Source organism: Eriocheir sinensis, chromosome 52 (assembly GCF_024679095.1).
Source record: "Eriocheir sinensis breed Jianghai 21 chromosome 52, ASM2467909v1, whole genome shotgun sequence".
Taxonomy (NCBI): Eukaryota; Metazoa; Arthropoda; class Malacostraca; order Decapoda; family Varunidae; genus Eriocheir; species Eriocheir sinensis.
This window is the reverse complement of record NC_066560.1, coordinates 6591516-6663392: the sequence shown is the minus strand read 5'-3', so window position 1 is coordinate 6663392 and position 71877 is coordinate 6591516. Positions and strand designations below refer to the sequence as shown.

Genomic DNA, 71877 nt, shown 5'->3' with positions numbered 1-71877 from the left:
TATAGAAAACGAGAGAACCGGGTGAAAGAAGGAGAATGGGCTTTGTGGTAGTAGTAGTAGTAGTAGTAGTAGTAGTAGTAGTGGAGGTGGTGGTGGGCACAGCTAGAATGAAGGTCGTTCAGAACACACACAACTTGCACAAGAACGAGCCGAGAATGCGTTGGAGGAAGTGTAACAAGCGGGAAATATTGCGTGTCCCTTGTATACCTTGGCAGGGCGGTGATGGGTGGGGGAGGGCGGGGCTAGGGAGCAATTTGGAAGGTATACTAAAGGAGAAAATATGTGCGTGGGGTAACGGTGGCGGTGGCTATGGCGGCAGGGTGGCGGGATTGGTATGGCAGTGGTCTTGCTGTCTTGTTCCCCAGCCAGACACCCTCTCCCCCCCACCCCCCATCCTCCCCATCCCCCTCACCCCCCTCAAAACCCGCCCCAGGCCAACTGCCGGCGCGGGGTGGCGGCGGCGGTGGTGTGTGGGTTGCCTTCTTAACTCATGCCATGTTGCAGCGTCTGGGAGATTTCCAGTTTTCTCTCTCCCACTCATGAAGTTCCCTCCCTCCCTCCCGTCTCCCTCTTTCTCTCTCCTTTCAGTCTCTCTCTCCTCCTCAATTATTTTCGTTCTTTCCTCATTTCTCCGTATAACACTTTCATCATCTCATTCATTTTCGTTTTTTTCCTTCCTTTCACCACCTAACGCTTTCATATTCTCTCTCTCTCTCTCTCTCTCTCTCTCTCTCTCTCTCTCTCTCTCTCTCTCTCTCTCTCTCTCTCTCTCTCTCTCTCATTTATATTCGTTCTTTTCTCATTTCTCCGTATAACGCTTTCATCGTCTCATTCATTTTCGTTGTTTTTTTCTTCCTTTCTCCATCTAACGCTTTCATATTCTCTCTCTCTCTCTCTCTCTCTCTCTCTCTCTCTCTCTCTTTTGCGTCACACCCTCCTCGTCCACTCTAGACTCAACAAACAGTTATAGAACATCAGTCAGTCAAGCATTCAATTCACATGCAGTCATTCCTTTCCCTCCCTCCCCTGTATTCCTCCCTCCCTCCTTCCCTCTACTTGCTGTCTACTGTTCCCTCTTCCCTGTTTGTTTGTCTGTATGGCCACCTTTTCCTTCCTCCTTCCCTAACCTACATCAACAAATTTCTCCCTTCCCAGTTTTCCTCCCTCCCTCCCTAACCTACATCAACAAATTTCTCCCTTCCCAGTTTTCCTACCTGCCTCCCTGTCATCTGTTCGTATACTTGCTGTCTTTCGTTTCCTCTTCCCTGTCTGTCTGTCTGTATGTGGTCAACCTTTTCCTTTCTTCCCTCCCTCTCCCTCTCTCTCACTTTCTAACCTCCCTCCACCAGTCACTTGCTCCCTTCCCTGTTTTCCTCCCTCCCTCCCTGTCAAGTGTTCCTATACGTGCTTTTTACCGTCTCTTCCTGTCTGCCTGTCTGTGGTCACCTTTCCCTGTCTTCCCTCCCTCTCCCTCTCCCTCCTTCTCCCTTCCTAACCTTCACCAGTCAATTGCTCCCTTCCCTGTTTTCCTCCCTCCCTCTCTGTCATGTGTTCCTATACGTGCCTTTTACCGTCTCTTCCTGTCTGTCTGTCTGCTTTCACCTTTTCCTGTCTACCCATTCTCCCTACACCCCCTTCCCTGTTGAGTCCTCCTGTCTCTGTATTCCCCCTTCCCTGTCTGTCTGTATATGACCAGTTCCCGTCTACCCTCACCCCCTCATACCTCCCTCTCCCTCCCTCCTTCACCCCGCTACCCACCAGTTGATTGCCCGCCCCGCCCGTCCGTCGAGCGCGCAAAGAGCACCTGGTTGGCATTGAACACCTGAGTTGCGTCCCGTCAGCAGCCTTATACTTCGCCGCAATGTTGTGTATCCTTTTCCTGCTTCACGTATACCATGGCCCTCCCTCATCCTCGACCCTCTAACACCCCGCTCTCCACTTTAATTTTTTCAAGGGTATAATAAGTAGAGGAAGTGGGATAGTGGCGAAGATATAGGTTATTCGTTTTATCGGTTGAGGGTCATATTTTTGTTTATGTTTTGTTTCTTTAGGTTTTCATTCGTCTGTTGCTTGATTCAATGCTCTATACTCCGTCATATAGGTTGAGGATCATGTCATCTATATTTTTGTTTGTGTTTCTTCCTCTTTTATTCAATTTATTCGTTTTATAGGTTGAACACGTCTTATTTTTGTTTTTCTTTTGTTTCTTTAGGTTTTCATTCGTCTATTGCTTGATTCAATGCTCTATACTCCGTCATATAGGTTGAGGATCATGTCATCTATATTTTTGTTTGTGTTTCTTCCTCTTTTATTCAATTTATTCGTTTTATAGGTTGAACACGTCTTATTTTTGTTTTTCTTTTGTTTTTTTAGGTTTTCGTTCGTCTATTGCTTGATCCAATGCTCTATATTCCGTCTTATTGGCTGAGGATCATGTCATTTATATTTGCGTTCATGTTATTTGGTCTTTTTCCGTCTGTTTCAATTTATCAGACTGTAATTACTTGTTTTTTTTTTAATAGAATGGTGACTTTTTTGCTCTCTCTCTCTCTCTCTCTCTCTCTCTCTCTCTCTCGTTCATTCATTTCCTAGTTTCGGGGAAGACTAAGATATTTTTAGATCGTCCCCGTAAAAAAATTTAAAAATATCCACATGAGTTAAGACAAGACGATTCAAAATATCACCCCACTAGTTCCTGTTTCTTCAGTATTTTCCTTTTTTTTTATTCACCGAACGCTGCGGTAATTGAGGATCTGAATCACTTTTACTTTTCTTCTTCCTCTTCCCCGCGCAAGCTCACCGCCGCCACGCACCGTCATGAGAAACGGGGAAGTCTGTCTATCTGTCGGGGTTTTTAACAAGACTTTTCCCAGAGTTCAATTTGAGTTTTCCCCGGCGCTCAAGTCTGTCAGTTATATCGTGAAGTTCTCTCTCTCTCTCTCTCTCTCTCTCTCTCTCTCTCTCTCTCTCTCTCTCTCTCTCTGTATTACCCAGAAATTCCCGTCTTTACACACTATTATCCAAAGTTAAAATTATTATCTTCCTCTATCTTTCTCTATTTCTTCTTTTCTTACTCTCTTCCTGTCTTCCTCTCTTTCTTTCTTCTTTCCTTTCTTACTTTCTTTCTCTTTCTCCTTTTTCTCTTTCATTCTTCGTATCTCTTTCTCCTCCATTCTTGTTGCTTTCTTTCTCTTTCTTTTTTCTTCCTCTTTCTTTTTTTCTTTATCTATCTTTCTGTCTGTCTATATGTCTTTCTGTCTCTCTATCTGTCTGTTCATCCATCCCTGTCTATCTGTCTATCTGCCTCTGTCTTTGTCTAAACTATCTATCTATCTATCGAAGCAAAATTACACACACACACACACACACACACACACACACACACACACACACACACACACATAGAGGAAGTGAAACAAATCCTCAGGGTCGGTAGACTTGCAAGATGGACAAAGGAACATGATCGGATTCCCTGATATCGCTTCCTACTTCCTATTTCTTGAGAGAGAGAGAGAGAGAGAGAGAGAGAGAGAGAGAGAGAGAGAGAGAGAGAGAGAGAGAGAGAGAGAGAGAGAGAGTACCCTATTCCAGTCATTCTTTGTGATTTCATTGTCTTTTCCTCCCTCATTCTTTACTTTTTTCCCTCAAGTAACATTATTTTCAACTTCTTCATCGGGCTCAACTTCAACACAACTTCCTTTCCCTTCGCTGAAACACGCTTGATCAAACTTCACCTCACCTCTCCACCAACCCTTGCAGTCCCACAGTACACTCGCCTCTCCCACCTCAGTCCCCCCTCCCTCTCCCCCCACCACCACCACCATAATCAAACCATCAAGGCTCGTATACTACTTCCTTTTTAGCCATGCACTCTTTCAGTCATTATGTCCCCTTCAACCCTCTCTCCTTCTGCTACTTCTGCTTCGGTTATCTTTCTGCATTCCGTTCGCCTTCCTTCATCGGTCACAGGCTATTTGGTCCTTTTTCTTCGTCGTTCTCAATCTGCCATTATGTTCCTCTCCTCCTCCCTCTCTCCTTCTTCAACTTTTACTTCATTTCTCTTTCTTCTTTCTCTGTGTCTCATTTTTTTGTCACTTTCAGCCTGTTGCCCTCTTTCTTCTTCTCTTTACCTCTTCGTTGTTCTCAGTCTCTCATTATGTTCCTCTCCTCCCCTCTTCTCTACTTCTACTTCAGTTCTCTTTCTTTTTTGTCTCATTTTTTGTCATTCCCAGCCTGTTGCCCTCTTTCTGCATTCCCTATTCTCTCTCCTCATGGCCTATCATTAGCATCCTTTGGTCTGTAAATTCTCTATCGTCTTTTCTGATCATCCTTAATCTTCAAAATCCCTGTAACTATTCGCAAACATATCGTGGCCCACACACCCACACTTGGTAAGGCTTTCGTGGATGTAGTTGTGTTAGTATTTCCATGTGAGCGTAGTTTTACGAACCATAGTGATAGTTTGACAAGGCCTTTTTTTTTCTCTTTTTTTACGTCTACGCCTATTGTGCCGGTAGGCTTGCTTGAGGGGCCTGGATGGTAGTCGGCCCCAGCCCGTATTGGCGTAGGCAGGTGTTTATAGTGGCGCCATCTTCTCTTGGCTCATGCTGCCCCCCGGAACTTGTTCTTGATTCACTTGGACGGTTTCCTCTAGAGTCCGGGTTGATGGGTGGTCTTCAGGACAGCATGTGGGTAGTTTTAAGCCACTCGGCGGTGACTGAAAAATCCGAGGTAGTAGCGTGGGGATTCGAACTCGCGTCGTCCATCACGTGGCGAATGTGGGCCCAGCACACTACCACTCAACCACCGCCTACCTTTGAACGTGAAAACCACCTATGAGAACCCGACTAATCTCCTATGTGGCCCTTAGAACTAACCTAACCTAACCTAATCTATGCTTCACCAATACTCATCTGCCGCTCTCCTAATAACGACCTCTCCCGCCCACAGCTTATCGAGAGCTGGATCAACGCCACGTACACGGACCGCCACGATGAGCCGATGTCCGAGCAGAAGAGGACCTTTGTGTTCTCCATCATCGTCTCCATCTACTGCGCCGGTGGCATGTTCGGCGGCGCCATGACCGGGTTCTTCGCTGAGAGGTGAGAGAGAGAGAAAAAGATAGATAGAGATAAAGATAGATAGATAGATCGTTGGAAAGCTAGGGAAAGATAATTATAGATATATTGACAGACAGAGAAAAAATAGGTTGATATGAAGAGATAGAAATATATAGATAGAGAGATAAAGAGTGAGACTTCACCGCCTCCTTCAGGTTCGGCCGCAAGGGAGGTCTTCTCATCAACAACGCCTTCGCCCTCGTCGCTTCTGTGCTCTTCGGGTTCTGCAAGATGGCCTCCTCCTACGAGATGCTGATTATTGGCCGCTTCGTCATCGGTATCAACAATGGACTCAACGCCGGTCTCTGCCCCATGTACCTGTCGGAGATAGCGCCTACCAACCTGCGCGGCGCCATCGGGACAGCCTACCAACTCGTGCTGACCATCTCCATCTTGGTACGTCTGTGTTTTTGTTTTGGGTTTAACTTGTTTTGGGTTTGTCATGTTACGTTTTGTCAAGGTTATGCATTTTTGTGGTTTCAGTCTCATTTATAGTCGTTTTTTATTTTTTATTTTATTTATTTATTTATTTATTTATTTTTCGTCTCCATTTTAGTCGTTTTTTGCTCATTTTAGTCTTCATTTCGTCGTTTTATACTTCACTCAGTCTTCAGTTCAGTCAGATTTCTCTTATTTTAGTGTCTTTATTGTGCCTAATCAGATGTGTGTGTGTGTGTGTGTGTGTGTGTGTGTGTGTGTGTGTGTTATTAAGCTGCCTCTGTTCTCTCATATATTATTAAGGCTTCCCAGAGCACAATCATGAAGTCCTCCAAGTATTAATCGTGTGTGTGTGTGTGTGTGTGTGTGTGTGTGTGTGTGTGTGTGTGTCCCAGGGATGTGCCAGTAACGTGTGTCTCCCCTCCGCAGATCTCTCAAGTGATGGGTCTCGAGAACTTGTTGGGCACCGAATCCTTGTGGCCCCTGGCACTGGCCCTCACAGGCGCGCCGGCCATCTTCCAGCTCCTCGCCCTGCCCATCTGCCCCGAGTCGCCCAAGTTCCTCCTCATCTCCAAGGACAAGCCCGTTGATGCCCAGCGAGGTGAGGGTCATGATGGCGGGTTTTTTTTTAGTTTTTTTTTTCTTTTTTTCTTTTTCTTTTTTTTGACATTTTCATTTTTTCGATTTCATTTTTTTTCGATTTCATTTTGTCTTTTTTTCTATTTCATTTTCTTTTTTTCATTTTTTCGATTTCAGTTTCATTTTCTCTTTTTTTTCATTTTCATTCTATTCATTATCATTTTCATTTGCCCAGTGAAGTAAGTTTTCTTTTTTTTATTTTTCTTGTCTTTTTCATTTTAAAGTTTCGAAAGAGCGAAGTCCTGTTTTTTTCTTCTTCTTTTGAACTTTCACTCTCCATTGTTTTCTCCTCTCTATTTTCTTTCCTTTATTTACGTCAATCACTTCTCTACCTGACCTTTCTTCCTATCTTTCTTTCAGCTCGTCTTGTACTATTTATCTACTCATTATTTCTACTCTTTACGAGGCGTGTTCTTCCTCTTGTAGTTTAAACAAATGAAACGCAAGAAAGAGTGTTCTTGAGTCATTACCTATCATTTTTCTCTTATTTCATCGTTCACTCGTATATAAAAGTAATGATTGAGTTCAGTGGGTCGAGCTAGGGGACGGTCACCTTGCCGTGTCCTCAGAGTCCCCTTCGTCAAGTGGAGGGTTGTCATCCATCACCTTGACGGCACCGGGGAGAGAACGTGCCTGTAACGCGACCCTGTGTGTGTGTGTGTGTGTGTGTGTAGACCTACTGGACAACGTTGCAAGATGGTGGTGTTCAGGCTGTTATATTTGCCGATTTCCAACCCTCAAACTGTCTCCTCCACCCCTTTAACTGTTTTTTTTATAGAGTTATCGTTAAAATGGTTACGTATTGGTGTTTCTTGGCTATAGTTATGGGTCAGAAACCTATAAAATTGATGCTCTGAGTACGACAATCTGGCAACGTTGATACTAGATCCTTCCTTACCCCCTTTCCCTCTTCCTCCTCATCTTCATCCTCATCCTCCTCTTCCTCCTCCTCCTCACGTCCTCGTCTCCTTCCCCCGCAGCTCTGACCTGGCTCCGTGACACCAACGACGTACAGCAGGAGATGGGTGAGATGCGCAACGAAGCCGAGGCCGGAAAGTTGGTGCCCGCCGTGTCCCTGCGCGAGATCGTCATGAACCCAACCCTGCGCATTCCTCTGGTCATCTCCCTCATGATGATGATGGCCCAGCAGCTCTCCGGCATCAACGCTGTACGTACAAACAACTTATGCTTTTGTTGTGTTGCCCGGGACTCTTGACACTGACTTTGAGGACCGTATTTATGTCATTTCAATTCCTGTCTTGGTGTCAGAACAGATCAGATGTAGTCCCGGGATATGCCTTTGCAACGGCTCCCGGATTTTCTTTTCACTCACTGTCAATGTTCTCGTGCTTTAACTCTTATTTTCTTTTTCAATATTCACTTGACATCTATTTTTTTTCACTGGTTTTGCTCTTGTGTTTTAGTGTAGTTTAGTGACTTCTTAGGATCTGATGTGAAGAGTATCGTCTTTGAATTATGACCGTGAGGACAAGACCAGAGTGTTTGATGATTACTTTATAGTGTTTAATAAGGATCTAAGGAGTCTTTAAGTTCCCAGTAGTCTTTACTTTTGCAGTTTGATGGTCTTAGACTCTTAATGTTATGTTAGTCCGTTCCTCTTGCCCTGCTCCAGATGTTAACGGCCTCCTCCCTCTCTCCTTCAGGTCATCTTCTTCTCCACCGAGATCTACAAGTCCGCCGGCCTCACCGACGAAGCCGCCCTCAACGCTACCATCGCCATGGGAACAATGAACGTCCTCATGACCTTCGCCTCTCTAGTCATGGTGGAGAAGTTCGGCCGCAAGACCCTCATGTTGGTTGGTCTGAGCGGCATGCTGGTCGATGTCTTCCTGCTCTTCGTCTGCCTGCTGTTCAAGGACTCCCACAGCGCCGTCGGGTACTTCTCCATCGTCCTTGTCATCGTCTTCGTGGTCATGTTTGCCACCGGGCCGGGCTCCATCCCCTGGTTCTTCGTGACGGAGCTCTTCGCCCAGAACGCCCGCCCCACCGCCTCCTCCATCGCCGTGGCCGTCAACTGGACAGCCGCCTTCTTCGTCGGCATCGGCTTCCTGCCACTAAAGGAGGTGAGTGCTGCGGGGGACTGGCGGACTGACTGGCTGGTTGACTATAACTGGATGCCTGTCTGGTTGGTTGAATGGTTGACTGGTTGGGTGAATGACTGACTGACTGAATGGTTGTCTGGTTAACTGATTGACTTGCTGGTTAAATGACTGAATGGTTGTCTGGTTAACTGATTGACTTGCTGGTTAAATGACTGACATGCTGGTTAACTGACTGACTGAATGGTTGTCTGGTTAACTGATTGACTTGCTGGTTGAATGACTGACATGCTGGTTAACTGACTGACTGAATGGTTGTCTGGTTAACTGATTGACTTGCTGGTTAAATGACTGACATGCTGGTTAACTGACTGAGTGAATGGTTGTCTGGTTAACTGATTGACTAGCTGGTTGAATGACTGACATGCTGGTTAACTGACTGACTGAATGGTTGTCTGGTTAACTGATTGACTTGCTGGTTAAATGACTGACATGCTGGTTAACTGACTGACTGAATGGTTGTCTGGTTAACTGATTGACTTGCTGGTTAAATGACTGACATGCTGGTTAACTGACTGACTGAATGGTTGTCTGGTTAACTGATTGACTTGCTGGTTAAATGACTGACATGCTGGTTAACTGACTGAGTGAATGGTTGTCTGGTTAACTGATTGACTTGCTGGTTGAATGACTGACATGCTGGTTAACTGACTGACTGAATGGTTGTCTGGTTAACTGATTGACTTGCTGGTTGAATGACTGACATGCTGGTTAACTGACTGACTGACTGAATGGTTGTCTGGTTAACTGATTGACTAGCTGGTTGAATGACTGACATGCTGGTTAACTGACTGAGTGAATGGTTGTCTGGTTAACTGATTGACTTGCTGGTTGAATGACTGACATGCTGGTTAACTGACTGACTGAGTGAATGGTTGTCTGGTTAACTGATTGACTTGCTGGTTGAATGACTGACATGCTGGTTAACTGACTGACTGACTGAATGGTTGTCTGGTTAACTGATTGACTTGCTGGTTGAATGACTGACATGCTGGTTAACTGACTGACTGAATGGTTGTCTGGTTAACTGATTGACTAGCTGGTTAAATGACTGACATGCTGGTTAACTGACTGACTGAATGGTTGTCTGGTTAACTGATTGACTTGCTGGTTGAATGACTGACATGCTGGTTAACTGACTGACTGAATGGTTGTCTGGTTAACTGATTGACTAGCTGGTTAAATGACTGACATGCTGGTTAACTGACTGACTGAATGGTTGTCTGGTTAACTGATTGACTTGCTGGTTAAATGACTGACATGCTGGTTAACTGACTGACTGAATGGTTTTAGGAGCAGCGAGTAGCGGGCTTTTTTTATATTAGTTTCCTTTTTTGTGTGCCGTTGAGCTGTCTCCTTTGTTGTAAAAAAAAAAATAATTGACTTGGTGGAATGTCTGGCCGGATTGGTTGACTGACTGACTCACCTCCTCCCTTCGTCCTCAGGTGATGGGCCCATACGTGTTCATCGTGTTCGCCGTTCTCCTCGCCGGCTTCATCCTCTTCACGTGGTTCAAGGTGCCGGAGACCAAGGGACGCTCCATCGACGAGATCACCTCCATCTTCAAGCAGTCTGCGTACGGGGACAGCCGCGTCTGAGTCCCCTGCAGCGCCTCCTTCAGTTGAGTCCCCGCGAGAAAATGAATGTCTTGTTGGTCCACTTCGCCGCCGTGAGTCTAGTGTTGCGGACTTGATGTGTTTCTGAGAGTGTCGGAGAGAGTTACTAAAGTGTTGTTGTGGGGGGTGAGTGCGTGAGTGAGTGAGTGATTGAGTGCGTGAGTGAGTGAGTGGGATGATCAGGGTGATGTCCGTGTCTCCTGCTCTCTCCCTCTCTCTCTCTCTCACTTCATCACCACCATCACCACCACCACCGCCTTAAGTTGTTTTCACGCTGAAGTGTGTGTTTGTGTCTCGCACGCGAAGGAACTGCAAAATTTATTCATCACATTCTCTTCCATGGCACTCCAGTCGCATCACAACAGTTGAAAAGGGAAAGAAAATGAAACAGTCGGCATTTTCTTCTTAACCTTTATTATTATTATATACCATTAGTTTTTTTTTTCTGGGTCGCGTACAACTAAAAACAAGATCAAGGTGAGGCCGGGTCAGATGTGCACGGTTCGCCCCGCCGCCGCCGCCGCTATCCAGAGACACGATAGACTCTCTTGATACGATAAAACCAAAAATAATCAAAGTAAAAACCATTATCTCTTCGAACCGTGCCCGTGATAGGGAACAGACGTAGATTTAATTCACATTGGAGAGATTTCTTATGACCTGTTCTTCCCCAGTATGTTCTCTCCACTCCCTCAAGCCGCCCCGAGTTACGGACGGATATGATCGTTTTGTTTACTCCTTGCAGTCTCCCGATTTCGACTTACGATCGTGTTGGGCGGCGAATACTTTTGTCTCCCATAGATGGCTAAATGTTATGTGTTGGGGGTGTTGATAGGCCGAGTGACACACTATCGAGTCTCTTCTGCCTGTCGGAGCTTTTGTGAAGGTCAATTGTAAAGGGTTTTTGTATATTATGAAGAAAGGGAAGCACCCACGCAGTTGTATATTCCGAAAGGCGCGCGTGCGTGGTTTTAGAAAAGTGCGATCCTGACTGTGAGAGTTGGCGCGTTCTGCCACTTCACGTTTCTCCCAATAAGGACGTTTTTTTGTTTTTTGTTTTTTCCTAAATTTGGGATAATATGATATTCACTTCACTCGATGAGATTCAAGAGTCGTAAGTAAAGGAAATAATTATCCATGACCAAAACTTTACCTAAAAAATGCAAAAACCTAAAAAAAATCTCTGTGGCGTTGAGCGAAAAAAGTCACTCTGTCTAGTATTCGTACTGAGGATAAGTCTTCATTCTCTCTTTCCTGTCTCTCTTATACTTCCTAACTTCCTTCTCTCTATATCTGTTTATCCATCAGTCTAGCTATCTCTGTTTTCCTTTCTCCCTCTACTTTCTGTACTTTTTTAAAACGGCGTTGCGAATTTTTTTTCCGTGGAAGGTGTCGTCGTGTCGTGTCGTAAGGGTTGGTTAGTGTTGTTGCTGGCTTAGATATTTATAATCATCGTCATATCACGTCATTGTTAGTGTCTTCGAGCGTCTGCCTCCAAGAAACGCGAGAGAGACAGACTGGCCAATTCAATCAGACGTCGGTGTGCGTTTAAGAGCCGATTTCACAGTCCAACACAGTGACACAGTGTCTTCGTAACAGCCCGAACTAAACTATAGAATCCCATACAATCCAAAATGGGGAGGTCTTCGATGCCACACTAAATACACAAGACTTTTCCTGTATAGTTTCATCAAATTTGTGAACTTAATTATAAACACCAGACATTATACAAGGAAATTTCGAAGGCTCTGGTATTGGTTTGGGAGCTTACTAACCCGTCATGGGGAACTGTGAAACTGGCCCTAAAGGTTTGCCAGACAGAACCAACTCGCTAAGTAACCAAAGCAGAGACGATTGTGATCTCTCAAGTGGCTGGTGTGGAAAAAGAAAGTGATAACGAGGGTACCGTCACAGCAGACAGGACGAGAAACGAATAAAAGAGAAACCTCAAGCCTTCAACTCTTGTAGGAAAGAATTCATGCACTTTCGGTTTTCAGCTCAAGTTCGGTTCGGTTGTTCTCACGTTCTATTGAGACTCCTTTCATCGCTGGCCTTGGCGTGGCATGCTATGGAACTTGACTTCACACACGTTCGGTTCTCGGCTCAAGTTCGATTTCTTTGTTCCCACGTTCTGTAGAGACTCCTTTCATTGCTGGCCTTGGCTTGGCATGCTATGGAACTTGACTTCACACACATTTGGTTCTCGGCTCAAGTTCTATTTCTTTGTTCCCACGTTCTGTAGAGACTTTTCATCGCTGGCCTTGGCGTGGCATGCTATGGAACTTGACTTCACACACGTTCGGTTCTCGGCTCAAGTTCGATTCCGTTCGTCTCACGTTCTGTATAGTCTCCATTCATGGCCCTGTGGCGTGTAAGGGAACTTTAGGGTCTCACTTATTCCAGTTCAGCTCTCTTGTTTCTGTCCTGTTGTCTCTCTCATCGCTGGTTGTGGCGTGTCCTGGCGCTCCCCAAGGTGTGTCAGGCCTTACGAAGAGGATACGCTGGTGGGCGCCTCGGCAACCCACGAACCACGGTGACAGAGAGCAAGCACGAGTAGGTGATTGAGGGAAAGAAGGAGGAGGAGGAAGAGCTCAAGTAATGGAGGAAACACGAGGGGTATGAAGAGGAGGAAGAGGAGGAAGACAAGGAGTTGGAACAGATAAAGATAAACATCATACGAGTTGGAGAAGAAGCAAAAGGAAGAGAAGGCAAAGAAGGAGAGAAATGAGAAAATACAAGCTACACACGAAGGGAAACGAAGCAGAGGGAAGAAGAAGAAGAGGACGAGGAGGAAAGGGAAGAAGGATAAAGCACAAGAGGACTAAGAACAGATAAGCCGAAGAAGAAGAAGAAGAAGAGAAAGAGTACATTCAGACAAGCCATAGGAAACGAGGTGGACATGATCATTAGTTTCCCTTCTTGTCCTGTTGAACGGAAGGGAAAACGAACAGTACGACGCACCAGCCAAGACCAAGCCCAAGCCTAAGTCGTCGCTCTTCCAGCTGAACCCTGAACATATGAAGGCAGACTCCGCCCCTCTCTGCACCCCGACACGAAGACAAGGAGAAAGCAGGAAAGCAAATAACGTCAGCCCTTGTATAGAGAAAACTAATCAAATGACGTTTTATATTTATATGACTAATTCTATAGTTATTTTTCTATGTATTATCACAACTCTATATACTCAGAATGTACGTATTCGTGTCCATTGCACTGAAGGTTGTATGAAGTCTTATTTACTAGGTGTAATAGTCGTGCCTCAGTGAGAGAGTGGACGATGAAACGGACTACGACAGTTGTGTGTGCAGTGAAGCTTCGAAGCCGGAAAGCGGAGCAGTGTGTGTGCTTCGTTAGTAGCTATTTGGTTCGCGTTCATTTGTGGCCATTCCCAAAGGTCAACGCATTGGCCAAGTTTCACAATCCAACACAGTGTTTTAGTAAGCGCCCAAACCAAATTGTTTCATAAAGGTCAAGTTTTCTACTCAAAATCAGATTCTAAAGAGATTCCTTGTGTAGTTTCCTTATTTTTTTTCTCTGTCAACACCAAACTCCATACAATTCAGATTCTAAAGAGATTCCTTGTGTAGTTTCCTTAATTTTTTTCTCAGTCAACACCAAACTCCATACGAGAAAGTTCCGCTGTGTTTTGTGTTTGGTTTGGAAGCATACGGACTAATCGTGTCAAACTGTGGAACTGACCATTTCATATTGGCTTTGTAAGAGACCAAAGGAAGAGCTCCCAGTTCAGTTTGCTCTTCTACATGGAGCTCACCAAGGACTCCACGAAGTTATGTACACAGTGCCATCAAATTTGTCAGCTTCTCAGTGAACACAACACGAGGCGTAGTCTTTGGCGCGCTGCAGAAAACATTGACAAAAGGAGTTGTTTGGGCTGGGACGTTACTAAGCCCTGGAGTGGAAGACCTAGACGAGCCAGGAGGTGTTGACGGACACACGGCTCAAGGCTTACTTTATTTGGGCTTACTTTATTGTTCACACCTGACTGTTGTATTCATTAGTAGATACCTGTGACTCATCTATAGGAACACGGTTTACCATGAAGTCCGTGGCTGTAAGGAACGGACAGATACCTGGCTATCAGATAATTTAAAGAATCACCTCCACACACTCACGTCTATTAGAGGAAATCGTGTCTAATTCTTTTCCACTGTTAAAGCAAAAGACAAGTCAGTTGTGTTAATGAAGTAAAGGAAATGTTAATTATCTTTACCGGGCAGCGGAGTGGCGCGTGTGTCCTCCGCTGTGTTTGTTGAGCGACGGTGTCAGATTAGTGAGAGTGAAGCAGCTGTACGTGTGGCACCTGTTGTCCCTCGCTAGGTGTTGAACAGGTGTGTGTGTCTGTGTGTGTGTGTTTGTGTGTGTGTGTGTGTGTGTGTGTGTGTGTGTGTGTGTCGAGAGCACGTAATCTGGCGTGGGTCAGGCCATCTTGTGATGCCAAATGGTGGTAAGAGTTAGTCCACGTCCTGCACATGGAACTCTTCTTGAGCCCGTTGGTCTGAAAGAGGGATAAAGTGGCCTTGAGGCTTGTTCTTCAGTTAGTTTAGGTAGATATTCATTCCTATCTCTCTCTAGTCAGTGTATTTACTACAAGTGAGGATGTGCTGCCCTTTGTCTTAGCTTTGCTGTCCCAGACGTGCGGCTCTCCCAGTGACTGGTTCACGATACCATGATGCTGCTGCCACTCCACCACTCCTATTACTGCTGCTACCACCACTATGTCTTAAAGTTAGGAATATGTGGAAGTTAATGTTGTAATTGCTTAATTAAGATTCATCAGTGTTATCCAAACAAATGTTTTCATTCTTTTTATTTTTATTTGGATAGAATTATTGGTTTCGTATTTGTAATTCTTTTTTATGGGAAGTTGTTTTATATTACTCATTGTGTATATTTTCTCATATTTAAAATTGTTGTATTTGGTGCCTGAGATGACGCAGCACGGCTGGCAGTGTGCGTGCCGCCCTGCCCGGCTGTGTGTGTCTGTGTCTGTGTGTTTGTGTGTGTGCGTACGTGCGTCCCGCAGGGCAGCCCAGTGTCCACATTTTATAATGTCCAGTTGGAGCCACGGGCACGGCCCTCGTAGAACGCTGATGCCCGGTGCCAACGCAGCATGTGCAGCACCGCCACAGCTTCTGGGCAGGGCGTGGCCGTGGCCGCGCTGTGACTCCGTGATCGTGCGCTGCGGGACACGGGGCTGCCTGGCCGCGGGACGTCCAGGAGTCAGGACTGGTGGCCAGGGCGTCGGGGCGGGGGGGCGGACGCAGCAGCAGGAGCACACTCATGAAGGCTGCCGCCGCCGCCGCCCCGGCAGGCCACTCCCGCGTGGCCGCGCCAGCAGTGCATGACGTTTATTTCGTTTCCTTCATCGGTTAGTGTTTCACGTACAGTAAAACACGTACACAGTTCTGTTTCTATGGCATTGTTTGTACATATTACAGATTGTATCATGTTGATAGTATTTTTATTATTGAACTTAACATTATTTTTCTCTTTACGATATCAGAGATGTAGTGTTTGGGGGGCGGGCCGCGGGGCCTGGCAGGGCTGGCCGCCCCCTCTCAGTCCGGCTGTGTTCACCTGTACACTATTTTCATTGCCGTGTATGTAGTCATTTGTTTTGTACAAGCAGAAGACACAGTGACATGCAGTATGCTAAGGCAAAGATTATATATATAGTAGTATTGTACCATTACCATTAATTCATCATTTCATTAACGACATTCACTCTAGTTTTATGGCTTTTTTTCTTATATGGGCACAGTTTGAGGTATTTTAGTTTAATAAAAGATGTAGAATAATTATATATTTCTAGTTGTCGCCCATCAACATCTTTCATGTAAAGTGATTGGAAGTAAAGTTGAATGTAACACACTCTTTTCCTCACCCTGGACCGGGACTTGTGAGGGGCGGGCTGGGGGAGGCCTGCATGGGTTTGGTTACAGAAACAACTACTATAGTCACCCTACACTCCCGCCACCTCTTCCATAGCCAAGGGATAGGATTGGGTAATGAAAGGAGCTTGGAGTTGGGAGGCAATGTTATCTTGGAGAGAGGTGGGAAAGGAGGGGGCGGGGCTTCTGGAACAATGTACGCTGACTATATGGTTGTGATGGTTCGTTGGGCGTTCGAGACTCCAGAACTATGCCGGAGGGAGGAGCAGATATCATCCCGTCAAGACACTCTTCCGACACCTCCTGAATCTCATCAACGACGTGTAGGCCCTACCTGAGTGATAAGTACTGCAGGACAGGTGAGTGAGTGAGGGAAGGTTTGGTTAGACAATTAATAACGTGTGATTGGGACAGGTGTGACGGGGCTAGTAATGGCCGGGACAGGTAATACTGGTGAGCTTAATGACTCTCCAGTTGATGGGGACGGAGGAGAGGCGTGCTGGACAGGTAAAGGGAGAACAGTAAGAGTTTGGTGAGATTGTGATAATGAGCAGTAGGGATTGGTTAGGCGAGTATCGTGTTTAACGTGTGTGATGATCGGGGGAGGGGGGGAGATAAGGGATAGTCCATTCTCTCTCTCTCTCTCTCTCTCTCTGTGACACCTGCCAAATTGTGTGCCAAAAAGATTATAAAAAATAGGTACGAAATTGGTAAAGAATAAAACAATCAAATATTAAAAGTGTACAGATATGTGAAGTATCTCCACGCCAGGGTTAATAAGGAAAGAGGATAGTCATCAGATTGGATCCAAGGAGACTATAGTTCTAATATAGAGCCGATTTCACAGTCCAACACAGTGTCTTCGTAACAGCCCAAACCAAACTATAGAATCCCATACAATCCAAAATGGGGAGGTCTTCGATGTCACACTAAATACACAAGACTTTTCCAGTATAGTTTCATCAAATTTGCAAACTTAAATATAAACACCAGACACTATACAAGGAAATTTCGGAGGCTCTGGTATAGGTTTGGGAGCTTACTAACCGATTAAGGGGAACTGTGAAACTGGCCCATAGTCTCCTTGATTGGATCCGTTATGTCCATCACGGCCACTTTACCAATCAACCAGGGCGGGGCGTCACGAGGCTGTCATAGAGGGTCGTATTATCAGACATTTCGCTGACCAAGAACAGATATTTCACAAGACTTTCGTAGGAGTTGTGGGCATTTCCAGGAGTAGTTTTATGACCCTGGTGGTAGTGTGACCCTTCTTCTGTACCGTGAACCTAAAGAAACACTCATTGGAACCCGACTGACCCCCTCTTTGGCCTTTAGAAATAGCTAATGTGAGAAGCAAAAGTGTCTTGTAATACCAACCAGAGTCTTTTAAAGAGTCGACCTGCCCCAGCCCCAAGGCATGGTGGCGGCGGCGAACCTAAGGAAAAGTCTTCTGTAAACCCGTGACCCAGAAACGGATCCTCCTACATGAGAAAGGGTATAAATGAAAGTAATTTACAGTACGTTATAGGTCCATTTTATTAAACGTACCGAGCTCCCTTCATTACTATTTCCCAAAGGCGATAGAAAATACTAACCGGGTTCTCATGGGTGATTTCTCCCGTTTTAGGTGCAAAGGCCTAAGGGGCTATTACACTGGATAAATATTCCGTGGATCTTCAGTCAAACCACGATTTCCGGTAGCGTGGTTCTCATTTGTTTCTTGTTATTGCTGCTGATGATGATGGTGAGTAATACCGCCGTCCTTCGTTGAAATCTACGGTAGCTTTGGAAGATCGTGGACACGTCAGAAAACCACGGAAATATGAGAACCACGCCAGCGGAGATCGTGGTTTGACTGAAGATCCACGGAAAATTTGCCCGGAGTAATAGCCCCTTTAAACTATCATTAAAATCACAAAGCACTCCATGAGAATCCCAGCAACTTCCACGACAGGTTTTTCCAACAGGCGAACTGAGATGCCGATACATTTAAGAATACGAACTTGCTATATATGTAGCCCACAGCTTGTAAAAGGTTGTTCTCGTGAGTAGTTTAGTTTGTCATCAGCGTAATGGCAAGTGGGCTGATGGCATGAACTACCTACAGGCAAGGGGGGCCGACTGAAAGGTGTGAGGGAGGGTCTGGTTTAATTAATGTAGGTAGGGTACAGAGGTGCATCATCACGGCTTTAACATGTTGGACTGTCACACTTCTCCAGCTTGTTCTCCGTTGCTACTTTTATTATTTTTTTTTACAACAAAGGAGACAGCTCAAGGGCACAAAAAAAGGAAACAATAATAAAAAAAACTGCTACTTGCTGCTCCTAAAAAGAATCCAAAGAGGTGGCCGAAAGAGAGGTCGATTTCGGAAGGAGAGGTGTCCAGATACTCTCCTCTTGAAAGAGTTCAAGTCGGAGGCAGGAGGAAATACAGATGAAGGAAGATTGTTCCAGAGTTTACCAACGTGAGGGATGAAGGAGTGAAGATGCTGGTTAACTCTTGCATAAGGGGTTTGGACAGTATAGGGATGAGCATGAGTAGAAAGTAGCGTGCAGCGGGGCCGGGGAAGGAGGGGAGGCATGCAGTTAGCAAGTTCAGAAGAGCAGTCAGCTTGAAAATATCGATAGAAGATAGAGAGGCAACATGGCGGCGGAAATTAAGAGGTAGAAGACTATCAGTAGGAGGAGGAGAGCTAATTAACTTATAGCGCAACTTTTTTATGCGCTGCAGCCACTGCTGAACTATTAAATGTGTTCTTAATGCAGTGCTGGAAAAAAGGGTGCAAAAGCTTGAGCAAATCCAAGGGAAAGGATAGAAAATAAAAGATTCAAGCAAGAAACTAAAAGAAAATATGAAAAAAGTAGTACAAGAGTGTGAGGAAAGATCAATACCTGGTAAGGCCGTTGGAAATCAAAGTGTGTCAGTCGGTCAGCAGGAGAGATGGACAAGAGGAGGACCTACGAGGCGATACAGGTCAAAAGGATGACTCGCGAACCAAGACTACCTACTGGAGGATAGAGATAGAAGGAAAGAAAAAGAGGAAAACAACAGACCAAAACAGTAAAGGTCGAACTCCATCTAGGCTTAGGTTCGAGTATATATTTTTGTACTCGATTGCAAGTATATACGATTACATTACAAGATCACGAGTCCAAGTACGAATATTTTTTACCGATTTAACCTTGAGATATTTTTCTGGAGCATATTGTAGCCTATATACCTACGTAATTTATAATATCATATAGTAGATATACTTCATAATAATGATATAGCCCAAACTAAAATCAGAATGCAACATGGATGATAAAAGGCAGGTAAAATCATAATGAAATATGGATGAAGTGTTTCCAAACCCGGTCAGGCCAGCAACTCCACAGTCCACACTTCACCTTGCACCTCCAGGCATCTACTGAATCACCTCAGCGATGGGAATTGACCACAGCTTTTGACAAGTGGCAAACTGCCTCCCCCTCTTTGCCCTTGTCACTTGACATGACCCCAGTGCCACCTCGATACCCCAGGGCCCAGCTATAGGTCACCTGCCCAAGGCCCAAGCTTAGGATACACCTTTGTTAATCCCTCACCCTGACCTCACCTTCACCCAGGCAGGTCGTAAAACACCACACCAGCCACGCGTTTGCATTTTTTTCTGTCTTATTGTCCAGGGGAAGGTACCGCCCCCTCCCTTGTTGTGCTTTCCTTCCTACCATTGTATCATTTTAGTTTCATGGTGCTACCTACACATGTACTAATAGTTGTATAATCACACTCTGTCCTGCCTGGGGGTTGGGATGGCATGTTCCTCCCTTCTCCCTAGTTGTTAACCTGCAACAATAAACTATCAATCAATCAATCAATCTTTACTCGAATGAACTCAAAAGAAGGCTACATGTAAAATTGTCGAGTACTTGAAGTCCGAGTACAAATACAAGTACAATTCCTGTGTAAGTTTTGACAAATAATACAAGTACAAGTATATGATATTGTGTAATTTAAGTACGAGAACAAGTACGAATACATCCTTAGTTGTATAATCACACTCTGTACTGCCTGGGGGTTGGGATGGCATGTTCCTCCCTTCTCCTTTGTTGTTTTACTTGCAACAATAAACTATCAATCAATCGCCCCCTCCCTTGTTGTGCTTTCCTTCCTACCATTGTATCTTTTTAATTTCATGGTGCTACCTACACATGTATTAATAGTTGTATAATCACACTCTGTCCTGCCTGGGGGTTGGGATGGCATGTTCCTCCCTTCTCCCTTGTTGTTTACCTGCAACAATAAAATATCAATCAATCAATCTTTACTCGAATGAACTCAAAAGAAGGCTACATGTAAAATTGTCGAGTACTTGAAGTCCGAGTACAAATACAAGTACAATTCCTGTGTAAGTTTTGACAAATAATACAAGTACATACGAGAACAAGTACGAATACATCCTTAGTTGTATAATCACACTCTGTACTGCCTGGGGGTTGGGATGGCATGCTCCTCCCTTCTCCTTTGTTGTTTTACTTGCAACAATAAACTATCAATCAATCAATGTATAGGTACTTGACACAAACCTGAGTGCCGTTACGAAGGCGAAACTCCCGACCGTCACAGCAGCAGGAGCAAGAGCGAGCCAAAACACTGTCCCTCAGCACGTGCAGCATGGCCACGGCGAGGGCCCATAAAACACCCACGAAGAAGAAGAAGAGGGCTGACAAACGTGGGTCCGGCAAGCGGAAAACACCGAGGAAGAGGAAGAGCCAGTCCCCTAAGACAGTGCAGGAGAAGAGCCAGGAGGTGCTGAGCATACAGGCCGTGCAGAAGGACTGGGGGCCCATCGTACACTACAGGCCCGCGGTGTCGGCCAGCTCCAGGTAGGCTGTGTGCCCTGCCCTGCCCTGCCCTGTCCTGACCTGCCCTGACCCCTGACCTGACCTGACCTGCCCTGCCCTGTCCTGTCCTGACCTGACCCCTGCCCTGCCCTGTCCTGCCCTGACCCCTGTCCTGCCCTGACCCCTGCCCTGCCCCGACCCTGCCAAGCTTGAGCATACATATGATCTTTGGCCCAGAAATCACTGTATCACTAGCAGATATCTTGCGAATGGAGTCATTGGTTTTATTTCCAATAGTGTTAGCAGCTGGAAATTAAGTTGTCGTTGAATTGTATCTGACAATAGTTAGGCAAATACATAACTGCACTAATGAACCTCACATACATTTGAAGGCAATGCCAACTAGTCAATAGCATAATTTGTAGTACTGGTTGAGAATCCCTTATCCAAAATTCCTGGGATAGAAAGTGTTGCAGATTTCGGATTTTCTTGGATTTTGGAATATGCAGGCCCTTTGGACATTTTCAAGAATATCTGTACACCACAGAGCACACAACACGCGGTAATCACAATGAGTAGTAATGAGCAAAGGTGTTACTGTGACAACTTCTGATAACAAACTAACGCATAGCAGCACCAGAGTTGCCAGGTCGTGGGCTGTCCCCGCCCAATCCCATTCCAAATGCTCCTCAAAAACCGTAGTGGAGGCAGGGAGATGTTTTTATGCCCGAGGTGTCGACACAGCAGTAGGCTTACCTGCCAAATTGGGCGGGTAAACCATAGACCAGGCAACCCTGAGGTGAACATTATAACTGTACATGGTGGAACCTTCCCATCACTTTGTGGAATTCTCCATTTGTGACGTGTTATGTCAGCATTAAAAAAAACTTTCGTATTTTGGAATTTCTTATAAAGGATTCTCAACCTGTAATATCCACTCACTGTAGTTCTAGGCATGTGCATGTATGTGTAATGTCAGTGTGGTGGTGACCTTCTTCTTGCAGGGTGGTGGCCACAGCCTCAGGACGCTCCGTCAAGGTCTTCAGCACCGCCAGTGGAAAGCTCCTGCAGGAACACTTCCACCATGATTGCAAGGTGTGTCACTTTAATATTCAATGCTAATTTTTATTCCAACTCAACAAATATTACTATTCTTTACGTGTAAATTTAGTGCATCATCCAAAGCTGTATTACGTACAGGTGGTGGGTGTCCAGAGCGCATCGGCCAAAGAGGATGAGTTTGTGTCCTGTGACGAGGGGGGAACGGTGTGCTTCTGGTCCACAGGCATAAAGAAGGAGCCAGAGGTGAGTTGCTGTGAACTACTTCTGTTAAAGTTGGTGAATGTTTATTGGTACAGAGTGCTAAGGCCTCCTTTTTGTAACTTCTGAACACTGTTTGTAGGAGCAGCATTATTAGTGGCTCTTTTGTTTTCTATTTTGTTTATGCCCCTTACTTGCTTCTTTGTCTGTAAAAAAAAAAGGAAGTATTAGCTCTGTTATTACAAGTTTGCTATAAATATGGTAACCTACTTTACACATCATAGAAGGCTTTGCAGTCCTCCATTCATTGCAAGACAAATACTAAATATGGTAACCTACTTTACACATCATAGAAGGCTTGGCAGTCCTCCATTCATTGCAAGACAAATACTAAATATGGTGACATACTTTACACATCATAAAAGGCCTTGCAGTCCTCCATTCATTGCAAGACAAATACCTTAAGAAATTAGAATACTCATATTAATTCCTCTGCACCAGATCTTCAGGCTTGGGACGTCATCTCACCGGGAGTCTGTGGTGGTGTCCTTCTCTCTGTTTGGGGAGGATCGTCAGCTGCTGGTGTTGGTGCACAATGAGGGCTTCAAGGCGGGCCACTTGCTCTGCTTCTCCACCCCGTACACCACCAACCCTCCGACCTTCCTGGCCAAGGATGTGGAGCTTGGCATCAACAAGGCAAGCTGAAGGGTGAATGGTGTTGTGGTGGTGGTGTTAGTGATAGAGTTGTGGGTTCTTGGACTGGTGATGCAAGCTGAGGAAAGGGTGGTACAGTAGACTCTTCATTTAGTGTGTTTCCATATAATGCGCCCTTGAGTTAACACCTTCACTTATGGGTTTTTATCATGGTGCAGTGGTTAGCACACTCGACTCACAACCGAGAGAGCCCGGGTTCGATTCTCGGGCGGAGTGGAAAAATTTGGGCGGCTTATCCAATACCCTACGCCCCTGTCCACCCAGCAGTGAATGGGTACCAGGTATTAATCGGGGGTTGTGTCCCGTCTCCTGGGATCTGTTTCCTTACCCTCCTGTTTCTCTCCGACTAAACGAAACTTTCCTTTCTTTTTACCTTCACTCACTAACAAAAAAATCCCACCCATCACAAATTGATCTCAATGAAATAACACCTTCATTTTGCTTGAATTTTTTTGGTACCTCTAGTGTTAAATAGAGGGTCTTCGTCTTCTTCTTTCTCTTCTTATTTGTTTAACATCCTTATATTTTCTTATAATTTTTGGCTGGATTAAATAGTGGGTCTAAGTGCATAATATCAAACAAGTAGACTGGACTTTTTTTTATAAGGAAGTGTAAGTGAATATGGTCTTCAGTGGGTCAGGCAGAATTGGATCAGCTTCATTATCTTCCAAATCCAGTTGCACATACTCAACCCTTCTAACTTTCTAACATTCCATTCTTTTATAGGTGGCTGTCTCTAGCACTGGAGAACACATTGCTTTCATCTCCAAGCACGGGCTCATCATACTCACTGGTGGCGTGTCTTGCAAGGAGAGGACTCGCCTGAGGTAAGTTCTGGGAGACAAGCTTCTGTGTTTTTTCTGTAAAGTTTAGTTTTCTTCCTCTTTTTCCAGTTTACAGGAGCAGGTTGTTTAAGATGCGGTTGGTCACCTATATTTCATGCAGTTTATGTACTACTTGTTGGTTTGTGGCTAATATCTCATCTCAACACAACTTGTAATGAAAACCCCTTACGAGATTCATATGGCAAGTCTTCCCACTCCCCCTTTTTTTTTTTTAATAATGTTCAAGCACTTCATCTTGAGAAATATTCCTCTCACTTTTCTACCTCTTCCCCTGAGAACTGATATTTTGCCTTTGCGTTTAAAAGAGGAACATTAAATAGCTTGAAGGTAGCAGATCAGTTCGTCAGTATTGATCTTTGAAGTCAGTGATATATTTTTTTTCCAACCTCATAATCATGTCTGCAAAGAGTGATGTGTGATGTAGTCTTCTTCCACCAACAATCAAGTTCTTTACTCTTGAAGGTAGCAGATCAATTTTCCAGTTTTGATCTTTGAAGTCAGTGATATATTTTTTTTCCAACCTCATAATCATGTCTGCAAAGAGTGATGCGTGATGCAGTCTTCTTCCACCAACAATCAAGTTCTTTACTCTTCTTGAAGGTAGCAGATCAATTTTCCAGTTTTGATCTTTGAAGTCGGAGATATGTTTTATTTTTTTAATTTTCCCATTGTCATAATCATGTCTAATGATTGATATGTGATGCAGTCTTCTTCCACCCACTACTAAGTTCTTTGCCCCCTCAGACACATGGTGGGGGAGCGGCCGCTGACCTGCCTGGCCTTCCACCCAACGCAGGATGTTCTGGCTTCAGGGGATGTGACGGGGCGCATCGTTCTCTGGTACAACATCACCAACACTCGGCCTGTACGCAAGGAGCTTCACTGGCACGAGATGCCCCTCGCTGACCTTACCTTCTCTGCCATGGGTCAGTACCACTACCATTCCCTATTCCCTCTGGTTCCATCACTGTTGTTTATCTCCCTCCCTCCCAGTCCCTCTTCCCTCTGGTCCCATCACTGTTATACATCTTCTGGTTCCTCTTCTTTCTAGTCCCATCACTGTTGTACCTCTTCTCCCTCCTGGTCCCATCACTGTTGTACCTCTTCTCCCTCCTGGTCCCTCTTTCCTCAGGTTCCATCACTGTTGTACCTCTTCTCCCTCCCTTCTGGTTTTACTTGTGCTCCTCCGAGGGTTGTACAATTGCTGGGAATTTTGAACTGGGAAACTCTCCATGGGAATTTTCAGGAACTTTGTGAATTGAGAAAATATGCAAGTTTGCCTATGGTGCCTTTAGGCTTTTTTTATTTTTTATTTTTTTATTTATTTATTTTTTTGTGCCTGAGGTCGATGTTGCCTCCTTAGACTTCAGTTTTATGGGGCTGTTAGCGAATGTCCATTAGCCCGGTGGTGGCGTAGGCAGTATTGTTTAAGTGACACCTATTGAGGCACATGCTGATCTGTTAACCCCCCTTTCCCAACCCTGGGGTCGCCAAGACCTCAAAATATCAAACATGGTGTTATTATATCATAAAAACACATGTACAACTAAACTAGTGGGGTCGCGGTCATGTCTAGAGGTGCATGGTTGGGGTCGCCTGAAAAAATGGTCGGGAACCACTGTGTTAGCCTAACCCAACCTAACAAAACCCCAAACAGTTACTATTGGTTGTGACTCAGAAAATTTATATAATCTTCCTTACTAATGAGACTATCTATACAACAAAGTTGGGTCATTCTTTGTTGATTTATACCTTAAGGTGCTGGCTATCATGTGTTTGAAGACACCCTAAACTTAACCTAACCTAACAAAAGCCCAAACAGTTACTATAGGTTTTGACTCAGAAAATTCATATATGCTTCCTTACTTATGAGACTATCTATATAACAAAATGAGGTCATTATTTGTTGATTTATACCTTAAGGTGCTGGCTATCATGTGTTTGAAGATACCCTAAATTTAACCTAATACAACTCCAAACAGTTTCAATAGGTCTTGACTCAGAAAATTCATATATTCTTCCTTACTAATGAGACTTTCTATACAACAAAGTGAGGTCATTCTTTGTTGATTTATACCATAAGTTGCTGACTATCATGTGTTTGAAGACACCCCAAACTTAACCTAACCTAACAAAACCCCAAACAGTTACTATAGGTCTTGACTCAGAAAGTTCATATATGCTTCCTTACTTATGAGACTTTCTATGCAACAAAGTGAGGTTATTCTTTGTTAATTTATACCATAAGGTGCTGGCTATCATGTGTTTGAAGATACCCTAAACTTAACCTAACCTAACAAAACCCCAAACAGTTATTATTGAGCTTGACTCAGAAAGTTCATATATGCTTCCTTACTAATGAGACTTTCTATACAACAAAGTGAGGTTATTCTTTGTTAATTTATACCATAAGGTGCTGGCTATCATGTGTTTGAAGATACCCTAAACTTAACCTAACCTAACAAAACCCCAAACAGTTATTATTGAGCTTGACTCAGAAAGTTCATATATGCTTCCTTACTAATGGGACCTTCTATACAACAAAGTGAGGTCATTCTTTGTTAATTTATATCATAAGGTGCTGGCTATCATGTGTTTGAAGATACCCTAAACTTAACCTAACACAACTCCAAACAGTTTCAATAGGTCTTGACTCAGAAAATTCATATATGCTTCCTTACTAATGGGACTTTCTATACAACAAAGTGAGGTTATTCTTTGTTGATTTATTCCATAAGTTGCTTGCTGTCATGTGTTTGAAGATACCCTAAACTTAACCTAACATAACCTAACAAAACCCCAAACAGTTACTATTGGTTGTGACTCGGAAAATTTATATAATCTTTCTTACTAATGAGACTTTCTATACAACAAAGTGAGGTCATTCTTTGTTAATTTATACCATAAGGTTCTGGCTATCATGTGTTTGAAGATACCCTAAACTTAACCTAACACAACTCCAAACAGTTTCAATAGGTCTTGACTCAGAAAGTTCATATATGCTTCCTTACTAACGAGACTTTCTATACAACAAAGTGAGATCATTCTTTGTTGATTTATACCATAAGTTGCTGACTATCATATGTTTGAAGATACCCCAAACTTAACCTAACAAAACCCCAAACAGATACTATAGGTCTTGACTCAGAAAGTTCATATATGCTTCCTTACTAATGAGACTTTCTATACAACAAAGTGAGGTCATTCTTTGTTAATTTATACCATAAGGTGCTGGCTATCATGTGTTTGAAGATACCCTAAACTTAACCTAACACAACTCCAAACAGTTTCAATAGGTCTTGACTCAGAAAATTCATATATGCTTCCTTACTAACGAGACTTTCTATACAACAAAGTGAGATCATTCTTTGTTGATTTATACCATAAGTTGCTGACTATCATATGTTTGAAGATACCCCAAACTTAACCTAACAAAACCCCAAACAGTTACTATAGGTCTTGACTCAGAAAGTTCATACATGCTTCCTTACTAGTGGGAGCTTCTATACAACAAAGTGAGGTCATTCTTTGTTAATTTATACCATAAGGTGCTGGCTATCATGTGTTTGAAGATACCCTAAACTTAACCTAACACAACTCCAAACAGTTTGAAAGGTCTTGACTCAGAAAATTCATATATGCTTCCTTACTAATGGGACTTTCTATACAACAAAGTGAGGTTATTCTTTGTTGATTTATTCCATAAGTTGCTTGCTGTCATGTGTTTGAAGATACCCTAAACTTAACCTAACATAACCTGACAAAACCCCAAACAGAAACTTTATATAATCTTCCTTACTAATGAGACTTTCTATTCAACAAAGTGAGGTCATTCTTTGTTAATTTATACCATAAGGTGCTGGCTATCATGTGTTTGAAGATACCCTAAACTTAACCTAACACAACTCCAAACAGTTTGAAAGGTCTTGACTCAGAAAATTCATATATGCTTCCTTACTAATGGGACTTTCTATACAACAAAGTGAGGTTATTCTTTGTTGATTTATTCCATAAGTTGCTTGCTGTCATGTGTTTGAAGATACCCTAAACTTAACCTAACATAACCTAACAAAACCCCAAACAGTTACTATTGGTTGTGACTCAGAAAAAAATTATATAATCTTCCTTACTAATGAGACTTTCTATACAACAAAGTGAGGTCATTCTTTGCTCATTTATACCATAAGGTGCTGGCTATCATGTGTTTGAAGATACCCTAAACTTAACCTAACACAACTCCAAACAGTTTCAATAGGTCTTGACTCAGAAAGTTCATATATGCTTCCTTACTAACGAGACTTTCTATACAACAAAGTGAGATCATTCTTTGTTGATTTATACCATAAGTTGCTGACTATCATATGTTTGAAGATACCCCAAACTTAACCTAACTTAACCTAACAAAACCCCAAACAGTTACTATAGGTCTTGACTCAGAAAGTTCATATATGCTTCCTTACTAATGGGAGCTTCTATACAACAAAGTGAGGTTATTCTTTGTTGATTTATTCCATAAGTTGCTTGCTGTCATGTGTTTGAAGATACCCTAAACTTAACCTAACATAACCTAACAAAACCCCAAACAGTTACTATAGGTCTTGACTCAGAAAATTCATATATTCTTCCTTACTAATGAGACTTTTTATACAACAAAGTGAGGTCATTCTTTGTTGATTTATACCATAAGCTGCTGACTATCATGTGTTTGAAGACACCCCAAACTTAACCTAACCTAACAAAACCCCAAACAGTTACTATAGGTCTTGACTCAGAAACTTCATATATGCTTCCTTACTAATGAGACTTTCTATGCAACAAAGTGAGGTTATTCTTTGTTAATTTATACCATAAGGTGCTGGCTATCATGTGTTTGAAGATACCCTAAACTTAACCTAACCTAACAAAACCCCAAACAGTTATTATTGAGCTTGACTAAGAAAATTCATATATGCTTCCTTACTAATGAGCCTTTCTATACAACAAAGTGAGGTTATTCTTTGTTAATTTATACCATAAGGTGTTGGCTATCATGTGTTTGAAGATACCCTAAACATAGACTTCACAATCTCTTGACGGGAAACGGGGCGCGGGGCCGATTCGCAGGGGGCCGATTTTCAAAAATTTAAAATTTAAATATTTTCAAAACCAAAGCAGCTAGCGACCTGAAACTAAAACAGGCACCTCCCTTAGGCATATATGAGTCTCCATGAGCAGCGGTATCAAAAAATTCAAAGTCGTTCCCTAATAAAATCCCGATTAATTGTTTTTTATATAAGTATAACAAAACTTAAAAAGGCTATAAAATCCTCAGATTTTACGCTAGATGCACAAACATCACCAAATGCAGAGATAATCACTTATATTTTCAGAATCAATAGCAATATTTAGCATATCTTATAAGTTTTTGCCCGAAATAGCTACTTATTTTTTTTTATTTAGTGCAATTTTTTACGTAAGTTTTTAACATCTAATAAATCACTTAATTTTCACATTAGAAACTTAATACTTGAGGAAAGCATGCAGAAACATCTTAATTTTACTCAACAAAAGCAAAATATTCATTTTTCTATATACAATCACAACTTATTTTGGTTGAATTCAGATGTCACTATTGCCGCAGCACGTCTTGCCGGCTATCTGGCCCTCGTCACTGAACAATCACTTTAGCCTTTTGGCCTATGACTTGTGGGCCACGGTCAGTTTCCTGGACTTGTACACGTCCCTGTTCCTCGCCGTCTCCTTCCTGCCCTCCTCGATACTGCTCCTCTTCCTGCCGGTCGGCTGCTTCAAGGCCTTGTTCTTCCTCGCTTCTGAGGTCACGTCCTTGGAGAAATTAGCACCGAAACAGTTGAAGAGGGACCTGCTGATGTGCGGCAAGATGGTGTTGGCCAGGTTGTGCCCCTCCTGGCACCTGTACCCCTGCAAGGTCGGGTCTGAGGCCGCCAGGAACTCCAGGAGGTGCCTGAACCCGTCCTGTGGCGCATGGCAAGGAGAGGAACCTCAACCTGCGCTCCTTCTTGTCCTCCTGCATCAGGGAGTCCCACAGCGACATCCCGAAGGGCGCCATGTGGGCCATTGGGAGAGATGGCCTTCAGGACCGCCCGGCCCGTCTCCAGCTCTCCCTGTCGACCAGCTCGACCAGGGCGCCGAACATCACAGAGGGCGGTCGCCCTCGAGCTCCACGGTCTTCATCTCCTCCTGCTGGGCAAGCTCCTGCTTGCAGCACTCGCCACAGAGGAGTTGGCCTGGACCTTCCTGGCCAGGTAGCCGGCGAAGTTGCCGATCGCGGCGAGGAGCAACTCGTCCGTCGGCGGGTCCGGCTGGTCGCCGGCCAGCTCCCTGGCAAGCTGGGCCAAGATCACCTCGTCCTCCTTCTCCTCTGCCTTGGCCCGGTCCAGGTCGGCCTGCACGTCCCGGGAAGAACCGACGAGCTTCAGCAAATGCAGGCGCTGGGCCAACCTGTTGCTCACCATGAAGTTCTGCACGCCGTCCAGTTGTGGGGAAGGGTACAGAGACGATGAATAACTGTAGGTCCTTTACTTGGAGAGTAAACAGAGGCAGGACAGCGATAATCCTTTACAGAGGGAAGTGCCTAGCTGACTGCGTGCCTAAGCGAAGTTAGGCGGCAGGGAACTGAGCTGAGTTGCCATGTAGGCACTAACTAAACGTACATTTCTTGTTTCCTAATACGTAAAACTGTGGACTTCACTATCCTACAGTTATCATTCATTTTACGTAAAGATTTCAACCTAAAGTTACGCAAATTTGCCATTTTTTACACAACGTTTTCAAAGTGCACGCATGGTGCTATTTTATATAAGTTACCTTGAATCCTCGACCAAATCACTCTAGAGACACTCCTGCCTGCTTGTATGCACTAAAACTTGAAGATTTCGTCCTGTTTCCACTTAAATTCGGAGTAAGAACGCAGAGTGTGTTTGAGTTGTCGCAGTGAAAGTCGCCATAACAATCGGCCCCTTACGCGAAGCCAGCGCGCCAAGACTGAAGAGATTTCCCGTCAACTAGTTGTGAAGTCTATGCCCTAAACTTAACCTAACACAACTCCAAACAGTTTCAATAGGTCTTGACTCAGAAAGTTCATATATGCTTCCTTACTAACGAGACTTTCTATACAACAAAGTGAGATCATTCCTTGTTGATTTATACCATAAGTTGCTGACTATCATATGTTTGAAGATACCCCAAACTTAACCTAACAAAACCCCAAACAGTTACTATGGGTCTTGACTCAGAAAGTTCATATATGCTTCCTTACTAATGGGACCTTCTATACAACAAAGTGAGGTCATTCTTTGTTAATTTATATCATAAGGTGCTGGCTATCATGCGTTTGAAGATACCCTAAACTTAACCTAACACAACTCCAAACAGTTTCAATAGGTCTTGACTCAGAAAATTCATATATGCTTCCTTACTAATGGGAGTTTCTATACAACAAAGTGAGGATATTCTTTGTTGATTTATTCCATAAGTTGCTTGCTGTCATGTGTGTGAAGATACCCTAAACTTAACCTAATATAACCTTACAAAACCCCAAACAGTTACTATTGGTTTTGACTCAGAAAATTTATATAATCTTCCTTACTAATGAGACTTTCTATACAACACAGTGAGGTCATTCTTTGTTAATTTATACCATAAGGTGCTAGCTATCATGTGTTGGAAGATACCCTAAACTTAACCTAACACAACTCCAAACAGTTTCAATAGGTCTTGACTCAGAAAATTCATATATGCTTCCTTACTAATGGGACTTTCTATATAACAAAGTGAGGTTATTCTTTGTTGATTTATTCCATAAGTTGCTTGCTGTCATGTGTTTGAAGATACCCTAAACTTAACCTAACAAAACCCCAAACAGTTACTATTGGTTGTGACTCAGAAAATTTATATAATATTCCTTACTAATGAGACTTTCTATACAACAAAGTGAGGTCATTCTTTGTTAAATTATACCATAAGGTGCTGGCTATCATGTGTTTGAAGGTACCCTAAACTTAACCTAACACAACTCCAAACAGTTTCAATAGGTCTTGACTCAGAAAATTCATATATGCTTCCATACTAACGAGACTTTCTATACAACAAAGTGAGATAATTCTTTGTTGATTTATACCATAAGTTGCTGACTATCATATGTTTGAAGATACCCCAGACTTAACCTAACTTAACCTAACAAAACCCCAAACAGTTACTATAGGTCTTGACTCAGAAAGTTCATATATGCTTCCTTACTAATGGGACCTTCTATACAACAAAGTGAGGTCATTCTTTGTTAATTTATATCATAAGGTGCTGGCTATCATGTGTTTGAAGATACTCTAAACTTAACCTAACACAACTCCAAACAGTTTCAATAGGTCTTGACTCAGAAAATTCATATATGCTTCCTTACTAATGGGACTTACTATACAACAAAGTGAGGTTATTCTTTGTTGATTTATACCATAAGTTGCTTGCTGTCATGTGTTTGAAGATACCCTAAACTTAACCTAACATAACCTATCAAAACCCCAAACAGTTACTATAGGTCTTGACTCAGAAAGTTCATTTATGCTTCCTTACTAATGGGACTTTCTATACAACAAAGTGAGGTCATTGTTTGTTAATTTATACCATAAGGTGCTGGCTATCATGTGTTTGAAGATACCCTAAACTTAACCTAACACAACTCCAAACAGTTTCAATAGGTCTTGACTCAGAAAATTCATATATGCTTCCTTACTAATGGGACTTTCTATACAACAAAGTGAGGTTATTCTTTGTTGATTTATTCCATAAGTTGCTTGCTGTCATGTGTTTGAAGATACCCTAAACTTAACCTAACATAACCTAACAAAACCCCAAACAGTTACTATTGGTTGTGACTCAGAAAATTTATATAATCTTCCTTACTAATGAGACTTTCTATACAACACAGTGAGGTCATTCTTTGTTAATTTATACCATAAGGTGCTGGCTATCATGTGTTTGAAGATACCCTAAACTTAACCTAACACAACTCCAAACAGTTTCAATAGGTCTTGACTCAGAAAATTCATATATGCTTCCTTACTAACGAGACTTTCTATACAACAAAGTGAGATCATTCTTTGTTGATTTATACCATAAGTTGCTTGCTGTCATGTGTTTGAAGATACCCTAAACTTAACCTAACATAACCTAACAAAACCCCAAACAGTTACTATAGGTCTTGACTCAGAAAGTTCATTTATGCTTCCTTACTAATGGGACTTTCTATACAACAAAGTGAGGTCATTCTTTGTTAATTTATACCATAAGGTGCTGGCTATCATGTGTTTGAAGATATCCTAAACTTAACCTAACCTAACAAAACCCCAAATAGTTATTATTGGTCTTGACTCAGGAAATTCATATATGCTTCCTTGCTAATGAGACTTTCTATACAACAAAGTGAGGTTATTCTTTGTTGATTTATTCCACAAGTTGCTTGCTGTCATGTGTTTGAAGAAACCCTAAACTTAACCTAACCTAACAAAATCACAAAAAATTACCATGTCTTGACTGAGAAAAATCATATATGCTTCCCTACTGACGGAGTGAGCTCATTCTTTGTTATTTTGTGCCATAAGCTGTTGCCTGTTATGTGTTTGAAGATGCCCTAAACTTAACCTAACCTAACAAAACCGAAAAAAGCTACCATACATCTTAACTCAGAAAAATCATCTTTTCTTCCTTACAAAATGAGACTTTATAATTATAAAACAGTGAAGGCTTTCTTTGTTAATTTATGCTATAGGTGTTTGGATATCATGTGTCCCGGAAAAGTTTCTATTTTTCCGAGAACTTTCCCACCCTTTGCAACCCTAGCTCCTCCCCTTCTTTTCTCTGGTTCCCTGGTCTTGCAAATTCGAAGATGCCTTGCTCTTTCCTCATCATATAGTAGCTTTGCTCCTTTGCTCTCCATTTTTTTCAAGAAGAATATAGGAAGTAAAAATATATCAGCTGTGTATTCCATTTGAGACACACAAGAATGTAAGGAAACTACAATAGGCTTACACATGACAGCTTCTGAGGGTGGGTTATTCATCAACTCCCTTTCTCATTCATAGATTTAACTTTCATTCAGAACTTTAAATTGTGTTGGCATTAACTGTGCACAACAAAACATTCCCTGCAACTCAAGGAAAACCCAGATGACAACTAATTTAATGGCTTTCATCTCAGGCAATGAATTGTACAGCGGTGGGGCGGAGAACGTGCTGGTCAAGTGGCAGCTCACCTCGCAGCGGCAGTACTTCTTGCCGCGCCTCGGCCTGCCCATCAGGTTCATCAGCACCGACACCAAGAACAACCTCCTCATCACTGCCCACATCGACAATGGTGGGTGTCGGGTGGAGAGGGTCTGTGTGGGGTGGGGAGGGGCTGTTGATATGGTGTGTGTGCTGGTTTGGGAAGGGCTGTGGGTGTGGTGTTGAAGGCTTGTGTGAGTGTGGATGTGAATGGTGTGTTTTAGGGGAGTTGGTGTGTGTGTTGTGGTTTAGGAGAGTATCTGGCTAGGCATTCTGTGTGTGTGGACGTGTGTGCATGCTAAAGATCACCTCATTAGCACTGTCCGTACACAGCAGGCTTTTTATATATTTTTTATTTATTTATTTATTCATTTATTTATTTGATTCAATTTTATTTATTTATTTATTTGATTTATTTATTTATTTATTTATTTATTTTTATTTATTTATTTATTTTTTTTCCTGATCTGCCTCCCTTGTAAAAAAAAATAATGTACCCCATAACTTTGTATTACCCGCCCAACACTACTCATCCCTTCCCTCATCCTCCCCTGCAGCCCTGTCCATCATCTCTGCCAGGGACTTTAAGAAGCAGGGCATCATCCAGGGGCTGTCCATGAACACCGAGAGCGAGGACTCCTTCGTGGCCGGCCTCTGCTACGACAGCCGCACCCGCTCCCTCATCCTCAATGGCAGGACGGGGCACGTGCAGTTCTACGACCCTCACAACAACCGCCAACTCCACCATGTAAGCCTTTCATATGAGACCTTCCCTGGTGGGTGACAAACCAGGTCCTTCGCTCTGCTTCTTGATCTTTTAGCCTCACCGCATTCCCCTCCTACGACCCTCACCACAGCCGCCAACTCCACCATGTAAGCCTTTCATATGAGACCTTCCGTGGTGGGTGATAAACCAGGTCCTTCACTCTGCTTCTTGATCTTTTGGCTTCACCGCATTCCCCTCGCTCTCGTTCTCCTTCTCTTTCATCACTTTCATTTTCTCTTTCTTGGTGTCTCAAATGTTTAGGGGCTTCTGAGCAGGCAGTGTATAGTGTCTGCAATCTTTCTTCTCTACCTGTTTCGTCTCTTCTAATAATAACAAAAAGATGGATGAGAATAAGAATAATAAAGTGCAATGTAAAAGGGGTGACCTGCCATTTTTATAGTTTTGAGCAAATCATGTTTTAAAGTGACTGCCAGGCTCTACACACCCCACACCAGTTTAGTTTAACAAAAGAATCATGCAACTTTAGGCCTTAGAATCACTCGCTTTATGGTTGCTTTTTCCATAACTTGCTTCGCCACACCATGCAACAAGTCACACCACATACCGTACCATACCACATACCATACCACACCCAGCCACACCTTCACACATACCATAAAGGAGTCAGAGTCGGAGATATATTTACCAACTCCAACTGGCCAAAAGTACATGACTCCGGCAACTCAGACTGCGACACCTCACCCCTCATTATTAATATGGCCCGTAGACTTCTTCACCCTGCCCCCTCACCCCCTTCTCCCTCTCTCTACAGCTGGACATAACACTGAGCAACTACTACAGTCAGGAGCGTCACCAGCGCATCCAGAACACTGAGGTGGAGCACGTGGCTCTCTCCAAGGACGGGCTGAAGATGGCTACGGCTGAATACAGGCACGACCTCGAGGCCTCAGTGGAGATACGACTCAAGTTCTGGCACTTCAAGGAGGAGGATCAGAGGTGAGGGTGTTGAGAGGAGGAACAGAGAGGGGAATGAGGAGTAGGTGAGAAGTAGAGAAAGGAAGGAAAGGAGGGAGGGAAAGAGGAATAAGGAGTGTAGAGAAAATGGGAGAAGGGTAGAGAGTGAAAGGAAAGGAAATGTAAAGGAGTGAAAAGAACAGAAGGGTAGGAAGTCTGACAAAGGGAGTGAAAGGAAAGAAAAAAGAAGGGAGGGAAAGAGAAATAAGGAGTGTAGAGAAAAGAACAGAAGGGGAAGGAGTCAGAAATTGGAAGTGAATGGAATGGAACAGAAGGAAAGGAACTGAAGGGGAAGGAACAGGAGAAGGAAAGGGAGATAAGGGAACATAACAGACAAGGGGTGAAGGGAAAGGAAGGGAAAGGAACAGAAGATTAAGAGTGAGAGGAAAGGAATAGGAGCAAAGGAACAGTAGAAAAAGAGGTAATGAAGGGAAAGGAACAGGAGAAAAAAAAGATAAGGGAGAGGAACAGAAGGAAAGGGAATAAGAAATCAGCGAAGAGACAAATTTTAATACTACTAGTGGAAAATCATGTTCTATCCACAAAACTCTCATGCTATTATTAACGCAAAGATACACAGAGACAAAAAAACTACAAGAGATCAAGTTACAACTACCATTACCACTACCATAACATTCAACCATCCTAACGACATGTCTGCCTTCATAGCTGGTACCTCAACACCTCAGTGGACCTCCCCCACCAGAAGCGAGTCAACGGCATCACCTTCCAGCCCTCCCACCCCCCCGGACAGCTGGCGCCTCTATGCGTGTCCTGCGGCGAGGACGGGAAGTTCAAGGTCTGGGAGGAGGGGGATGCGACAGATATCTATGGTGAGGATGGGTGATTGTCTGTGCCTTTGTGGATGTGGATATGAGTTCCGAGTTGTATGATGGGATGCTGATGGGAGCTTTCTGTGTTTCTTTTTCTCTGTATTTCTTTGTTTATTTGATAGCTATGGTGAAGCCTTGAATGTGCCTGTGCCTTTGTAGATGTAGATTTGGATGCAGAGTTTCAGCCTTTGTGTTGATGGGGTGTGTTTCTTTTTCTCTGTCTTTCTTTGTTTGAGTTTCACACACATACACTGCATTTTCTTCTCTTCTATCAACATTATCTTAGTTTTCTTTCTTTTCTATTTACAAGGCAAACATTCTCTCACTTTTTGGATGCTGTTTATATATGTGCAAAAATAACTCCTTGGATGGTTGTTGGTGGAGCTGTATTACTGAATCTTTTTTTATCCATTCTCTGTGTGAAAGAATAAGATTGTAGACTTTCATTTATTTATTTATTTATTTATTTTTTACCTTTTCTATCCTCTGTGTGGAAGAATGACCGTAGATATTTTTATTAATTTTTTTACCTCATTTGTGGAGTAGCGTCACACTAGGTTATATTTATGTCTCGTACTTTTGGAATGTCGATGCCTTGTGTGTGTAGATCATCCTTCATCCGTGCTTCTCGTGCAGGGACCAAGAGTGAGTGGATGAGCACCAGTGTTGTCTTTGCTTATTCAATTTCCTTTCTTGTCTATAAAGTATCAAGTATATTTTTGCCTTTCATGCTGTCAATTATATCAAGTTTAGTGTTTTAAAGGAGAGAAAGGGAGTGAGGGGTGAAATATGTATCATTAAGTTTCCCTTCCTTCTTATAGTTCTCATTTCCACCCATAATAGTACTTTGTCTTCGCTTATTCAGTTTAATTCGCTCCACATGTATTCCATTTAACTAACTCACAATGGCACATACAGTGTTTATATACATCAGAGAAACTGCAAAAATGTGTAGGCTCTTGTGTGTAGGTCCTCCCTCATCCGTGATTCTCGTACAGTGACCAAGAGTGTGGATGAGCACTGGCGTTGGGCTCTACCGCCATTTAACTAACTCACAATGGCACATTCGGTTTTTATATACATCAGAGAAACTGCAAAAATGTGTAGGTTCTTGTGTGTAGGTCCTCCCTCATCCGTGATTCTCGTGCAGGGCCCAAGAGTGTGTGGATGAGCACCAGTATTGGGTTCTACTGCCATTTAACTAGCTCACAATGGCACATACGGTGTTTATATACATCAGAGAAACTGCAAAAATGTGTAGGTTCTTGTGTGTAGGTCCTCCCTCATCCGTGATTCTCGTACAGGGACCAAGAGTGTGTGGATGATGACCGGCGTTGGGTTCTACCGCCACCTCCCCGCCACCACCGTCAGGATCTCCCCGGATGGCTCCCTCCTGGCGGCCGGCTTCGACAACATCCTCACCATCTGGATCCCGGAGTCCTGCCAGCTCAAGGGAACACTCTCGCAGCCATACCTCACCGAGAGACTAGAGTAAGCTTCTTTTTTTTTACTTTTTCTTCTTCATCTTTTATTTATTCCTCATTCGAGCCTGTCATACCCTCAGTAGGTCAGTTTTTCATCAGATCGACTCTAACATGTGTATATGTAGCTAAAGAAAGTAGAGCAAAAAAAATAGTAAGCTTGAACCCTTGTTGTCAATCACTTTCTTCATAGTCCTTTTCCCTAGTGGCCTTTTTCTCTGTTTCTGTTGCTAGCTATATATATTTTTGTTTCCATTGCTATATATATTTTTTTATATTTCTGTTGCTATATTTTGATTTTTAGGCTGTTCCCATTGTTATATTTAGTTAATTTGGATATCTATTTTTGGGTTATTGTTTCCTGGTTTTTCAACCTGGTTGCAGCGACGGGCCAAATTTGTGCCATGATTTAAACCCCCCAAAATAGATGATACATAATCTGATCACAAATGCTTTGATTATATATTATGAAATGGTTTGTGTGAGGGGTGATTTTTTCTCATTTTTCTTGCTTGGGGGGACCATTAAGAAACATGATCCCCGCTGCTACTGGGTTAATAATCAGCTGATAAACTTTAGTAAGCTCACTCCTCTTTACCACCACCATCACTACCACTATCATCACCTTACAGGCAAGTGGAGTTTGGGAACAGCGAGGGGTGTTGGTCGATGGCGGTGACTCGCACGCGTCACTGGGTGTGTACGTGGGACCTCTTCACCTGCACCCTCTCCTGGCGGGTCAGCACCACCTCCACCTGCCTGGCTGTCGACCCGCTCTCCCCCTACATGGCTGTGTTCTCCGAGGCAGGGTCAGGTCAGTGTCCAGGGAGGGTGATAGGTGGTGGGCTGTTTGTGTGTGCTTGTTCTCCGAGGTGCGGTCAGATCAGTGTCCAGGGAGGGTGATAGGTGGTGGGCTGTTTGTGTGTGCTTGTTCTCAGAGGTGCGGTCAGATCAGTGTCCAGGGAGGGTGATAGGTGGTGGGCTGTTTGTGTGTGCTTGTTCTCCGAGGTGCGGTCAGATCAGTGTCCAGGGAGGGTGATAGGTGGTGGGCTGTTTGTGTGTGCTTGTTCTCAGAGGTGCGGTCAGATCAGTGTCCAGGGAGGGTGATAGGTGGCGGGCTGTTTGTGTGTGCTTGTTCTCAGAGGTGGGGTCAGATCAGTGTCCAGGGAGGGTGATAGGTGGTGGGCTGTTTGTGTGTGTTTTTGTAGTGGACTGTGTGTGTTTCCGTAGTGGATTGTATGTTTCCACACTCCACATTTCTCTCACATCTCCATATATCATCTCTCTATCGGCATTCATTTCCTCTTCCCAGTCTCTCATCCATTTTGAAGTGTCTATTCATGTTTTTTCTTCCATTTTTTTAGTCACTCATATTTATAGTTGTTCTCCCATCTCCCACACTCCACATCTCAGTCCATATCTTTATCATCTCTTCAGCCACATTCATCTTTCCTTCCCACCTTCTCATCTATATTGACATTTTTATTTATGTTTTCCTTCTTCTATTTCTTGAAGTCACTCACTCATAGTTGTCTTCCCATCTTCTACACTCCACATCTCCCTCTCACTCCCTACATTTATCATTTCTGTTTATCCACACTCTTTATCCCTTCCCAGCCTCTCGTCCTTCATCTCTGCTCTCCATTCATTACCTCCTCATCTCACATCCTCTCACCCTCACTATTCACAACACACTTCATCCCTTCCCACCCTGTCACCCATATTGAAGTGTCTATTTATGGTTTTGTTGTTGTTTTTCCATTTCTTAAGTCACTCATATTTATTGTTGTATGCCTATGTTTCACACCTTGCATCTCCCTATCACCTACATCTATTCTATTCACATGCATCACCCCTTCCCAGCCCTTCATCTCAGCTCTCCTCCCTTGCCCCTTCAGTGTATGTGTTTGAGCCCCAGAGCAGCGAGTTGGTGGCGAGTCAGAATGGCATCAGCAAGTCTCAGGCCACCTCAGCAGTGTTCGTGCCCCGCCTCAGGGACTCAAACTCCTGCACCGTGTGGAACGAGAAGAGCTCCCTCATGTACATCACCAAGGACCAGGTGGGTTAGGTTCTTTTCTCTCTGTGTAGCTTGTGTTCTGTTTTATCATCTTTCCTTTCCTTCTTTCTTGTATGTGTTCTTTGTCTTTAAATTTGTCTGTGTTTTATCTATGTAACTTTTTTTTTTTTCATATGTTCTTGTCTTTTTTTTTGCATGTGTGTGTGTGTGTGTGTGTCAGGTCTCTTTTTTTTATTTTTTGTGTTTTTATTTTCTTGTGTTTTCTTGTGATTTCTATTTTTTGTGTATTTTTGCTAACTTCTTTTTTTCACTTTTTGTATGCGTTTGTTTTTCTCTTCATCTGTTTTTCCTCACCACCACCACCACCATCATCATCATCATTATCATCATCACCATCATCATCATTATCATATTACCACCCTCATCATTACCATCACCACCACCACCACCACCAGTCACCCACAACAAAGTCATGTATACATCCCCGTCTGTGACCCATTCTCAGAAGCTTCCATGCGTAAACTGACCAACCTCTTACCGACTCCTGATATTCTTGCGTCTCTACTCCAACCCCCAGACTCTTCAGGAGGTGGAAGTGACGGCAGACCTCGACACAGCCAATGACAAGATAGCCGGGCGGGTGAGGCAGCTGGTGCACCACTCCGAGGCCGGCGTCGCCCCCACACCCTTCGCCGCCCTCATAGCCAAGACGCGCACCACCGTCGCCCCCAAGGAGGAGGTGGGGCCGGTGGGATCAGCGGCGCATGGGGTGCAGGTGGAGAAGGCAGCAGCTCTTATACAGCAGGTGAGTGAGGGCAGGGGAGGAGAGGTTCAGAGGGAGAGAGAGAAAAGGGGAGGTGTAAGAAATGTTTTATCCAGTTTCCCCTCTAATATTTTCCTTTCATTTTTATCCATAATAGTAATTTGTCTTTGCTTATTCAATTCCCTTTGTTGTCTATAAAGTATCATGTATATTTTGGCTTTTCATGCTGTCAATTATATCAAGATTGGTGTTTTAAAGGAGAGAAACGGAGTGAGGGGTGAAATATGTATCATTAAGTTTCCCTTCCTTCTTATAGTTCTCATTTCCACCCATAATAGTACTTTGTCTGCTTATTCAGTTTAATTCACTCCACACACATTCATATTCCATTGTCAATTATAAAGTCTCAAGTATCTTTTTGCTCTTATGCTTGCAAGTTTCAAAGGAGCACCCAGCAAACTTTACTTAATATCCTGACTACAGAATGCTTATGTGTTGTTGTTTTGTGTGTGTGTGCAGGTGTTGAGTGAGGTGCGTGTGTACAGGATGGACTCCTTCGCCGCCCTCACCTCAGAGTTCTGCAAGATGGTCATTCCGGAGGCTGTGACCAGGTGAGGAGGAGGAGAGGAAGAGGAGGGGGAGGATGCTAGTGAGGCTGCCTTGTGTCTTGAAGTGTTTATTTACATTTTTTCTCTTTACATTGGCATTCATATTCATAGTTATTTTCCTGTATTTCTCATTTACATTTAGGATTTTTTATGACCATTATGAGATATGAACTTGGGTAGGCCATATCATCTGTAGAACTGATAACAGATGGACAACCAAAGTAACAGTGGCAACCCAGTACTAGACATGAACTCAGGGCAACCAAAGAACCAGGTGGGGAGGTGATATTAGAGGATTCCCAGAGCAGGATGGAGCACACCAACATCAGACAGACAGGTGAAGAATGTCAGAAAAAAGCTTACATTGGCAACCAGAGAACCAGGTGAGGAGGTGATATTAGAGCATTTGCTGGACCATGATGGAGTACACTAACATAAGACAAGAGAGAGAGAAAGGTGGAGAATGTCAGGAAAAGCCTTTGTCCTGTAGTGACTCAGGGCAGACAGAGAACCAGGTGGGGAGGTGATATAAGAGGATTCCCAGACCATGATGGAGTACACTAACATCAGACAAGACAGACGTAGAGAATATCAGAAAAAGGTAAACAGTGGCAACCCAGTAATTATAGGACTCAGGGCAACCAGAGAACTGGATGGGGAGGTGATATTAGAGCATTCCCAGAGCAGGATGGAATGCACCAACTTCAGACAGAGGTGAGGAACGTTGAAAAAAAGCTAACAGTGGCAACCCGATATTTATAGGACTCAGGGCAGACAGAGAACCTGGTGGGGCAGTATTTATAGAAAAGCCTTTGTCCTGTGTGACTGAAAAAGATAATGATGATTTTTTAATATAGGCTTAATTTTCACATATCATTTAGAAGCCTTTATTTCTCTTCAACCTGTCATTAGTTAAATCAATACTCAGGATACCGATGCCAGATTATTGTACTCAAAGCATAGTATTTACCGGTTTCTGATGCCTAACTATTGCCAAGAAACTTCAGGATCTATCTCTTTTAACGATAACTATAAACGAGTTTCGTTAGTGGAGCCCAGAAGACAGTTTTGGGGTAGGAAGTTGGGAAATATAAGCGGCTGAGTACGACAATCTGGCAGCGTTGACCAGGATGTTGTCAGTATCTAACCTCCCATTTTTTTTGCCCAAAGCGAGGAGAAGCAGAAGGAAGTCGAAATGGACCTGCAGATGAAGTTAAGAGAAAAGACCGAGAAGAAGAAGAGGAAGAAGCTGGTGAAGGAGAAGAAGAACGAGCTGGATAGAGTTATGCAGAGTGACTTCAGTGACCTCATGCGTGAACTGTCCTTGTGACCCGGGTAGGTGGGATATGGGAGTGGCCTGTAGGTTGTTATGCTCAGTGAATTGGGCTGTTAACCATTCCAATTAGTACTCGCCCAAGGAAAAAATTACTAAGTATTTGGTATAATTGAGCTGAAGCATAAAATTAAAAGTTGTCTATAAGTAATGAATGTTGACTTCTTTATTTTTGTTCCTCACTCACATTTCCAGAGTACTTTCTTTTCTTTGGTGTAAGTACTGATTGGTGTGGTGTATGCAAATAGGTGAAAATACCCCAATTAGACCATCATTATCTATCTGTTGTATGAGATGTGTGGGTGTGGGTGTGTTTTGCTGTTGTGGCAGAGATATAAAGAGATGAATGGGAAAGGTGTTTGTGTATGTTGATATAGTGTGTTTGTGTGTGTGTGTGTGAGAGAGAGAGAATCAGACAAGTTTGTTTTGAATTAGTGTGAGATGTTTTATCATACACATTGCTAGGCTGAGAAAGGGTGTACCTGTTGACCAGTGCAAATGGGTGATATGTGAAGTAAAAGTTTTTAGGCAAAGTGAAAACCTCAAGGCAAAAAGTAACAGAGAATCAGCAATAAAAGCATTTGTGGATAGTGCTGAATATCTGTTGAAAGTCCCTGTAAAGAATTGTTATTTTTTAAGAATCTTTACTGGATAAAATGAGACTTACAAAGACTAATGTTTCTGTCCCTCCCACTGTATGTTTAAAGTGTTTGTTTAGCGTTCAGCAGCGTGTAAGCAAGGAGGAAGGGAATCAAGACAGGCTCAGGTGTCATCCTCTTATATAATTTTCCTGCCGTACCTGTTTGGCCACACCTGCCTGGCACACACAAGAGCTAGTTTTAAGTTTTAACTGCGTCTGACATCCAAGAATTTAACGTTTATCAAGGCATTAATTCAACGTTTATAATCATCCTGCTTTACCTCTCTGGCACACACAAGAGCTAGTTTTAAGTTTTTACTGCGTTCGACATCAAAGAATTTAACGTTTATCAAGGCATTAATTCAACGTTTATAATCATCCTGCTTTACCTCTCTGGCACACATGACAGCTTATTTTAAATCCTTTGTGCATTTGACACCGAAGAAGTTGATGTTCATGCAAGTCATTTATTCAAGTCTTCATTGTCTGACATTTTGCATTCCATCAGACACTTTACCATCATGACCCTGATTTTTGGCCCCAGGTTAGGCTGAAAGAGTTCAAGGACATGACCTACCACCACCACCACAAACAACAAACATTCATTCAGACAGACAGTTCTTAGGAAGCAACAATAAAGAAAAAAGATTGGAGTTGGCGAGGGAAAGGTATGGCAGTGGAATGGATCAGCCAGTACAGACATTCATTATTCAGACTGTTGCCTCAGCTTCAGCCTTTGACGTAGGTAAGGGTCGCAACTCTTGTCTTCACTCGTCATGTCTTTCTTTCTTTCCCACTGTTGAACCTTCTCTTCTTTTTTTTTTTACAATTGATTAACAAAAATGAGTGATAGCCCATTATTATTTATTTTATCTTTTCCACTAATTCACTTCCTGTTTTTCTTACCATTGATTAACAAAAATTACTTATGTCTGACAGCCCATTCTATTATCATGTTATTTTAAATGTTGTGCCATCCTTCCTCCTCACTGTTGTACCTTCTCTACCACTACACTTCCTCATCTTTTTTAACAATTGATTAACAAAATTTACTTGTATGTCTGATACCCCATTCCATTACTGTGTCATTTTAGCTCTCTGGGTTCAGTATTGTTGACTCTTTTATTGGCCTTCCTTTAACTGTGTGCCATCACCTTGTAAGCAGTTTCATGCAGTATTATACACGTGAATGACAGTTTTGCAGGTAAATCCAGGTTTGTGTGATAGTTTAACATGCGTGATGGGCGGCAGGTGGCCAGGAGAGGGAGAGTGAGGGGAGGGCAGGGTGAGTCTGACCAGAGTACACATATCCAATGACTAGCACTCCTGTCAAAGCTTATCTCGAGCAGCTGGTGCACCCGGGCGAGCTAGTCACCAGTAACCTTGTGTGAGTGTCCCTGTCTCAGAGATTGTCACGTTACCCGCCGCCTCATGGGGAAGATAAACATGTCTTTCCTCAGTGAGTTTTCTAGGCTCATTGCCACAGAGGGTATGGACCAGGGGAGGGTGCCATGATCATTATACACCACCCCCCCCCCCCCCCCCCCCCACACACACACACACACACACTTTTCTTATACTAATCAAATAACAGAACTAAAGCTGAAGGGTTGGTGGTTGCTGTACTGCCCCCAACATATATGAATTGCCTCCTATGAGTATATTTGATGACGAGTTCCTGGATATAAATAGATAGATAGAAACAAATAGACATATTGATAAATAGACCAACATATAGAAACAGGCAGACAGAACTTTCCCATGAGTAGGGTATGGATTTCCCCCTAAGATTATCTACTTGATGATGTTCTCCTGGATATAGATAAACAGGTAGATAGAGATGGGCATACATATAGGTAGTTAGACAGACAGACACAAACATCAAGATAGATAGATACTGACAGTTTTCCCATGAGAAGGTTATGAATTGCCCCCTAGAATTATCTTGACAATGCATTCCTTGATATAAATAAATAGATAAATAGAGATGAACAAAGACTACATATAGATAGTTGAATAGACACATTTAAATAGATACTGACAGACAGAGCTTCCCCATCAGGAGGGTACAAATCACTCCGTCCCAAAGCCACCTCACCCCACAGGAATGACTGGAGACTGAGGAAAAGAAACCAACACTACATTATGCTATGGAGGGTGTGGGGTGAGGGAAGGGGCCAGTTATTCATACCATGTTATCAGGGCTCTAGACATGTGGGAAACAGGACATGATTGTGCTCGGAGTAGAAAGCAGATCGTATTTCCCTGAGTAAAGAGGGAGAGCAAAGTGAAAAAAGGGGACGGGAACAAGAGCTCACTCATACCACTTACAACAACTCTGGACTTGCACGGGAAACAGAGGACATGATTGCGTAGAGGAGAAGACTGATCATATTTTTGCTGCTAAGTTAAGAAAACGACCGAGGATTGCATAACACTCATGAAAGGGGAGGGAACAGGGCCCCTTTTGTACCTCTTATAAGAACTCTGGACCCCTAAAGAAAGCAAGACGAGTGCATACAGAAGAAGGCTGACCATGTTTTTCCTTATCATATCATGGAGGAGAGCACCACATAAGGGAAACAAGGGTCCATTCATGCCCCTTATCATAACAAAAACTCACACTTATGACAGACCACCAAAACCCAGACTGTTACATTATCCTAGTCCCTCAGAATGACCCTAATCCTTTCCTCTTCTCCCCCTGTTCTTCATGGCTTCTTTTTTCTTCCTTCCCTTTCTTTCTCTTCTCCTTTTCTTCTAATCTTCTTTTTCCTCATCTTCTTTATCCCTCCTTTTCCTCTTTTCTTTTCTTATGCTCTTTATTCTTTGCTTTTCTCCTTTCTTCCTTTTCTCTTCTTTCCCCAAACTTTTCCATCTTTACTTTTCTCTTCCTTCCCTTTCTCTCTTAAACTCTTCCTTCTCTTCTCCTTTCCTCCTTTTCTCCTAATCTTTTTTTCCTCATCTTCTTTATCCCTCCTTTTTTCCTCTTTCCTTTTCTCCTTTCTTCCATTTTCCTTCCTTCCCTCTCCTAAACTCTTCCTTCTTTCCTTTTCTCTGTTATTCCCCCTCTTCTCTTCCTTCCCTCTTTCATTGCTAAACTCTTCCTTCTTTCCTTATCTCCTTCATTTCTGCTTTTCTCCTCCTTCCCTCTTTCTCTTTTAAACTCCTCCTTCTTTCCTTCTGTTCTTCCTCCCTCCTTTTCTCTAACTTCTCTCTTTCTCCTAAACTCAATCTTCCTTCTTTCTCTCCTTCATCCCTGCTTCTCTTCCTCTTTCTCTCCTTCACCATTCCTCCTCTCTACCTTCTTTCTCGCCTAACCTCCTCCTTCCTTCTCCTCCTTCATCATTCCTCCTCTCTACCTCTTTCCCTTTTTCTCCCTCATCCCCCTCTTCTCTCCTAACCTCTTCTTTCTTTTCCTTCCTCATCATTCCTCCTCTCTACCTCTTTCTCTACCTTCTTTCTCTCCTAACTTCTTCCTTCTTTCCTTCCCTCCTTCATCCCTCCTCTCTACCTTCCTCTTTTTCTCTCCTTCATCCCTCCTTCTCTCTACTTTCTCTCCTTCATCCCTCCTTCTCTGTACCTTCTCTCCCTTTCTCTTCTTCATCCCTCTTTCTACCTTATCTCCCTTTCTCTCCTTCATCCCTCCTTCTCTACTTCTTTCTCTCCTAACCTCTCAATTGGGTACTTTCACGGTTCGACCCCAGCTCGTGCCCCAAGCCACTCAGCACTAACACAGGCAAATTACCCACATCACGCCCCCCACAGCTCCTCAATTGGTCTGGACAAGAGAGAGAGAGAGAGAGAGAGAGAGAGAGAGAGAGAACAAAAAGTATGATTGAGGGAAAAGGTGAAAAAAAGATACAAACAGACCAAAAAACAGACAAAGAAATGTATATATGATTAAGAAAAGTAGGAAGAAAGATGGAGGTAAAAAAATAACATAGACAGACAGACATTGATAGATAGTTAGATAGACAGACAGACAAACATGCATAATTGAGAAAAGAAAGAAAAGTTAAAATAAAGATACGAAGACAGAGACAGACCGAAAACTGACAGACAGATGAATATTAAAATAAGAAAACTTGGAAGAAAGATGAAAAGGTAAAAAATATAGACAGGAAACAGACAGACAAAATAAAAGACAGGCATAATAACAAAGAAAACGAAGATGAACAAGTAAAAGAAAAAAACAAAAAACCCACAAAGAGAGAGAAAAAAAAGGGAAAGTACAACAAAAAAAACTACCTCCTTTCCCTCTGGTGGACAAAACCCAACACTATGAGAACAAGACATAGGCACCCAAGTTTCCCGTGACATCAAAAGCTAGGCCTTGAGGGTACTACTTGGAACTACGGAAAGGGAGGCGCTGGAAGTTATACACCGGGTATTCGATATATGCGAGTTCGAAATATGCAAATTCACTCATATGCGACTAACCTAAATGTGCCAAGTATTCGTTAAATGTGCCAAGTATTCGTTTTATGCGAGTAGCGGCGCGACTGGTTGGTGATGTATGGTGGCCGACTAGCACTTGAGGGCGGCGGGTGCAAATGTTCTCCCGCACTTTCCTCGCCTATAATTAACCTTTTCCTCCCTCTGATCCTTAAGTTAATCCTCAGGTAGCTAATTATCAGCTTATACCGTAGACTCTGGGTGTGTCTCCCCGGAGGCAATCAGCAGCTCTGGACTGTCAGACTCGCTGTGAAACGGTGCCGGAATAAATAGTTAGACTTGAGGGTTCAAAAACGGGTCGTGGTACATAACCCCCTATAATTAATGGGATGATAGGTTCGATATATTCGAATTCACATTATGCGAGCTTTTTACAGAACGTAACCCTCGCATTTAACCTGGTGTACGTTATGCGGGGAAGGGATAAATAGCCTAGGACCATTCTCAAACGCTTTCCGCTACCCACAACTATTTTCAAAGGCCACAAAGGAGATTGATCGGGTTCTAATGCTTGTCTTCTTAGGTTCATGATACAGAAGAAAGGTCAGACTACCACCAGGGTCATTAAACTACCCTGGAAATACCCACAACCTCCATGAAAGCCTTATCAAATGTGGATGTGTAAAAGGCATGAGATGTTGGAGAGTTATAGGGATCACACGGGGCAATGACTGAGGCTGTGTGGGTGTTATATATAGCCAAGGAGACGCAGGGGAGACGTTGAACTGTGCTGGTCTGCTTGTGATGCTGCATGAGTTTCAGGCCTTACACATCCAAATTTGATAAGGCTTTCATGGAGGTTGTGGGCATTTCCAAGGGTAGTTTTATGACCCAGGTGTTAGTTTGCCCTTTCTTCTGTATCATGAACCTAAAAAGACACGCACTAGAACCCGATTGATCTCCTTAGTGGGCTTGGGAGGGAGGTGTTATAGCAAGCAAGGATTTATATGCATTGTGAAGGGAAGAGTATTGATTCTCTCCCTTATTCTCCCTCCTGAATATGGATAGATAGATACAGACGGAGATACATATAAATAGCTAGATAGACAGACACACAAAAATTTTATAGATACGTTAATAGGAGTTTTTTTTATTTCCTCTCATTCTCCTCGATATAGATAGATAGATAGACACACTCAGACACATATAAAGATAGATATATCTTTGTAGATTGATAGACTGATAGCTATTATAGAGAGTTATATATTATAGATAGTTGATGAGACAGACAGACACACATAGATACATACAGATAGTGAGATAGATAGACAGATAGATATTCTTTCACACAGTGAGCTCGTAAAATAATACACGTGTCGCTGAGCGTGTTGGGGTAATAACAGATTCTCGCAAGAGGGAAAACCCATTAACAAAGAGGGAAAAAAAGAACAATCTCAGGATATGTTTCCTCGAGTGTCATGCAATATCCCTTCAAATCGTTAGTGTATACTTAAATACGATAATAGATAAGGAAGGTTTAAAGATGGTGTATTCTGTTATATAATTATGTAATGTGTTAAGGGGACCAAGCGAAATGATAGAATAAAAATAAGTGTGATGATGAAAATAATAATAATAATAATAATAATAAAAGGGTAGTCCATTTATGCTTTCCTCGCGGTTTTCTTTTCGTAGTGGTTTGGAATAACGAGTGACAAATTGACTGAATAGGTTGGTTGACTGGATGACTGGTTAGGTGGATGACTGTCTCCCTAGCTGGTTGGCTGGCTAGGTGGGTGACTGGTTAGCTGCCTTGGTTGAGTGATTGATTGACTGGCTCTGTGGTTGACTGACTGGCCTTATGGTTGACTGACTGGCCTTGTGGTTGACTGACTGGCTGGCTTTGTTCGGCGTTACTGCTTTGATCTCCTTGGGTAGTGTTATCTCGAAACGGGATGTGTAGAGTGCAGAGGGGAATTGCCCTTTGCTCACACACACACACACACACACACACACACACACACACACACACACACGACTACTACTACTACTACTGTTACTTCTACTACGTACATTACTGATTATTAAAATGTTCTGTCAAATGAAATAACGCGTGTCAGATGTATAATAAGTGTAAATACATAAAATTATATTGAAGGAATAACAAAATGATGTTAATTATTGTGATATAAGACGTGACATTACAAACTTGACTTAATGCTAAAAAAAAATGCGGAAGACCTTTAGAATGTCAGAGTTAAAATACCAAACTCTACATCGATATTGACCTTATGGTGTGTGTGTGTGTGTGTGTGTGTGTGTGTGTGTGTGTGTCGCCTTGCCTAATCAATGAATAACCTTAGCTAACGATCCATCAGAGTAGGTATATAAACTTACATACTCATACAGCGAAGTTACTATATAGAACGAAGCGAGTGGGCAGTGTGTGTGTGTGTGTGTGTGTGTGTGTGTGTGTGTGTGTCACGTAGCCTAAACCATGTCATGTTTTATCGTTTTATCTCTTTCTAACCGTGCACCAAACAAACATCAAATGTCACAATGTATACATTAGAAAAGATAAACCAGATATATCTTGAATGACTGCCCGCTGTGTGTGTGTGTGTGTAGGGCGACGTGTCTGGGATCAGCCTATGTCATACTAACGCCAGGAACGTGTCTCTTAGGGCCTGCAATCCATTCAGCGTTAAAGAAAAGAAAGTCAAACCAGAGAGAGAGAGAGAGAGAGAGAGAGCACCAGTTTTAAGCCCTGGCGCGAGTCTCCTAGCACGCTCCTCCTCCTCCTCTTCCTCCTCTTCCTCATCAGTCTCCATTTACTCATCCCTCTGTACACGAAAATCTATCCAGGATCCAATTGACATAGACGAAAGACACTATCCTTTTACACACACACACACACACACACACACACGTCCGCTTCCTCCTCCTCCTCCTCGTCCTCCATTCCTTTGTCTCCTACACGAAAACCTCTCATGATCCAATTTATATAAACGAAATAACCTCAGAAGTAGCAGCTCCCCGCCCCTTCCCTCCCCTCCCTTCCCTCTCTCAGCAACGGCCGCGCCCTTTGTGTGTGTGTGTGTAAGACCCGCCAACTCTCACCCCGGCCTTATCTTTTACCACCCCTCGTATCTCCTATCTCCACCATTGCCCTGTGTTACCCTGGGGACGTCCGTGAGGGTTACCATATGAGCTAAAACACGTAAAAGGAGATTGAGCGGTTTAAATAGAGATTGGCACTTCCGGGTCTCGCAACAGCTAATTCCAAAGACTACAAAGGAGGTTAGTTGACTTCTCATGAGCGTTTTTCACGTTCATGGTGCAGAAGCCTTGTCAAATTATCACTATATAGGAACACCTCCCATGGTAATCCCCACAACAACCTGTACAAAAGTCTTATCAAATGTGGGTATGTGAGTCCCGAAGTTTTTGAGAATATGGCCTAAGTTTTGTTGGCATGCGTGAGGGTTAGCTTCTGAGTTAACATACAAAGGGAGAGTTAACTGTTTATACGAGAAAGGAAATTGAGTTTTGACTGTGGGGAGATTCGTGAGGATGATAATTTGAGTTTAACATGCAAAACGAGATTGGACTGGTAGGCTATTAAAGAGATTGAGTTTTGACTGTGGGAAGATTCGTGAGGATGATAATTTGAGTTTAACATGCAAAACGAGATTGGACTGGTAGGCTATTAAAGAGATTGAGTTTTGACTGAGGGGAGATTCGTGAAGATGATAATTTGAGTTTAACATGCAAAACGATATTGGACTGTTAGGCTATAAAAGAGATTGAGTTTTGACTGAGGGGAGATTCGTGAGGATGATAATTTGAGTTTAACATGCAAAACGAGATTGGACTGTTAGGCTATAAAAGAAAGGAGATTGAGTTTTGGGTAAGGGACCATTCAAATGAAACATGCAATGAGAGACTGAGCTGTTAAAATGAGAAATGCGACTTGAGGTTTGTTGACTGAGGGTTGAGTTTGAACACGCCAAAAGAGCTGCATAGAGGTAAAAGGAGACGGAGCTTTGTTGGTCGAGGGAGCATACATGAGTTACAGACATAAAAAAAGGAGATAGAGCTGTTAAAATGAAAAAGGAAATGGGTCTTGTTGACTGAAAGTTGAATTTAAGCATGCAAAGGGAGATTGGTGTATAGATGAGAAAGGAAATGTGTTTTGTTGACTGAAGGGAACATACGAGAGGGTCAACTTCCGAGGAGACTGTCCTGTTTGGATGAAAAAAGGAGAGATTGTGTTTTGTTGACAAGAGCAGTCCAACGTCCCGCCCGTGTCAAGCATGGTCTGTTTGGCAACTTGGCTTAAGTTCGTTTTCTTAGGCAGCGAGCGAGGCCGTCTTGGCAGTGGTGGTCAATGTGTGCCCATTTTCGGCATTCTCAGTATTGGCTTCCATCGCCCCCCTTCCCTTGGCAACCCTTATAGGCTGGCTATGAGTCAAGGTTACTCCGCTGACTCACACCACACACAGCAGCCATGGACTCCCTGCTCTTTCTCTTCTCCTTCTCTCTCCCTCTCCTTCCTGCCTCTCTTGCCCGCTCACCCCCAGCCACCCAAGCGTCGCCAAGCCTAGTGGTGTCGTGTCATATTTATGGTATTTACACTGACTCAGACGGGCCAGGGGCTTTGAAATGTCTGATGATTTAATGATTTTCCCAGAAAGTAATGCATCGTCTAGTGAATGTGCTTGAAGTTAATCAAAGGGAGAGGATTATTGTCACAGCTTTCATCTCCGGCTCCTTCCTTGAGGGGACAGTCAAATGGCAACTCAAAATTAGAGATATACTGAAGAATGCCTGAAATACACTGACTGCTTCATAAACACACACAAAAAAAAGTAAGCGGAAAAAAATAGATAAACGAGAAAAAAAAGTGATAAAATTTTGTTGGTGAGGTGTAAAAAAAAAAAAAAGGAGGCGGGAGAAATAAATAAAGGAAAGAAAGAAAACAGAAGAAAGACAGATTTTTTTTTCTTTTTGTGAGGTGTCGATCTTAATGCTCACCTCATGAACATTTTCAACACAAAGCCAAGTTTCACGTCAACCTCCTCACCGCCGCTTCACAACAGCAGACGACCTATGAATCATCGGGTATGCATTTCTTAATCTCCGGTGGGTATAAACATTGCATTACGGGCCCTTCTCTTGAGTCACTGGCCATTATCACGCAAATATTGACAGATGTGGGTCGCTCTGGCTCTGGCTCTGGTTGTCCTGTGGTTGTCCTGTACTTGGGTTGGGTTCCTCAGAGTTCGGGTCGCACCACAGTAATGAGATTCAATATACTACAAAGTCTTTTAGATACACGAATGGCAAACGGCTAGAGACAGACAGCTTTCAGGCTCGTATTCCCAAACAGTTCGGGCTCACACTGTCAGACACCCACATTTGATAAGGCTTCCGAAGAGGTGGTTGTGGGTATTTCCATGTGGGGTTAGTTTTATGAGCCTAGTGATAGTTTGACAAGGCTTCCGCACTATGAATGATTGATTGATTGATTGATAGTTTATTGTTGCAAGTAATGAATGTGAAAAACCTGACTAATCTCCTTTGTGATCTTTAAATATTTGTTGTGAGAGGGGACAGCATCTATAAATACAGGCCTCATCACTATCAAAATGCTTGCAACATGGTCGTGAGAGTAATACTGAAACAGGGTCACTACGAGTTGGCTATAATGAGAATCTGCTGAAGGACAGGACGAGTATTTATTTTGTATTCCTTCCCTCCCTTCTCGACCTTGCCTCCCTGTTTACCATTCACGTGCACGCCACAACACACCTTATAATAATGTAAAAGAGGTATACGTTAAAGTTGCGTGTGGCCTCGGTGCTCATCTCCGTCATACTGGTCCTTGAGCCTATATATAATGCGTGCCGTAGAGGTACTTTGCATATATGTGGCGGAATTTGGTCTGCAGTGGACGGAGAAGGAGAGTTCAAGCAGGCATGTCAAGTACGCAGTAGGAAACAAAGAAAAATGTATATAGCGCCATGTAATACTCTCATACGTTTATTCTTTAAGGGAGGTAATATCGATGGCGGGGTTTGGTCTGAATTGGGCTAAGAAAGACAGTTTTGGCTTGTATGTTACTCAGTAAGGAAGAAACAAAGAAAGAAAGGAAGACAAATTTATGTATCGTTATGTAATCCACTCCTACGTTTATATAAGAGTAGAGGTAATATGTATGATCTGAATTAGGCTGAGAAAGACGGTTAAAGCTTGCATGCCACTCAATAAGGAAGAAACCAAGAAAGAAAGGAAGACAAATTTATGTATCGTTATGTAATCCACTCATACATTTATATAAGAGTAGAGGTAATATGTATGATCTGAATTAGGCTGAGAAAGACGGTTAATTGAGCTTGCATGTCACTGTAAGGAAGAAACCAAGAAAGAAAGGAAGACAAATTTATGTATCGTTATGTAATCCACTCATACGTTTATATAAGAGTAGAGGTAATATGTAGGCCTATGATCTGAATTAGGCTAAGAAAGACGGTTAATTGAGCTTGCATGTCACTGTAAGGAAGAAACCAAGAAAGAAAGGAAGAAAAGTGTATGTATCGTTATGTAATCCACTCCTACGTTTATAATTATAAGAGAAGAGGTAATATGTATGATATGAATTAGGCTGAGAAAGACGGTTAATTGAGCTTGTATGTCACTTAGTAAGGAAGAAACCAAGAAAGAAACTGTAAATGGCGTTATGTAATTCATTCATACGTTCTGAGGAGTAGGAGAAGGTATGTATGGCGGGGCTTGGCATGAGCTAGGGTATAATTATACATTCCTAGGATAAAAAAAAGTCCAAGCTGGCACGTCATTCAGTAAGGAGGAAAGGTAAAAAAGAACACTTAGAACTGGCATGTCATACAGTAGGAAGGAAGGAAAAAAGTGTGGTATGCAACTCATTCATACAGAAACACGGAGAAAAACTCTTAAACGTTCTAAGCTCCTCTTGATAAGTTCCTTGGAAAACAGTTGACGCTGGCAGGACATTCTGAGGAAGAAGGAAAAAAAAGAAAAGGAAGGAAAAAAAAAACATGTAGAGAGCGAACACATTCATATTCACAAGCAGAGAATCTTCATACGTTCTTCGCCTCTTGGTACGTTCCTAGGTAAAGAGTTAGAGCTGGCGGCCATTCACTAAAGAAGAAAGAAAAGAAAAAGAAAAAGAAACAAAGAGAACGATATGCAGTCCATTCATACAAAGAAGCTGAGAAACTCCCATACGTTCTTCGCCTTTTGGTACGTTCCTAGGCAGAGTTCGAGCTGGCGGCCATTCACTAAAGAAGAAAGAAAAGAAAGAAAGAAAAAGAAACATATAGAGCGATATGCAATCCATTCATACAAAGAAGCTGAGAAACTACATACGTTCTTCGCCTCTTGGTACGTTCCTAGGCAAAGATGTCGAGCTGGTAGGCTATTCACTAAAGAAGAAAGAAAAGAAAGAAAGAAAAAGAAACAAAGAGAGCGATATGCAGTCCACTCATACAAAGAAGCCGATAAACTCCATACGTTCAACGCCTATAAAACTTGAAGCTGGCAGGCCGTTCACTAAGAAAGAAAGAAAGAAAAGGAAGAAAGAGGAAAAAACATGGAGAACGTACCCACTCACACCCACAACCCGAGAAACTCAATACGTTCTACACTTCTTGGTACGTTCCTAGAAAAAAAAAAAAAACAGTTCCAGCTGGCAGGCCATTCACTGAGGAAGAGAGAAACAGAAAAACACATACACGACGCTATGCAACCCATTCATACCCACGAGAGAGAGAAACTGTATACGACGCACTCTATTTCCCCACTTAAATATGATTAGTTGCAATTGCGTGTGATATTAAAGCATATTTAGTGACTCGTTTCGTTACTGTTTCTTTGCATTTATTCGTCATCACGTAATTATTTATCTAGAAAACGGAGGAGGGGGTGCGGTGACGGGGGCACTAAGCTATTTCCCGTATCCGTCACAATCATGGGTGTTGAGTTCCCTCTAAGTTTTGTGGTGAGATGTATATTTTGTCACGGTTAGAGTGCAATTTGCCGTTAAGTATTTAATTATCTAGAAAACGGAGGAGGGGGTGCGGTGACGGGGGTACTAAGCTATTTCCCGTATCCGTCACAGTCATGGGTGTTGAGTTGAGTTCGTTACGGATACAATTTGCCGTTAAGTATTTATTTATCTAGAAAACGGAGGAGGCGGCGGTGACGGAGGAAGGGGGAACTAAGCTACATATTCCCCGTATCCGTCACAATCACGGGTGTTGACTTCCTCCTAAGTTTTGTGGCGAGAAGTATATTTTGGCAGCGCGATGAGTCACCTTCGAGGCATGAGGATGAAGGCGAGGCAACGGGGTGACAATTTGGGGGCGTGCCAACATGAACACGCGATATTTTGTAAGTTATTCGCCGCCCATTCCTTAGTTCGTCGCCTTAACCGCCCTCAAATAACTGAACTTGAATTAATGGATGCAGTGAATAGCGTTAGTTATAGGCTAGCTGTGACGTGTGTTATTTGAAGGGAATTTCGATAACACAGGTATTTTTACTTGCTGACATTCATATTCATAGTTAGTTGATTAGTTAGTTAGTGTGTTAGTTCGTTAAGTAGTGAGAGGAATGGCTGACCACTCTGTAATTAGTTTAGACGGTTAGTTAAATAATTTAGTTCGTTAATCAGTTAATTTAGCATGTTTTCAATTATTATAGTCACATATTCTACAGGCAAGTGAGATAATACTGGCATATTTATGATGGAAGGTGGCAGATCAAAGAATAAAAGAAAAGAAAAAGAAGAGGAAGACTCGTTACATGTCTCTCTGTAGCTACAAAGAAAAACGAAATGGGTGCTAAAGAATCGTCATTTAGTATAGCCTATTATTATTATTATTATTATTATTATTATTATTATTATTATTATTATTATTATTATTATTAGTAGTAGTAGTAGTAGTAGTAGTAGTAGTAGCATGTATTATTATTTTATTTCTTGTTTTTAGATATTCTGTTGTATATATTGTTTTCATTTTGTTGTTGTTGTTGTTGTTGTTGTTGTTGTTGTTGTGTAAGGGGAGCACACTAACATGAATACAGGTAGCCAATATAGTCCGCAGGTGAGGCAACATAGCATACAGGTAAGAGCTTTATCCCACCTGGCCTTGTTACGCTAATCATTCGCTAATACCTCTTAGATAAAGCATCACATTAGACGTCTTGGCTTACTAATATCAGGGAAACACGTTCTTGATTGATTGATTGATAGGATAGTAAGTAAAGTTGCGTGCATACTCTTATAACTACGCGTGGCTTCGATGCTCATCTCCGTGACTGATATTTTTATTCGTGTTATCGTTGTTGTTGTTGGTGGTGGTGGTGGTGGTGGTGTGGCGTGTGTGTGTGTGTGTGTGTGTGTGTGAGTTGAAATGCATAATACAGTAGCCCTACATTTCGGGTTGTATAATTAGTTAATGTTCCTACTACTACTACTACTACTACTACTACTACTACTACTACTACTACTACTACTACTACTTCTGATATGCAAAATTTACCAAGGGCAATACATGGAGGTTTGAAATCATTATATAAATACTAAATTCCAATGAGCCTGTCTTTATAAGGAAAACCGCCCCTAAAGAAGTAGTATCACAGACGCTAATATAAAAGGCATACACAGTGGGCTCCTGGGAAGTAATATTACACAAACAGTCGAGTATAAACAGTCTCTAATAAGGAAATATATAAACACTGCACGATCAGATAATAGTGAAAGCGTTAGTAGACCACATTAACCGAGGAAGAACACACACACACACACACACACACACACACATACACACACCACAACCCAAATAAAACAAAAAACCTTCCCCCATGTGGCTGGCTTATGCAAGAAGACCCACACATTAGACCAGCGGTTCTTTTACTTCTGCTACCACGCCCCCTTTGAGAATCGGTCCTTCCCTCCACGCCCCCCTCCCTTGCATCAAGAGAAATAATTATCTGAACAGCAAATCAAAGGTGCCCAATACTATAGAAAGGAACCAGACAACGGGGCTCACCAACGATAAATGTATATAAATAGGGCTTTAGAGATAGGGAGGGTGTTAATGAGTGCAGGAAATATTATGCATAAGTATAGACTATCGACTTATTAGATTTACATAGAATTACATAGAGAATCAAACCACACAGACCCCATGGTCCAGACTAGGTGGTCTGTCCTTAAACCTAAGTGATTCTACATTAATCAGAAGGCTCCAAAACGCTGCATTTCAACTCTAGTTAATATTAAGTTGAAGGAAGTGACGGTCGAGCTTGTTTTTTAAAGGAGTCAATCGTGTTACACTGGACCACTGAAGGTGGAAGCTTATTCCACTTAAGTTAGTATAGGCTAAGCAATATATACATTTTTGCTTTTTCCTAAACTTATCAATATTATCCCACGTTCTTCAGAAACTAACAAACATAGGAGAAATAGTGATAGAGAGGGGGTTAATAAGTGCAGTAAATATTAAGCATAAAACTATCGACTTGGAACACTTCAGTTAGTAAAAGCGATACATACTTTTGCTTTTTTCTCATAACCTTATCAATATTAGCCTAAGCTCTTACGAAAATAGCAAATACAAGACAGACTCCTACTCTTCCCCCTGGGCTCGCGTCCCCCCCCCATGGAAATTAATTCGCTCCCTAGGGTGGTGGCACGCTTCCCAGGTTAAGAAAGAACCACTCAATGCACTAGACACGCACACGTCGTCATATTTGCTAACATTCAACGTAAGCAGGAGGAGAGAGATGCAAAGAGCTAACATCAGCAATACTAGAGGCAGACAGAGGGCGGATCACCTGGCTGGCGACACATGGCAGGCACGGCGTTACCAGATTGCATATATCAGCTTCAGGCCCCAAAAAACTACCGTAGCCACACTGATAACGACATCCAATTCAACCTAGTGTTAAAACCATGAGGTATCGATGTTATTTTATCCACTTATGGGTCGGAAAACCGGAAAATACGAGGTGCTAGCAACGATAGAGCCTGGTTACATTGATGGCATCCTCTCCTCGCCTTCAGTTCACTCTCAGACGTAAGGGGAGGAGGGTGCGTGTTACTCCTCCTCATGCAACATTGACTCTCTCAGTGGGACAAATATTACACTTGAGGAATTCCTGAAGCACAGTGCGGCCATAGGAAGGTTGGTGCTCGTCAGGGGTGTAAGGGCGTGGCGGGGGAGGGCTGCAGAAGGGAAGAAAGGGCCCCAGCAGATGGCATATTCACTGGTTTGGGGGAACGCTTGTATACGGTGGGACGGGTGGTGACGGGTGCGTAAAAATGCGTATATTTACATCGTGTACGTGTGTGTGTGTGTGTGTGTGTGTGTGTGTGTGTGTGTGTGTGTGTGTGTCGGGATTCTCGTAAACATCAACATCAACAACAAGAAAATGAAAAAGGGTTTGTTTACACTGTCGATTTTCAGAATGGTCGTGAATGTAAGGGATTGTGTTTTGTTTTGCTTTATTTTTGTTGTTTTGTTTCGTTTCGTTTGGTTTTGTATGGTTGGGTTTTGTCACGTTACCATTGTCAGTTTTCGTGTTATTGTTGTTGTTGGTGGTGGTGGAGGTGATGGTGGTGGTGGTGTGAGTGTGTGTGTGTGTGTGTGTGTGTGTGTGTTTGTGTTGATTTGCATAATACAGTAGCCCTACATTTCCGGTTGTATAATTGATTAATGTTCCTGCTAGTCTACTACTACTACTACTACTACTACTACTACTTCTACTTATATATACCACTACTACTGCAGCTGCTTCTACTGCTACCACTACTACTACTACTACTACTACTACTTCTACTACTATCTGCATAATGTTTACCCTCGAGGATGTTATGGTATGTATGTGTGAGCGAATTGCTGAGAAGGTGATGCCAATATCTTTATTATTATTATTATTATTATTATTATTATTATTATTATTATTATTATTATTATTATTATTATTATTATTATTGTTGTTGTTGTTATTGTTCGAGGTCGTGTTGGTGCTCGTGATCGTGTTATTTATGGTAGTAGTAGTAGTAGTAGTGGTAGTAGTAGTAGTAGTAGTAGTAGTTGTAGTAGTAGTGGTTGCGGTGGTGGTATTATTATTATTATTATTATTATTATTATTATTATCAGTAGTAGTACCGTAGTCAGTTTATTCAGTGCTAAAAAGAACATTCAGGATTTCCGTACTGCAACACACACACACACACACACACACACACACACATACACACACACACCAAGGCTATATTTATTTTCAGTGTTTTCCTTCCTTGTTTTGATGTTTTCGTGCAATTCCTCGACGCTCCTCTTCGTAACGTCGCTGTTTCATCATCATTACTTATCCCCATCTTGGTATTAGGGCGACGTGGAGGAAAATTAGGCGTGTGTCGATTTGGCGTTATCGTATCTCGCTAATTGTCGTATACGTATTTTCAACCCCTGTCATTAAGTTGTTTTGTCTTTTCTTTCCTATTTTTCTTGGCTTTTTTTATTGCTTTTTTTTTTGTCTCAAACGTTTATCTGTACTTTTCTTTGTGTTTGTCTTCCTTTTTTTCCCTTTTTTCCTTTGTTTTTTTCCGTCTTTCATACGTTTATCCATTTTTTGCTTTGTGTCTTCGTTGTCTTTGTTTTTCTTTTTTTTCTTAATTCGTCTGTTTCTATCTTCTTTTCCTTTACTCTTCCTTCCTTTCTTAATTTTTTTTCTTCATTCTTCCTTCCATTTTCTTTCTCACTTTCATTCATCCATTTCTTCGTTTCATTTTCCCTTCCTTCCTTCATTCATTTATTCATTCCTTTCTTGCTGTGTGAAGTCAACTTTCTCCATTATTCTTCCTTTGATTCATCCATTCCTTCCCTCCTTCCCTCCCTGCCTTCTTTTATCCCTTTCTTCCCTCCTCTCCCAGTATGAAATCATCTCTATCCACATTTCTTACATACTTTTATCCACACCTTCCCTCCTTCATATTCTCTCTCTCTCTCTCTCTCTCTCTCTCTCTCTCTCTCTCTCTCTCTCTCTCTCTCTCTCATTTCACAAGGTACGTATACCATCAATTTACTCATGACAACCACGTCCTTGGCGCCTCACGAAGATGAATGAATGGTGGAAGGTCATGAGTCTTTTGTGTGTCTTGAGTACTCGCCCCTTGAGAGAGAGAGAGAGAGAGAGAGAGAGAGAGAGGTATGAAAAGGGTTCTATGATTGAAAAAAAAAGATAGGATGAAGGGAAGTTTAGTAAAAGGAGAATGGAAGAAGTTTTAAGTAAAGTTGCGATAGATTGATTTGTAAGTAGATAGATATGTAGGGAAATAGATAGATAGACAGATACGTAGATATAGATATAGTAGGTAGAGAGAGATAAATGTTGCTTGAATTAAATGGTAGAACATATGCAAGAGAGAGAGAGAGAGAGAGAGAGAGAGAGAGAGAGAGAGAGAGAGAGAGAGAGAGCAGGATGTACCCAAGCAATCATGATGGTGAGTAAGGCGAGACTAACAATAAAAACAACACCTGGGTGACTAAGAAGAGGTCAAAGTCACGTGACCTCCAACTCCACAGCGTCAATGGCTCAAGTGGAACCCGTTGGCGTCAGGAACTGTACTTAAGAGGACACTCCACTTAGCTGTAGTGTGTGTGTGTGTGTGTGTGTGTGTGTGTGTGTGTGTCGATGGGCTGGATTGATTATTCTCCAAGGTTTTGTTTTGTTTTTCTTATTTTTTGTTGTTTCTTGTTTTTAGGTTTTCTGTCGTAATATTTTCATTTTGTTGTTGTTGTTGTTGTTGTTGTTGTTGTTGTTGTTCCTCTGTTTACTGGTATTTGTTTTTGTTATTTGTTTTCATTCATTCACTCATTCATTCTTTCATTCATTCGTTGTGGTTTGCATTTCTTCATTGCAGTATCAATGGTATATTTTTATCCTTTTATCTGTTTCTCCCTTCGTTCCTTCCTTCAATTCTCTTCTTTCCTTCCCTGCTTGATTTCTTCCTTCATTCCCTGCTTCCTACCTTCCTTCCTTTCTTCTTTCCTTCCTTCCTTTCATGCTTTCTTTCTACTCATCTATCTGCATCTATATCCACCCAACCACGCCATTATGACATTTGCAACACCATTATTCTCCTGAAGCTTATTTTTATCATTTGTTTCCTCCTCCTCCTCCTACTACTACTACTACTACTACTACTACTACTACTACTACTACTACTACTACTACTACTTGCTCGTTCTTTTTGTTCTAATTCTTTTTTCTTTTTATTAACTGCTTTTACTTTCTCACAGTGAATCTTCTTTGCCTGTATTTCCTGAAGCGTTGACTTGGTGGTTTTGTAATCTGCCAAAGCAACACTTCTTCATGTAACACCACAGCGACCCACTGCTCTCCTTTCCACAACACGCAACACGGAACAGAACATACCTACATAGTCATTTCTGCTACCCCTCCTCCTCCTCCTCCTCCTCCTCCTCTGTAATACATCACGCACCACAGAACAGAACATACCTACATATTCATTTGCGTAACCCTCCTATTCCTCTCTCCCTCCCCCTCCTCCTCCTCCTCTGTAATACATCACGCACCACACAACAGAACATGCTACCTACATAGTCATTTGCGTAACTCCTCCTCCACCACCTCTGCACTACATCACCACACACCGTCACCACCACCGCCTTCATGCCACGTCCCGTCATCATCATTGCTTGCATCATCATCACCACCACCATCACTCACCAGACGTCATTTTTACTTCCTCCATGTTACAGAAGACTACGCATCACCTCCACTATTGAGTCATCACCGCCACTGAATCACCACCACACGCCACGGTACACCTCCACTTTTATCTTTATCCTTATTCTCGCATCATCATCATCACCAGTTCACCACACAGCCTGATTTATCTCACCACCACTACCATCACCACCTGAGACGTCACCACCTCCACTACCACCACCACCGCCCTATCTCCTTTCCGTTCTCCGTGTAAATATATCTCCCTTGTGACATGCCTTCCTCCACCACATCCTTCCTTCTACTTCCTTCACCACCACCACCACCACCATAGTCCTACAGCATCCCAGCATCCACCACCGCTATCTCTTGACATACATCGCTGACACTGTAAACATTTCGTCACCCAAGAACACATATTTGACAAGGCTTTCGTAGGAGTTGTGGGCATTTCCAGGAGTAGTTTTATGACCCTGGTGGTAGCGTGACCCTTCTTCTGTACCATGAACCTAAAGAAACACTCATTAGAATCCGACTGACCCCCTCTTTGACCTTTAGAAATAGCTGATGTGAAAAGTGTAAGTATCTTATAATACCGACCTATTACTTGTCACCTCCACCACCATCACTATCACCACCTTCAACACCACTGCTTTCACTCCCCCGCCCCCCATAGTATCACCAGTACGAACTAGTTCTTATCCTGCCCCCCTCTTCACCTACACCCCCCCCCTCTATCCCTATCTCCATCATCCATCCATCCCTTCCTGGCTTCCTCTACCTCTCATCTCCTGTCTCTCCTTCATCCGTCCTTTCTCTCCTTATGTATGTATGGGGTTAAGAACTTAAGGCACAGAAGGGTAAAGTTGAGGATAGGATTAAGGATATAGGAAAGGCTTAAGGATAAATGAGGAAATGGAGTATAAAGGTCGTTAGAATAAGTTTTTTTAGTATTAATAAGTAGTATCGGGTTCCCTTTACGACAAGTTTCCAAGGCCACAGAGAAGATTAACCGGACTTTCTTGGGTGACTTTTCTTTCCCGTTCATTGTGTAGAAGTCCTGTGTCCTCTCCTCCCGAAACTGACCTCTTTTTCGGCCGCTCTTCTGCACTCTTTTTAGGAGCAGTAAGTAGGTAGCGGGCTTTTTTATTTTTCATTATTGCTTTCTTTTTTTATGCCCTTGAACTGTCTCCTTTGCTGTAAAAAAAAAATATCACCAGGGTCACAAAGCAGGCTATGAAAATCACCTGCAATTTCTACGAGAGGCTTTTCAAATAGGTGAACATGGATGCAAGGTCCGACATAGGCCTACTGACGAAATAGGTATCTTTCCTTAACACTGAACCAAGGAATGAAAGCTTATATAAATCCTCTCCACTTTTATATTCTTTTGTTTATGTTTTATGTGAGAAAAGTGATTCAATACTAATTACCTACTGATTGGGGTTTTTAAATAGCTTCCGGTGGTGGTGGTGGTGGTGGTGAGTTGGAGGTGGATGAGGTGATGGTGGAATGTGATGATGAGGAGGAGAGGGAGAAGGTGGTGGTGAAGGTAAAGATGGTGGTGGTTGTGGTGATAGTGATGATGGTGGTAGTGGTTGCGGTGATGGTGGTGGTGGTTGCGGTGACGGTGGTGGTGCAGTCAGGTTTTGTCGCGTGTCAGGTGTCACAAAAGGGGACCACCGGTGTGTGTGTGTGTGTGTGTGTGTGTGTGTCCTCCGGGCAGGATTGCAAAACTTTACGTACACAAGCACTGCCATGACGCCACACACACACACACACACAAAGACAACCATGTGGGGGTGATCTGAGAGAGAGAGAGAGAGAGAGAGAGAGAGAGAGAGAGAGAGAGAGAGAGAGAAGTGAAGAAAACTCATCCTCATTCCACCCTTTATCCGATTTCTCATCTCCTCCTCCTCCTCCTCCTCCTTCGCATGTTAATCTATCTCCCCTCCAAGTTTTCTCTCCCTCCCTCATTTTCTCCCTCCCTTTCCTTTCTCCATGATCTCCGATACTGATTACTCTCTCTCTCTCTCTCTCTCTCTCTCTCTCTCTCTCTCTCTCTCTCTCTCTCTCTCTCTCTCTCTCTCTCTCGCTCCTTCATATCCTCGCCCCTCGAATTTTCAGCGGACAAGAACGAGCCCGGAGGAACCTAATATGAAACAGGAGCCTTGATTTTGTCGGCCGGTGGTGGTGGTGGTGGTATAGGAGGGGGGGTTAGTAATGGTGTGGTGGTGGTGGTAGTGGTGGGGGCGGTTTGGGGGGGTGTAGTAATGTGGTAGTGGTGATGGTGGTGGTGGTGACGGTGGTGGTAGGGGGGGGGGGGGTGTAGTGATGGTGGTGGTGGTGGTGGTATACTTCTTGTCTCCTTCGCTGGAACAAAGGTTTATTATGAAGGAGAGAGAGAGAGAGAGAGAGAGAGAGAGAGAGAGAGAGAGAGAGATTAGATCGTCATGCATATTATATTTCTTTGTTTTCATGTTTTATTCCTAGCTTATACATGCATTAATTCATTCATACATACATACATACATACATGCATGCATTTCCAAATCTAACCACCACCTTACCAAGCCTAACCTTACCTAGTCTACCCTTACCTAAACTAGCCTTACCTTACCTGACCTAACTTTATCTAATTTTATATCACCTAATTTACCAAACCTTACCTTATCTTTTCTTAACCCAACCTAACGTTACTTTACCTAACCTAACCTTACCTAGCCTAACCTCACCTAACATAACCTTACCTAACCTAATGTTACCTTACTTTACCTTACCTTACCTAACCTTACCTAACCCTACCTAAAATGAACACAACCTTACCTTACCTTACCTAACATAACATAACCTTCCCTAAAATAAATACAACCTTACCTTACCTAACATTACCTAACCCTTCCTAAAATTAACACAACCTAACCTTACCTTACCTAACATAACATAACATTACCCAACCCTCACCTAATAGTTACTGTAACCAATAGGAATGTTACCACCAACACCCTCAATCACAACCTGTCTTAGAATACCCTCAAGGTTTCATTAATACTTTTTTGCTGCATTTAATTCTTGGTCCTGTCTTTATCAGTGTTCATCTGTCTTTTAATCTTCCAGCTTTCCTTTATATTCGAGCTTACAGTATGTAGTTTTGGTCTTCTGTCACTGTCTTTGTTCATCCTTTTTTAATACTCAAGGTTTTCATCATTTTTGAGCTTACTGTAAGTAGTCTTGGTCCTGTCTTTATCAATGTTCAACTGTCTTTTAATACTCAAGCTTTCCTTTATATTCGAGCTTACTGGATATAGTTTTGGTCCTCTGTCTATCAATGTTCATCTGTCTTTCAATACCCTCAAGCTTTCCTTTATTTTCGAGCTTATTGTATGTAGGTTTATCCCTGTCTTTATCAATGTTCCTCTGTCTTTGTCTTTTAATACTCTCAAGCTTTCCTTTATATTCGAGCTTACTGGATGTAGTTTTGGCCCTCTGTCTTTATCAATGTTCATCTTTTTAATACTCTCAAGCTTTTCTTTATTTTCGAGCTTATTGTATGTAGGTTTATCCCTGTCTTTATCAATGTTCCTCTGTCTTTTAATACTCTCAAGCCTTACTTTATATTCGAGCTAATTGCATGTAGTTTTAGGTCCTGTTTCTCTATCTGTGTTCATCTTGGCTAATGTTGACCTGTTTTTTTTAATACTCTCAAGCTTAAATTTATACGATCAAGGTTCCTGCATTGATTTTTGGTCCTGTGTCATTATCTTTGTTCATCTGTGCTAATGCTCCTTTAATTAATACTATCGACCTACCTGCATCTAATTTTACGCCTTGTGTCTTTGTTTGTGTTCACCTGTGCTAATCTTCACATGCCTTTTAATACTCACACGCTTTCCTTTACTTTCGATCTCCTTGCTTTGATTTTTTTTGGGGGGTCCTGTTTCTTATCTGTGTTCGTGTGTGTTGGTGTTCCTCCTTTTAATTAATACAATCGACCTACCTGCATTTAATTTTACGTCCTGTGTCTTTGCTTGTTTTCACCTTTGCTAATATTCACATGCCTTTTAATACTAACGCTTTCCTTTACTTTCTTGGGGGTCTTGTTTCTTTGTTTCTTAATCTGTTTTCGTGTGTGCTAGTGTTCCTCCTTTTAATTATCGACCTACCTGCATTTAATTAAGTCCCGTGTCTTTGTTTTGTTCACCTGTGCTAATCTTCTCATGCCTTTTAATACTCACGCTTTCCTTTACTCCATTTCCTTGCATTGATATTTTTGGGTCCTGCTTCTTTACCCGTGGTCATCTGTGCTACTGTTCCTCCTCCTCCTCGTTGTTGATGTTTACCTCTGTGTCTGCGTTTTGTCTTTGCTTGCCGTGTTTAATTGGTCTGTTAGTTAATTGGCAGGTAACTCAACACCTTGGAGGGCCTGTATTAGTGTTGTTGTTAAAGTTGTTGTTGTTGTTGCTACTATGATTACTACTTTATATTAGGCAACAGCTACAAAAACTACTACTTCGACTACTAATAATAATGATATTTTTTTTTCCATCTTTTTCCTCTTCTTCTTCTTTTTCTTCTACTTCTTCTTCCTCAACATTGTATTATTACGAAACAGCGAGCATAAAGTGTGTGTGTGTGTGTGTGTGTGTGTGTGTGTGTGTGTGTGTGTGTGTGTGTGTGTGTGTGTGTGTGTAGGCAGGCAGGTAGGGTTGACCTCCAGCTTAACATAATATTACACACACACACACACACACACACACACACACACACACACACTCGTTCACCATCACCACTACCACTTTTTTACAACTCTCTTGAACTAATTGTTGTTGGTGGTGATGGTGGTAGTAATCTCATTATTGGAGTTTAATTAACGTATCTAGAACGAACTAGTTTGTACCGCGTAGTTCACCATACAAGGTTGTAATACGGTCGTCACTTTGTATCACTCCGCCACCTCATTATTATTATTATTATTATTATTATTATTATTATTATTATTATTATTATTATTATGATTATTACTATTACGTGTAGTGGCAACTCGAGAGGTGTGTAAACAAAGTGAGTGGGTGGTTAAGAGAGAGAGAGAGAGAGAGAGAGAGAGAGAGAGAGAGAGTTTCCATTCTTGTCTTGTCTCCCTCCCACGGTTGCTGTTTTTTGTATTAGTTTGACCCACGTGGATATCCTAAAGTGGCGTGTGTGTGTGTGTGTGTGTGTGTGTGTGTGTTACAGAAGTAGGTATAAGTATGTATATAAACCATTCCTCTTTTTTTTATCTCCCTCCCAATCTCTTCTTGTCATTCTTATTTATCTCGCTTCTCCTTAATCTCCTCACTGTTTCCTGTCACCTTATCGCCGCTCTTTCCATTCATAGTGTCGCTCATTAAACTTCCCTCCCGTTCACGAATTATCTTGTTGACGTTTAAGTCTTTCGTTTACTCACCTCATTTATTTCCACACCTTATCTTCCGTCCTGTGTCTTTCCCACGGTTCACTATATACGCCATGGGGAGAGAGAGAGTTACAGACATTTAAAAAGAGGAGGAAGAGAAGGAAAAGAATCTAGAATTACAAGACATGCATACAAACAAACTAAGAAGAGGAGGAAGAGGCAGAATAGTTATCAATAGACGGAAAATAGACGAACATGCAAGAATAATAACTAGGCATAATTAGAGAGAGAGAGAGAGAGAGAGAGAGAGAGAGAGAGAGAGAGTTATATAGACAGTTAAGGAGAGGAAGAAGAGAAGGAAAAAGATCTTGACACACAAAATAGACAAGCTTATATACAAGACAAACATATATATAAACAAACTAAGACAAGACAAGACAAACACTTGTATAAACAAAGAAGAGGAGGAAGAGGAAAAGGCAGAATAGATATCAATAGACGGAAAATAGACAAACAAAAATGATAACCACGAATAATTTAAAACAGGAAATGAACAAGAATTAGTAAAAAAAAAAACCGGAGAGAGAGAGAGAGAGAGAGAGAGCTGCCAATAGTGCTAAACACGTATTGTCTGAGTAAGAGGCGTGGAGGGCACCTGAGGGGAGCCTGAGGGGAAGGTAAGGGCGTGTGAGAGGAGGAGGAGGAGGAAGAGGAGGAGGAGGAGGAGGAGGAGGAGATAAAGTCCACTACAAAACTTCATTGAGTCTCTTGTGATCACCTGAGAAATGGCACTCTCTCTCTCTCTCTCTCTCTCTCTCTCTCTCTCTCTCTCTCTCTCTCTCCCCCTTGGTGTAAATACATATATTTGTCCATGGTCTCATTTACATAGATTTACCCATTTCTCTCTCTCTCTCTCTCTCTCTCTCTCTCTCTCTCTCTCTCTCGTTAATTCATAAATGCAACTGTCACCTCATCAGCAGTAATTTCTATTCTCTCTCTCTCTCTCTCTCTCTCTCTCTCTCTCTCTTTGATAAGACGTTGAAAGCCAGCCAATTCTATACAGAGAGAGAGAGAGAGAGAGAGAGAGAGTCGAGGAAACATTCTCGACTGAAAGAAAAAGATGAACGGCCTTCTTTTCTTTTTCCTCTTCCCCTCCTCCTCCTCCTCCTCCTCCTCCTCCTCCTCTTCTTCCTCTTCTCTCTCTCTCTCTCTCTCTCTCTCTCTCTCTCTCTCTCTCTCTCTCTCTCTCTCTCTCTCTCTCTCTCACACACACACACACACACACACACAGACAGACACACATGCATACAAGGTCGAGAGAGAGAGAGAGAGAGAGAGAGAGAGAGAGAGAGAGAGAGAGAGAGAGAGAGAGAATGCAGGTGGAGGAGGAAGAGGAGGAGGAGGAGGAGGATGCCGGAGGGAAATACTTGGCCTGTCCTGAGACGTAGAGTTCCCACGGTCTTTGCTCTCTCTCTCTCTCTCTCTCTCTCTCTCTCTCTCTCTCTCTCTCTCTCTTATTATTCCTCCGTTTTTCTCTTCCTCTCTTCCTTCCTTTCTTCCTTCATCCTTTCCTTTTTTTCATTTGTGTTTTCATTCCCTTCTTCTTTTTACTTACACCCATTTCTTTGTTTCTTTTCATTCATGTTTTTTTTCTCTATTCAAAGGTTTTTCTCAATTTTTTTTCTTATTCATTTGTTATTCATTCCACCATTCATTCATTTCTTCCTTCAAATTCATTCCATTCCTCGTTCACTGTCTCACCCATTTCTTTTTTTTTTCATTCTTTTTTTTCTCAATTCAAAGGTTTTTCTCGTTTTTTTTATCTTTTTCATTTGTTATTCATTCATTCCAGCATTCATTCATTTCTTCCTTCAAATTCATTCCATTCCTCGTTCACTGTCTCACCCATTTTTTTTTTCACTTTTTTTCTCAATTCAAAGGTTTTTCTCAATTTTTTATCTTATTCATTTCTTATTCATTCATTCCAGCATTCATTCATTTCCTCCTTCACGTTCATTCCATTCCTCGTTCACTGTCTCACCCATTTCTTTGTTTCTTTTAATTCTTCTGTTTTATTCTCTATTCAAAGTTTTTTTTCTTGTTTTTTTTTCGTCATTCATTTCTTATTCATTCATTCCAGCATTCCTTCATTTCTTCCTTCACGTTCATTCCATTCCTCGTTCACTGTCTCACCCATTTCTTTGTTTCTTTTCATTCTTGTGTTTTCTCTATTCAAATTTTTTTCTCGTTTTATTTCCTCATTCATTTCTTATTCATTCGTTCCACCATTCCTTCATTTCCTCCTTCACGTTCATTCCATTCCTCGTTCACTGTCTCACCCCACTTCTTTGTTTCTTTTCATTCTTGTGTTTTCTCTATTCAAAGTTTTTTCTCGTTTTATTTCCTCATTCATTTCTTATTCATTCATTCCAGCATTCCTTCATTTCCTCCTTCACGTTCATTCCATTCCTCGTTCACTGTCTCACCCATTTCTTTGTTTCTTTTAATTCTTCTGTTTTATTCTCTATTCAAAGTTTTTTTCTTGTTTTTTTTTTCGTCATTCATTTCTTATCCTTTCATTCCAGCATTCCTTCAAATCTTCCTTCACGTTCATTCCATTCCTCGTTCACAGTCTCACTCCTATCTAATATCCTCCTGTAGGTTTTATTGATCTTTTATTGAGTCCCTATATCATGTTTTTAATTATTCACCATTATTTTTATTTTTGGTTTTATATTATAGTTTATTTAGTTCACGTTCGGCGCTATGTGACCTTGCATATGGGGCGCCAAAAACAGACTGCCCCAATAGTCATCATCATCACCTATTTTTTTTCTATCCCTTTCTCCTTCCTCTCCTCCTTCTTTGTATTCCTTCCTTCCTTCATTCATTTATTATTCATTCATTTATTCATTTATTCATTCCTCTTTTTGTGTTCCTCGGCTTCTCTATTCTCCTTTCTTTCTCTTCATTATCTTTTCATTTCTTCCTTTTCATTAATTTTCTCCTCAGTTCCTTTTTCCTCTTTCCTTTCTATTCATCTCTCCTTCCTCTCCTCCTTTGTATTCCTTCCTTCCTTCCTCCTTCATTTATTATTCATTTATTCATTCCTTTATCTCTGTCTCATTCTTTTTTTGTGTTCCTCGGCTTCTCTCCTTTTTCTTCATTATCTTCATTTCCTTTTTTTCATTCATTTTTTCCACTGTTCCTTTTTCCTATCTTTCTTTCCCTCCCACTATCATTTTCTTCATTCCTTCATTTTTTTCTTCCTTCCTCTTTCCTTTTTTCCTTTTATTTTTTTCCTTTCTCGGCTTAATTTTCATTCTTCATTTTTGAGGCGCTGATAATGAGTCTCTCTCTCTCTCTCTCTCTCTCTCTCTCTCTCTCTCTCTCTCTCTCTCTCTCTCTCTCTCTCTCATATTTTCTTTCATTTTTCCTCCAACTCCCCTCCTTTACCCCCACCTTCTTCTTCCCTCCATTCCTCCCATTCCTTCCTCCTCCTCCACTTCCTCTCTTTGGTTCTGTCCTTCCTCCCCTCCCCCCTCCTCCCCCTCCTCCTCTTCCTCTCACCCCCCCCATCTCTTCCCCTTCCTCCTCTCCCGCATTCCTCTCCCACGTCTCATCTCACCACGCCCTTTCCTCCTCTCTACTTCTCTCTCTCTCTCTCTCTCTCTCTCTCTCTCTCTCTCTCTCTCTCACCTTATCTCCGCTCTCTCCCTCTTATCTTCCTGTTCTCTCTCTCTCTCTCTCTCTCTCTCTCTCTCTCTCTCTCTCTCTCTCTCTCTCTCTCTCTCTCTCTCTCTCTCTCTCTCTCTCAGACATAACAGGTGTGCTAACCTTTCTTTCCCACGTCTACAAAGACCTTGGCACACCTGTCTCTCTCTCTCTCTCTCTCTCTCTCTCTCTCTCTCTCTCTCTCTCTCTCTCTCTCTCTCTCTCTCTCTCTCTCTCTCTCTCTATCTATCTATCTTTGTGTGTGTGTGTGTGTGTGTGTGTGTGTGTGTGTGTGTGTGTATACAATGACGAATTAACGTGTAATATTTCTGTGTATATATGTATGTATGTATGTATGTATGTATGTATGTATGTGCGAGAGACGAGT

The 71877-nt window shown here is 42.3% G+C and overlaps 3 protein-coding genes and 1 long non-coding RNA gene across 9 annotated transcripts in view; all 4 read left to right on the top strand.

The window, feature by feature from the left end:
* Positions 1-2553, top strand: part of LOC126982992 (uncharacterized) — an 8316-nt gene extending 5763 nt beyond the window's left edge. Inside the window, exons 2-3 of one of the 3 annotated variants that reach the window (XR_007735473.1) lie at positions 1-2212; positions 2374-2553. The exon at positions 1-2212 is cut by the window's left edge and continues 1881 nt beyond it. This is a non-coding gene — a long non-coding RNA (uncharacterized LOC126982992). The other 2 variants (XR_007735475.1, XR_007735474.1) reach the window with 2 other exon arrangements.
* The window catches only part of LOC126982990 (solute carrier family 2, facilitated glucose transporter member 1-like), a 117128-nt gene extending 101307 nt beyond the window's left edge, over positions 1-15821 (top strand). For all 3 annotated transcript variants that reach the window (XM_050835382.1, XM_050835383.1, XM_050835384.1), the window contains 6 exons: positions 4951-5102; positions 5276-5516; positions 5988-6159; positions 7178-7365; positions 7862-8281; positions 9763-15821. In XM_050835382.1, the coding sequence (XP_050691339.1) occupies positions 4951-5102; positions 5276-5516; positions 5988-6159; positions 7178-7365; positions 7862-8281; positions 9763-9915 (1326 nt within the window). In that variant the 3' untranslated portion in view covers positions 9916-15821. The remainder of the gene's footprint in view (positions 1-4950; positions 5103-5275; positions 5517-5987; positions 6160-7177; positions 7366-7861; positions 8282-9762) is intronic.
* A 4601-nt stretch (positions 15822-20422) lies between these two features.
* Positions 20423-43212, top strand: LOC126982989 (WD repeat-containing protein 75-like). Its single transcript, XM_050835381.1, has 16 exons — positions 20423-20713; positions 21676-21766; positions 21872-21976; positions 22433-22627; positions 23372-23472; positions 24235-24416; positions 33700-33855; positions 34322-34512; positions 35303-35487; positions 36175-36338; positions 37643-37829; positions 38452-38633; positions 39718-39878; positions 40414-40641; positions 41119-41210; positions 42378-43212. The coding sequence occupies exons 1-16, from the start codon at positions 20502-20504 to the stop codon at positions 42535-42537; spliced, it is 2592 nt and encodes an 863-aa protein (XP_050691338.1). The 5' UTR covers positions 20423-20501; the 3' UTR covers positions 42538-43212.
* A 15456-nt stretch (positions 43213-58668) lies between these two features.
* Positions 58669-71877, top strand: part of LOC126982988 (E3 ubiquitin-protein ligase MIB2-like) — a 45822-nt gene continuing 32613 nt past the window's right edge. For both annotated transcript variants that reach the window (XM_050835380.1, XM_050835379.1), the window contains exon 1: positions 58669-58812. The gene's annotated coding sequence lies outside the window, so the exon portion shown is untranslated. The remainder of the gene's footprint in view (positions 58813-71877) is intronic.

Coding starts and splice junctions, on each gene's coding strand:
- LOC126982989 (XM_050835381.1), top strand. CDS start 20,502: ATGGCCACGGCGAGGGCCCATAAAACACCCACGAAGAAGAAGAAGAGG. Junction 22,628..23,371: donor TGGAGCTTGGCATCAACAAG/GCAAGCTGAAGG, acceptor ATTCTTTTATAG/GTGGCTGTCTCTAGCACTGG. Junction 35,488..36,174: donor TTCAAGGAGGAGGATCAGAG/GTGAGGGTGTTG, acceptor CTGCCTTCATAG/CTGGTACCTCAACACCTCAG.